Raw genomic sequence first — 72,089 nt, 5'->3', positions numbered from 1 at the left:
CAGGCGTACAACAATCTGCTACAAAACCCAACTCAACTGAACCTGACTCTAGTGGGAATGAACCTGATATGCCAATGTTAGTATCAAGGATGGATGCATCCCCATCTCCACTGTCTCTGAAAATCTCAGCCATGGACATCCTCAGATCACCAAACACCATAGCTTGTGACTGTATAGAATCAGGTAAAGACTGTAGCCACTCTAACTCCATGGTCGCCTTAGCCAAATGAAACTGTGACTCCTTGAAAGCCAACTGTGTACTCTCAAGAATCTCAGAAGTCACCTCAAGTTGCTCAGTAAGCTCACTCACCTCATCTTCCTTGGCCAACAATGCATCATATGTTGTATTGCCCCACTCCATAAGATAATCTCTATCAGCTACCAACTGCATATAATTCTGTCTCAAAATCTGAATAGCCTCCCATAAAGAGTGGATCTCTATCAAAGAAAGATAACTGCCTTCCTGCTCATCACTAGTAGGAGAACCCCATCCATAAACTACTAACAACTGACGAGCAGCATCAAAATGCTGGCAAGCGATAGCAATGTCTCGGTCACTAACTCTTAACTGATTAGGCACATGATGGCACTGGCTTGACTGTCTCCTACAAACCTCCTCTGATGCACTGTCTAAAGGAGTATCCTCAAAGTCACTAGTCTCTAGAGTATTACAATCCATACCTTGTGAATTAAATCTAAAGCTCATATCAACATACGGAGTATCAAAAACATTAGCACTGCTGTCCAACTCCTCTGTACCCAAGGAAACTAAGTCTTCAAAACTGCCCACTACATCCTCCTGGATGTCATCAATGCCAATATGATCCTGGGACTCATCTGTACACTCTACCAAATATGAAATATCATCAACACATTCCAGCAAGTATGGTCGACTAGATATATGAACAAAGCCCAACACCGGTGTATAAAAACTAATACAAACATTGGATAAGCTCCTGGCACAAGAAAAGACAACACCGTGCAATCTGCTAATCAAATCCATGGTAGCACCCAAACAATCACTGCTACCAAAAAGTGTTAATGATTTACAGTCAACTGAACCCCAAATGCCAATATAAGAATCTCGAGTCCATATCTGTAAACTAGAATTAGCTGGTAACTCAAGAAAAATCCTGACTTGAGTAATATGATCAATACCAACTAACTCCACATACCTGTCATGATGAGATAATGTAGTGACAATACTGTCTTCACACACCTTCAGCTGGCAGGATAAATCATGTGAAGTACTACTAGCCTCAACCTCATGTGACGAAGCATCTAACTGTGCCTGGTACTCTCTCTCAAAAAAGTCATGAATGCTTAATGTCTGCTCATCTACACCAGGTATCTCACCATCATGCACAACAAAATCCTCATAATCATCATCCTTGAGGTCAAATCTATCTATCACCCTTTGACTAAAATCATCAAATGTAGTTACCTGATCATGACCTTGAGTAGTCATTCCATGATACCACCAATCATAGGCTGCATCTTCCAAGTGTAGACTTGCAATTTGAACAACATCAGTCTCCTTCATGGGGTTAAGTGTGAAGAAGGTCTGTAATTTTTGTAGCCATGCTCTAGCTGAAATTTTATTTGTTCCATCAAAAGTAGGTGCTATAAACTGGCTTATTTTATTTTTGAGTTCTCTTCCACTTATGTCATGCTCCCTTCTGTACTCTTTCTTGGGCATCAAAGTGTTCATCATATCCACATATTCTCTAAAAGGAACTGAACTACGAAAGTCATCATCTAAGCCATTATAAGTAGCTCTTAATGTAATCAAGTTACCTGTAACCTCTTCTATAGGATTAATGGCTGGATTTGGTACTGGTGGCTCATCTGCAGGCAAGAAAATAGTTTTGGTTGATTTAGATGGTGTGGATTTCAGATTTCTTGGCTCCTCTGAAGTGCTCCCTTTCTCATTAATAGATGCAACTCCTTGTAGTTTTTCTGTCAATATTCGCAAAGCCTCTCTAGTTTCTGCCAAACTATCCACTTTTGCTTCTGAGTATTTTGGATGTCTTGGAAGAATTTCTTTGCCATCTCATCTGGATCAGCCATAATTTTCCCTTCCTTGGATTTTGAACTTTTACTTTCAACTGGAGGTTTGATCAAAATTTCTTTATTCTTTTCTCACTGCAAATATCTTTTTTCTCTTTCACTTAGTTGCATGCAACCATAAATTTTGACATGCAGCTGATTAGAAGCAACATGCAACCACCAAATTCACCAAGAACTAACATGCATATGATTAGAAGTAGAATGAAACCATAAATTTTGACATGAAAGATTTGGGTAGTTATCAAAACTAACATGCAAGATCTGGGTAGTTGTCAAAACTAACATGCAAGATCTGGGTAGTTGTCAAAACTGACATGCAAGATCTGGGTAGTTGTCAAAACTGACATGCAAACTTCTACAAGCACCAAATTCACCAAGAACTAACATGAAAATGATTAGAAGTAGAATGTAACCATAAATTTTGACATGCAGCTGATTAGAAGCAACATGCAATCATAAATTATGACATGCAAGATTTGGGTAGTTCTCAAAACTGAAATGCAAGATCTGGGTAGTTGTCAAAACTGACCTGCAAACTTCTACAAACCCTCAGGCTAGCAAGATCATGGCTCTGATACCACTGTAATGTCCCTTTACTGATTTTATATGATATGTCACGCCTCTAATCAGATTTTCAAGATCAAACAACTAATATCACAAAGATCCTCCAAATTTCTCAAGAAACTCCAAATTGGGTATGCCAGAAATTGTGCCAAAAGCTTCACAGCTTCACCAATTATTAATAAATCTGAAAGTGGACATTTTTACAGAAATTTCAGCAGCATAACAGCCTACAAAATGACATTTTCAAATCCGTATAAACTTTACACAACAATTCTCAAATGTAGGACAAAAACTATGCTCATCGGGCTCCCGAAATTAACACAAAATGCCCAAAAACACCACACAACACTAATAAACTATCTCAGAAGTTTAATCACGTCCCAATACATATATTCAACTCTATTTTAATAGCTTAAAGTCTGAAATACAGCAGCAACCAAAACTGATATGAAATGCTCAACTGAAAACACCAAACTCATGCAAAAAACACACCCAAAAACCCACAAATCTACATGGTTCAGCACAAAGGCAAACTCTGTATGAGCATGCACATAGAATGGCTTCAAACTCCCATCCTTAGCCTTCCTGGAAACTTGCAAACTCCCATTCTTGGGTCTCCCTAGAAACCTGCAAACTCCCGTTCTTGGGTCTCCTTCTCCACAGGTTTGGCAACCTCTGAAGAATAACAAAGAATGAGCAAAAATCAAGTTCTCCTCCTTCCCAAAATGCCTCCAAACCCCTTAAAAGAGGCCATAACTGTAACTCACGTCCAAGAGAGGTTAATGAAACATATTTTAATAATAATTTCATTTATTAGTCCAATGGTTTCCAAAGATTAACCCCCCCTTTTTTCGAAACTTCACTTTCTTGGGCCTGCCTGTCTTAGCAAAGATTATTATTATTTTTTGATTTGAAAAGGGGACATGACAATATCTCTTTCTTATTACAACTTTGCTCAAGAACAATAACAGTATTGCACTTTTTCCTTTCTTCTTCAAGCTAAGTTTCCATACTACCGCCATGTCTTTTCCATTCTCCCACAATGGTTGCAAATTTTTCCCATAAATCAAATTATTCTTTAGAACTTGTTGTTACACATTCCTTAACTTCATCTTCATGCCATTCCTCTTGACATTTTTCTTCATTATGCATATTTAAGGCTTCATCAATTGCCTCCAAAATCTTTTCTATAGGAGTACCTTCCAACATTGTACTCTTCTCTAATTTCAAAGGACACATGATTGTTCCAACCACAAATTGTTCACACTCAAATCCCATAGGACTTGTCTCATTACTGCTCTCATCAATAGTTACTTGCTGCACTTCTTCTTTCTGCATTTTATTTCCTCTCAACTTAGCTTCATTCTCTTCAAGTTTCCTTCTCAAACTTTTTATTTCCTCTTCTATCTTGCTTACCTCTTCTCTTTGTTTCCTCATTTCTTCTTCCTCTCTTTTCTTCTTTTCTATCACTTCCACCTTCAAGTTTGAAGACTCCATCTTTGAATTTTCTTCCTCAGTCTGATTTTCAGCATCATTCTGTAATTTATCTTCGAGTACAGGAACCAGTGCAAATAGTGGATACGTCTTCTTTCCTTTTACCTCTTTCAAGAATTCTTTCTTACCCATCACCATAACTTTGGCTTCTGCGGTTTTGGATTCTTCTTGACTTGGCTCAACTAAAGGTATCAATTCAATGACCTTTCCATTCTTTGTAATGGTATATGTATTCTTCACTCCATCATGATGTGCCTTGAGATCATATTGCCATGGTCTGCCGAAAAGTAAATGACATGCATCCATATTAACAATATCCAACAATAATCTATCGTTATAGGCTCCAATCTGAAATTCCACCCAAGCTTGCTCTTCCACTATAGTATGCTGCCCTTTATTTAACCAAGATATTTTGTAAGGATATGGGTGTTGTATTCTTGGTAGCTTTAACTTTTCCACCATTTCAAGAGACACAAATTTTTTTGTAGAACCAGAGTCTACTAGTACCTTACAAACTTTTCCTCCAGATTTACAGGTAGTTCTAAAAATGGACTTCCTTTGTAGTGGTTCTTCTTTGACAGGCATTTTTAACAGTGTTCTTCTCATCATAAGTGCTTCTCCCTTTTCTGGATAACCATAACTTTCTGAATCTTCTTGTAAATCCGCTTCTTGTGCCAGGTGTATTCTCTTTTTGCCATGAGTACTAGAGCTTGCTTTTGCTGGACATTTGTGTGCCATATGACCTTCCTGATTACAGTTGTAGCATCTTATTGGTCCATTTGTCCTTCCTGGTGATCTTCCTCTGAAATTTGGCCTTCTACCTATGAAACTTCCTCTGAAATTATCAAACTTATTATCTTCATTATGCATCTCCGTTTGTGGCTGAAAATTTGGACTCCTTCCGCTAAATGTACCTCTTCCTCTGAATGGTTGTCTTCCTCTGCCTCTGTTATTATTTTCTTGTCTCCTTTTGATTTTCTCTTCCACCTTTAAAGCCAACTGATAGCACTTAGCTACGGCGTTAGGAATCAGCAACTGCAACTCTTCTTGTATGTTCATCCTCAAACCATTTAGGTATCTTACTACCTTGATACTCTCAGGTTCTGCAAATTTTGACCTTAGACTTAACTTCTAAAATTTTTCTGTATAAGTACAGACATCCATATCCCTTTGTCTAAGATTCTGCCTCTTCTGATGCAACTGTACCTCATAGTCTTCAGGGAGATACGTCTCTCTTATCATTGACACCATCTTCTTCCAGGAACAAATCTTCCTTTTATCCTCTTTTACCCTTTCTTCTTGCACAAAATTCCACCATGTAAGGGCTGCTCCCTTCATTCTGGACTTAGCCAACTTAACTTGCTGCGACTCTAAAACTTTCTCACATTCAAAATGATTCTCTAAGGCTTCAATCCATTCCAACACTAATTCAGCGTCCATCTTTCCTGTAAACATAGGTAACTCCACGAGTTTTCCTCCCAAAGCCTTTAAAGCTTTAAAAAATGGCTTCTTGTTCTCAGATATTCTATCTTCTTCATTGTCGGGTACGTCTTCCTCTTCTTCCATTTCTTCTTTCATTTCTTTCTTCTCAACTATATTCTGCATATATTCCAATTTACTGGCTAGTTCTGCCACTATCCCCTTCAACTCTCTATTCTCTTTCTGGATAAGTTCTTCTTGCTCCTCGACTTTCTTCACTAACTCTGCATTGGTCACCATCTTGCTTGACCCTATTGAGGAATCTTGATCAAGGGCGTTCAACATATAACTTCACAACCTGCAACTCTCAAGCTCTGATACCAAAAATGATGCAAAGCCACACCTTGGAAAACTCAGGAGGAATCAGTCACTCAACTGAGTTGCTTCAAGGGGCATCTACAACCTTCAGGATCACACACAATATATTATAACCACCCATTGTGATTTGAACCAACTATTCTTATCATTATTATTATTATGAAAACACAACCAGAGATACCTTAGACTCAACTCATAAGACTCCTATAACCATCCACTAGATTCAAAACTTTGAAAATAAATCCCCCCAAAAATTTCTTCTTGCTGCCTCCAGATAGACCTGCACTCAGACATGAATAACTTTCAAACTAGAAAAGATTTACTCAATCCAACCGTTGAGATTTGGTGTAACTAGGTTTCAAACAACATATAAATTTTTTAGAGAAATCCAACGGTTCAAACTTGAGATATTGACCACGCATTAGAGTACATTTTTCTGCAAAACATTGCTTCTTGTTGTCTCTAGATAGACCCGTGAACAGACATGTATAACTTTTGAACCAGACAATAGTTTCTCAATCCAACCATTGATATTTTGAGTAACTAGGTTTCAAACAACATATAAAAATTTGAGAGAAATCTAACAGTTCAAACTTGAGATATTGACCCCGCATCAGAGTACATTTTTTTGCAAAACATTGCTTCTTGCTGTCTCTAGATAGGCCTGCATTCAGACATGAATAACTCTTGAACTAGATCAAAACTCTTCAATCTCTCTAGTGAAGATGGGCGTAATTAGGCCTATAATAACATATTCAAAGCTCATGAAAATCCAACGGTGCATTTGGGAGATATTATCCATGCACTGAGACTAATTTTCTGCAAACATACCGAATCTAACCCAAAACTAAAACTTTTTTAATCTTCTGCAAACTATCAACTTGTTTCCAGTGAGAAGATAAGAAAAATCCATTCAAAACTCAGACCATCGAAAACTTGCACAAAGACAAAATCAAAAAACATTCCATATCTCTCCAAATTCGATTCGTGTCTTACATAGCCGACTGGCTCACCCTTAAAACTGACTTTCTTTTTCCTATTAAAGGATGTGAAACGTTTTCTTCTTATTTTAGAAAAGAAGAATGTCTTTTATACAAAAAAAAGATAAGAATTTGAAACATTTTTCTACCAATATTAGACAGTCGTTTTCTAAGTCAGGAATATTCCAAAAACTGCCTACTACCTATTTTTGGATTCTAAAAATCATTAAACACTCCACCTACGAACTAAAAAAAACTATTCTAATTTAAGATCCACACACCTGGTCCTAGGTGGCTATATCTGGAGAGCTTATCGAACTGCTACTCTAGGTATGCCACCACATGTAGGACGTTATTACAAACTTCAAAAACTAAAAGCATTTAAAACATAACATTAAATTCCCTATTACATTTTCAACAATGTTGCCTCGTATAGCGTTTCTCTTCTCTGCCACTATAGCACTTGTCCCATTTTCTTAATTCTCTAAATTTGATCTTTTGCCCAACTTGATCATCATTCAGAGTTGTTTCAACACATTCTATGAACATGTTTTGACATGTTTTTCATCATTTGCAACCCTATTCTAGTCAAATGTAGATCATCTTCAAATTGATTCTTACCTAATATAAACCTTTTGAAAGTTATTCAAACTTTTTCAATGTCATTAAAATCACTTGAAATCAACCTTAATCAATCATCATCATCATCAATCATTTAGCCATTGTTAGGTCCTTCAATGCCCTATCAATATTCATCAATTCATGTCATGTGTCCTTGACATGTCATCACTTCTATCAATCAATTTCAATCAACCTATGGCATTTACAATGTCTGTTAAGTGTCACATTTTGTCAATCCTTGTCATGTTTCCTTGACAAGTCATCAATTTATGTCATTCATCTAGCATCATTTATTTCATCAATTTGATTATTGGGTTGGTCCAATCCAATATCATTGCATTTATCATCATTTTCATAATGATCCTCTAATAGGGTTATTTCTTGCATTTATTTTGTCATTTGGCCAATCAATTTGTTAATTTTTCCTATAGGAGTGAATAACCCATACTTTACTCCTATGCGTTAATCATTTAATTTATCCCCTATTTCTAAGTCCTTAGTTTTGATAAATAAATATCATTTATTTATCCCTTTTGTCACACTTTTACAATTAATTAATTTAACATTAATTAATTGGCTAATTATTGATTTATGGAATTTTCATTTTATTTTAATTCTAATTTTCCATTTTGTGGGAATAAAATAATTTTCAATTTCAAAATTTCCTCCTTTTTCTAAATGGGATTTAATTCCTTAATCTATGCTTCCACTTCCTCTTTTTTAGCCTCCACTTTCCCTTTTTCTTTCGTCATAAATTGTCATGGTTTATGACAAATTTGTTTTTCTCTTTTGTCATAATTTGTCATAGTTCAAGACATATTCCTTTTCCCTTATTTCATAATTGTCATAGTTCATGACAATTTTCCTCTTTTTCCTTTTGTCATCTTTGTCATAAATTATGAAAAAAATCCTATTTTTAACTCTTCAATTTCTAATTGTGCATCCTTTTATCATACTTTATGATAAATTTCCTCTTTCAATTTGTAAATTTTTATATTTTATGGCATTTACTTTTTTGTGCACTAAATTACTAATTTGTAATTTTCCTTGCCAATTCTATGAATTGTGATCATTTCTCTCATTTTTGGTTAACCATCTTCTTTCAAATCTTCTCATCACCATATTATAATTTGTCATCTTGCTTCCAATTTGTGTCAATATGAGAGCTACATCCACTCTTTTGGAGAAGCAAGAAAGGGCACAATTGTCAAATTGAGGGATTTTGTTAGTTTTCTTACTTTGTCTCAATTTCTTTTGTATTAGGATTAGGATTTTTTGTGTATGCTTTTAGAGTTTGATGGTTCCTCTTGTGGCATGTTTTCTACCTATTTTCTAGTCCTACATTTAGTGAACTTGGCGTAAATCATATACTAATGTTATATTTTCTTCTTATGCAATTATAGGCACATCTTGTCAAAATCAAGAGCTACATCAACTTCAAATCTTTGAGAAGAAAGGAGAGCATAGGAGCTACACTTGAAAGGGGTTTTGTATTTGAATTCTTTTATTTCAAGTGTCTTTTATGTTAGGATATAAATTTTTGCATTTATTTTATGAGATTTGAATTCTAAAGGTCATGACCGCAATACAAAAGCTCACTCTCAAGGTGTTGGCATCCCTTCAAAATCTAGATCCAAACTTATACCTCCTCCATCACCCCTTCCATCCATTTTAGGTCCAGATGTTCCTCCATCCAATAGTTCACAATCAACTTACCCTTTCCCACATGCAAGTTAATAAAGGCATACATCTTGGAGAGCCTCCCACCCATCCAAAAGTCCTCCACACAATTCCCCTCCATCCATGAATTCTAATCTCTTTCCAAGTAGTTTGGATGTCAAGCATAAGGTATATAAGTCAAATAATCTACATGCATTCAAGGATCAACATGTCCAATCTAATCGACATGTGAATACAAAGACGCATATGATCCAAAAAGAAAAAGAAATATAAAAAAGCCTATAAAGGCACTTAAATAAAAAAGAAAATTCAAAAGCAATATGAGTTCCTAAATATCTTTTACAAACAATGCAATCCAAAGACTCACAAAATAATAAACAGTAAAAATACATGTGGATTCCCAAGAAGCTTCTTGAAGCACAACATCCTAAATAAAGCTCAAAGATGGCATCCAAATTTCTATCCATCCATCAAAAACCCTTCCATCTTCCAAATCCATTTTGGGTCCTTGTGTCCCAAAATCCACACCACTTCCTCCTTCAAATCCAAAATATCATTTTCCTCTATCATTCCATCAACTTTCAAGGTATTTTCCTATGTTGTTCTTGCATCCACTTCCATCCACTAAACATCAAGCCCGCTTTCCCTCTCTCCATCCTCCTACATATTTTTCCTATCCTTTCATTGAGCATATCCAATCTCTAGCATGAATCCATTTCATCCCCATTTTTCATTATCTTGCTAACATCTTTAAGCCTACTATCATAGTCATGGCATATTATTGCATACCTTTCAAGAGAAATAATTTTGAGAATAAGGTGCTTAAGTCCTTCATGTCAAGTCATGTGTCTATTATCTTTTGAAAGGTCTCAAAAAAAGAAAAAAGAATAGTTGCCTTGATGAAAACCTGGAAAATAGATGTCTTGGCACCAAAAAATAAATAAAGAGAAATCATTTTGTCCTATAGTGAAACCTAGTAAATAGGCACTTTGGACAAGTACCATGATGAAAACTTGGCAAACATGCGTCAACTGTAGTCTATGTACATCTTACATTCCATACTTGGGGGTAGGTTTCACCCATATTATACCCTATCATAACCCTTCATTTTACGTTTATCTCCATCATATCCCTTATCCTGTCAACATTCCATATTTCATATTTCCCAACTTTGATATTCCCATGGGTACAAATCTGCCCTAGAAGTAACTCATATCATGTATGCATTACATTTTCTTAATCCTTTTCATCCATATTCCCCTATCCTATTGCAACCTCTTGTCCATGTCCCTTTATGCATTAGTGATCTTACTTATCCTATTCATATTCTTTTATTTTCTCATCACAATACCTATCGTATTCTTTGTCTACATCATGTTTATTTATGCAAAAGGCTTGCATTTTTGCTATGGCTTTCTATGCTACGATGCATTGCATTCCATTTGCCATATCAAAATAAAGCTCATATTAGCACACCTGTGAAAGAAATTTTTCATCTTTTACTAACTCTCCTAATTCTCATTTTCATCTTCCTAGTAATATTTCTTCGATTAATATTTTTCATCATTCTTCTCTTTTCAAAAAATTGTCCTCAAGTCAATTTCTTGCCCAACTTTTTGAGGGGGCATCCTATCTCCATTCTTTTGATTTCACCAAGGTATTTTAATTTATTTACTCTTTGACACAACACTCAGAATCACATTGTATCAAAGAGGGGCAACATGTAGATGCTCAAAAATGGCTTGTGCCTACTCTTTTATCACCTTTACATCCTAACTTGTCCTATTTTCTCAATTCACTAACTTCGATCTTTTGGCCAACTTGATCATCATTCAAACTTGTTTTGACACATTCTTTTAACATGTTTTGACATATTTTTCATCATGTGTAACTCTATTCTAGTCAAATGTGGGTCATCTTCAAATTGATCCTTATCTAATATAAACCTTTTGAAACTAATTCAAACCATTTATATGTCATCAAAACCACTTGAAATCAACCTTAATCAATCATCACTAGGAATCTTGTAGGTAGGGTTACGTCCTTCAATGCCTTATCAATATTCATCAATTCTTGTCATGTGTCCTTGACATGTCATCAATCCTATCAATCAAATTCATTCAACCTATGGCATTTGCACTATCTGTTAAATGTCACAATTTGTCAATCCTTGACATGTTTCCTTGACAAGTCATCAATTTATGTCATTCATCTAGCATCATTTATTTCATCAATTTGATCATTGGGTTGGTCCAATCAAATATCATTGCATTTATCATCATTTTCATCATGATCCTCTAATAGGTTATTTCTTGCATTTATTTTATCATTTGGCCAATCAATTTGTTAATTTTCCTCATAGGAGTGAATAACCCATAGTTTATTCCTATGTCTTAATCATGTTTAATTTATCCCCTATTCCTAAGTCCTCAGTTTTGATAAAAAAAATTTTATTTATTTATCCTATTTGCCACATGTTTACAATTAATTAATCTAACATTAATTAATTGGCTAATTATTAATTTATGGAATTTTCATTTTTCTTAAATTCTTACTTTCCATTTTGTGAGAATAAAAAAATTTTCAATTTCAAATATTTCCTCATTTTTCTAAATGAGATTTAATTCCTTAATTTGTGCTTCCACTTCCTCTTTTTAAGCCTCCACTTTCCCTTTTTCTTTTGTCAAAAATTGTCATAGTTTACGAGAAAATCATTTTTCTCTATTGTCATAATTTTTCATAGTTCAAGACATTTTCCTTTTCCCTTTTTTCATAATTGTCATAGTTCATGACAACTTTCCTCTCTTTCCTTTTGTCATATTTGTCATAGTTTATGACAAATTACCTTTTTTGAACTCTTCAATTTCTAATTGTGCATCATTTTGTCATACTTTAAGACAAATTTCCTCTTTCAATTTGTAAATTTTCATAATTTATGAAATTTACCTTTTTGTGCACTAAATTGCTAATTTGCAATTTCTCTTACAAATTCTATAAATTGTGATCGTTTCTCTCATTTTTGGTTAACCATCTTCTTTCAAATCTGCTCATCATCATATTATCATTTGTCATCTTGCTTTCATTATGTCGATATAGGAGCTACATCCACTCTCTTGGAGAAACAAGAAAGTGCACAATTATCAAATTGAGGGAGTTTGCTAGTTTTCTTACTTTGTCTCAATTTCTTTTGTGTCATGATTAGGATTTTTTGTGCATGCTTTTAGAGTTTGATGGTTCCTCTTGTGTGCATATTTTCCACCTATTTCTAGTCCTACAACTTAATTATCAAAATTATTTGTCTTTATGTTCATTGGCTAAAGAACTTAAGATCTTATACATGGATTTTTTGGAAGCACTACATCTATTGCACATTTTATGACGAGTTTTTGGAAAATGGTACACATTTATGAAACTTGTAAATTATTTTTGTTTGATTTAGATGGCATAAATGGTATATTTATTTAAGTTTCGATTTCTAATTTAGAGCAATGTTAATTGTAAAAATTATATAATTTTTTCATAGGTAATTGATCGAAGCCTAGATGATTTATTATTCATTCATTATTATTGTTAAGATTAATTATTATTATGTGTTCATTTCAAGTAGATTCAAACTGAAGACCTTCCTGGTGAGAGGCTCACAATTTATCATTGTGTTGTAGGTTGTTGTCTAATATATTTACTTTTTTTTATCAGTAATGGGTCAAAACCTAGGTTAATTATTATTATTTTATTGTAATTAATTATTATTATGTGTTAAGTTCAACTAGACTCAAACCCAAGACCTCCTGCATGAAAGGCTCACAAATTATCATTGTGTTGTGGGCTCTTTCCTGTAAAAACCATATAATTGTTATATTATAATTAGAATAATAATAATTATTTCACAATTTTATATTATAATTTTTTTTATTAAATAATTTTTTTATATAAATTTTTTTATAAATAACTAATCTAATTCAAATAATATTTTATTAGATAAAATAATTAATAAAAGTTAATTATTATTAAATTATTATCTTTTCAAAAAATTGTCCATTATTATTATTTATTAAATCATATTTAATATTATAACTATAAGAGGCAAATATTGGCCATTATAGTGACACTTGTTATCTTTTCTTCCCACTCATCTTCTCTTCTAACTATATTCATATATTTGTTTTCTTGGGACCTTGTTTCCATATCTTATGTGAGATATATATGCACAAATTGTACTAAATAATATCTCAAAAGATTTAGCAAAAAAATTCTATATCAACAAATTATTCATGTATGCTTATCTATTTCTACAATTTAGTTTTTGTTTCAATTTGGAGAGTTAATATTTTTATTATTTGACAAATTATATTTAATATTATTGTAATATTATAACTAAAAGAGGCAAATATTGGCCACTATAGTGACACTTGTTGTCTTTTCTTCCCACTCATCTTCTCGTCTGGCTCTATTCCTATCTTTATTTTCTTGGGACCTTATCTCCATATCTTATGCAAGATATATATGCACAAATTGTACTAAATAATATATCAAAACATTGGGTAAAACATTTCTAAATCAATAAATTAATCATGTATGCTTAACAATTTCTATAATTTAGTTTTTTTATTTTTATGAATAGCCCTTTTCCATTAATTTATAATTTAAATATTCATATTCACCAAAAAAAGGGGCTGGGGGATACAAGATCACCTTGCAAGTTCAAACAACAATAGGTCGGATTAACAACTATTCATCAAAAAAATTGTTTAAAGAAAAGCATAAAGCTTGAGGCAGCAAGAGTAGTGGCGACCGAAGGAGGGTCTTTATCATCAAAACCCCAAAAGTCCTTGGGGTTAGTGCTTAGCTTAAGGGGAGTCCAACTATCAACAACAATAGCATCATCATCATCATCTTTATCTTCCTCGGGCCTGGATGGGGAGATAGCTAAGTCCAGCCGAGGAAATGTCCACTTGGGATCATGTTGCGTAGATGACCAACCCGCAACAGGAACAACAGGGGGAGCTACCAGGGACCAACCCGAGCCCAACCTAGTGAGGATGTGGCTGTGATTGGGGAGTGTGCGAGCGATGTGTAGATCTACTTCGGCCTCGCCGATGACCACGAGTAGGAGTGCAGTCACCGAAAGTTGCATCCTAAGGCACATGGGCAATCGTACATTATGCATTTACCCAATGAGCAAGTAGCTCCTATAGGTGAGCCACCTCTAGTGCAACTTTGTTAGTCTGTACTTGAATTTGCATCATGACATTATTACAAGTATGTGCTTTAGAGTACATAGCAACATGAATATCAAGAAAGCTATGAGAGAATAAAACAACATTTCAGTCCTTCCAAATAGTAAACAAAATTTCCATTATGAAAGCATGCCAAACCAGGGCACATCTAAAAGGAAGTTTGGGCAGATCTCGTAGCACCACCATATGCCAAGTGAACTCCTCTAGATGGAAAGGCTTAAAAAATTCATGAATCTAGAGCCAATATCTTTGGGATCACTGCAAAACCAAGAAATGTGTAAGAATCTTTTGGGTTGACCACAAAAGGGGCATCTAGGATCCAGAACTCCCAAATGTTGGAGCAAAGGGCCCAAAGCCAAGCCCTAGAAGAGGAGACACTAGGCAAAGTGAGAAATCTTTGGCTCTGTGATGGCATTCCAAATAGTAGTAAATCCAAGACTCCAAGTCTTATGAGAAGAAGACAAATGCCAATGTTGATTGAGGGTATCAACCGTCAAAAGATGGGGCACCAACCACTGATACCCCAATTTGGGCTTGTAGCTAGCCATAGGAGTGGTAGATACCACTTCCAATCCTTCCATCAAGGGCGAGATGAGTAAATACCAAGCTTGTGTAACAGATTGGGAGGCACTGCAAAAACTAGAAAATTAATTGTCTACCGATCTGCATAGATGAGCTTGAATTGAACTTGCAGATCCTCCTAAGAGTGAAGGTTCATAGTAACTCTGGAAAATAAGTCCTTAGCTATTTATTGCAATGATGTATTAGATCTAACAACTAATCACATCCATGAAACATGTAAACAAATGATCAACACATAACACAAAGATTTTGGTTACCCAAAAACCCTCCAAGATGAAGGTAAAGCTAGGGTGGGGATGACACCCACAAGTCTTCACTACTGTAGCAATAAAGTTTTCCTATTAGGGCTACAATTTTGATTACTTTTGATGATCTACCCTGTGAGGGGTCTGCCCTATTAAGAGCTTACAAGACTTATTTTGTCTACCTTGACTAAAGGATTTAAACTTACAACTAAGTAAGCACACTTTTAAGAGATTTGCAAAGGTCTATTAGGACCACTTTTTCAAGAGATTTACCCTAAAACACTTGCTAAAACATATCAGTACCTAATCCTTCATTTTGCACTTAATACGTTGATTATAGATCTCTTCTTTACAATCTCTAATCTAATATATCTGTATTCTTCCCTTTACTTCTTTGCTCCATCACTCTATCTAGTTTTCCTTCACACTTCACTTATAGAATCCAAACTTTGCTTCTCTCGTACACACATGGAAATAGGGTTTTGATCCTCCTTTTATAACCATATATAGAAGTTTCCAAATCAAATCAATGATCCAGATCCTTCACTTTTGTTGTTTAATCCTTCCATTTTTTTGACTGCTTAATCACCTTTCTTAGGGATTAATGATCCATAAAAAAATGTATAATCATCTCCATGATTCACTCCTCAAACATTAAAACATGCATTTAAGTCAACTAAAAATGGCTTACCTCAATCATCCCAAATAAATATGTCAAAACTGGTTTGCTTGGCATATGAACATTATGATGCTTGGTTTTATCCAATGTTCATGTTTTCACTCAACCTCTATCTACTCGACTCGTACTATGTGACTCGGCTTCTATATGATCGACACACACTGTCTTATGTTTGACTTAGTATGTGTTAGAGTAATCGGTGACCATAGACTTTCTTGGCAATGGTAACTATTTGGCTTCAACTGAATTTCATACAAGTCTTCTATACATAGCTCGACCTTAGTAGAATGGTTCAGTCATAGTTACGATCGACCAACTCTGCCTAATGAATGACTAAGTATTTGACACTAATAGACAACATACCTTGGGGATAAAAAATCTCCCCCTTTGACATTAGTGGAAAAAACACTTTTCCATGATCAAAACATTACAATCCAAAATTGAAAATAGTAACCCCCTTAGATTATGAGTTGGTCTTCAAAAAGACTTTATTACATACATCATATATATATATATATATATATATATATATATATATATATATATATATATATATATATATATATATATATATATATATATATATATATACACACACACGCGCGCGCATGCGTGTGCGACTTCCTTTGACTCCCAAAAACCAAAATTGTAAAATTTACATACATATACATTTCATTACATGATCAAAGTATTCTTATGATTGCTTGTGCATACCTTTTGATCATACATATCATTTCCCCCTTGTTTTTGACACTTATAATTGTTGCGGTGATGGAATAGTAATGTCACGATTGTCGAAGAATGATTTATGAATTTGTAATATCATTACCAATGCATTATCCCAACTCGTCCTGACAGATTCAAAAACTTGAATCTTTATTTCTTGCATAGTAGCTAGATCTACCAAACTATCAACAGTTGAAAGATTTGGATTTCTTTGTGCTACCTCCTTCACTAATTAAAGCTCTTTTTGAATGACCTATAAGTGAGGTGTCAACATTGTTTGTATAGAAATGAGCTTAGCCCTTATTCTTCCATCATTAGCCATCAGCTCAACTAACCTAGGTTGGGAAAATAGGAATCTATCAAAATGAAATGAACTTGAACTTGTGTCCATGTCCAAAGAATGTCCTATAGACTTTAAATCTACTTGTTGTCTGTCTATTAGCTCTTGAATTTCTTTGGTGAAGAATGTAGCATCACATAACTTTTAACATTCTTGACAACTTCCTCTAAATCATTTACAATATTTGACCAATGGACTTGCCTTATTGCAATTTCTGTAGAAACTTTCTGCATCTCTTTCTATTCTAAATTTCTTGATTTCCATTGCATCAACTTCTCATTTGAATCAATATCTATATCATTGACCTTTTCCATAATTTGTACTAGCCGAGCAATAATTGGGGCCTTCTTATCAAGGTTTCTAATATAAAATGCATCTAAAAAAAATCCTTGATCTCACGTAACACTTTTTTTTTATGTTGGTCCCTTCTTAGCTCTTAATGTCTTGTCTTCCTTTCCAATAGTTCTTACAATATTTGCATATCTTCATAAGTTAAGTTATCAATGTCATACTTTGGAATCATTATAACTTTATCCAATGTCATTGGCTTTCTAGGTGATTGACTCTTCTTCTTCTTGCTATGTTTTTCCTTTGAGTCTAAAGTACTAGAGATTGGCAATGACAAGTGCACAGTCTGAGTTTGGAGCTCTAAACTCAGTCTCTAAATGATAGCTTGTGTACCCTCGATGCCTATGGATTCCTCACCTATTCTTTGTTCCTCTGTCTTAACAAGTTCACCTATAGAACTTAGCTACCCTGTCTCCTTATTTCCTTCAATTAGAGGTCTTGAGACAATTAACACTTCATTACCTATAGTAGATTGCTCTACTTGAGTATCTTGACTCATTGACTCCTTGTGTCAACTCACTCTATTGCTCGACAACTGTAACATGTGCCTCATCTAACTTTTACAAATTTGAATAAATGGTAATTGGAGGTACTTCAATGATATGAATTGTTACATGTTGAGTTGATTATTGATCATCAATCTTGGGATATTCCTTTATCTACTCTAATACTGGATTGGTGTCTATCAGAGTGTCTTTGATAGATTTAGGAGCTTACTCCTCTTTTCTTGACTCAGTAAACACTACCTTTTCTAGCTTGTTGACAACAATAGTCACATTGGGCAATGTAGTGGCAGGAGTTTCATCCTCAATGATGACTATCTTTGTCATTTGTACCTTTTCTTGAGCCATCTTCTCTACTGTTTCTACCAATTGTTCAACATCATTGTAGATGTCTTATGTGTTGTCCAATTCAACTCTTTCATCTTCCTTTTCCTCTTCTTCTACTATTGTTGGCATTGACTCAAAATCTTTCTTCCAAACAATTTTTCTCTCTTGTACAACATTCTCAATTCTATTTCTCAATATTTTACATGGCATTGTCTTTGGCACAAATTTCTTCGCATAGTCTTTCATAGTTATAGCCATATGATGCTTCCCTAAATCTGGCATAACTTGGGTTAATGTAGCCTCCCTCATTTTCTTTTCAATAGATAATGTCCATTTCCATTTTGCATCAATTTTATTATACAATTCTTTAGGCAATTCTTTACCTAATTCTATTGTTGTATATTTAAAATTCACCATCACATCAACTACTACCTGCTCTACTTTTTCTTTATCAAATTTACCTAAAGTATCATACTTTACATGTTTAAAACAAGTTAAGCTAGCTTAACTTCTTATGTTTTCACATACCTTGTCTATGTCTTGAGGGGCTCTTCTTGATACTATCTAAAATTTTCTCAACTCATCAAACTCAGTCCTTTAGCTTCAACTAGTTTGACAACTAATTTTCTCCCTGGTCTTTTCTTCTGTTGGCCTTTCTCAGCCTCCTTGGCTTCAAATATCATCTTCTTAGAAGTCTTTCCCTTAACTAGCTTTGTTATCTTTACTAATCCTTTATTTTGCTTGGCAACTGCAGGGCTTGTTTCATTAGATCCTTGTTTAGCAACTCTCCTTGGTATAGAGGTGGGTGGTGCAGCCACATTCTATAGGCTCTTTTTCACCTTAAAATCAACAATTATAGTTTTTTTTACCATTTGTTGCCCGAGGCTTGACAAAAACAAGTTCTTTTCCTTTTCCTTCATCTTCTTCTTCATCATCACCTTTACTACCATGATCTTATTCTTTTCCTTCTATGATTTGCAATGGTGATTCTCCAAGCTTACCTTCCAAGTTTTGAATCATTTTCTTCCTATTTTTGTCCATCTTAGGGACTTCTATTTGCATTATCATTTTGATCTTTGCAGTTTCATATGTACCAAATGGCTCGACACTCTTGTCGATTTCTTCTACCAATAGTGTTGTAATAGGAGTAGACACTTCGTCTATATTAACTTCATATTGCATAGGCCTTAGCCATGCCATCCTTGGTATCACTGCTTGTACATATGTATAGTCAATATCTACCATAAAACATATGTGATCATAATATTGATCAACCACCGACTTAGTTATCCTTGACCTATTTTTCATTTTCCTTTTGAAATCTTCAAAATATCCATAAAAAATTATTTCAAAATTTTCACCCCAAGTGTTTGATATATTCATTTATCTACTCAGTCACAGGTCTATCCTTATCACATACTACATCTCCAATCATGGGAAAAGAGTTTTGAACATAAAAGAATATACATAATATGAGAGAACCAAACTTACACAAGGTGTTCTTGGCTTTTTTGATGGCTCCATGATTTTCTGCAAACTGTATCAATTGAAGCTCAACCAAGTCATAGTTATGGTCCTTCTTGACTAGTTTATATCCCATGTCAATAGCTACATAACACACACTATTTAGTCAACTTGATTGATAGAACTTGTGTGCAATCACTGGAATTACAAACTCAATGATTGGATCTTTAATTGTATCAATAGGTATACCTTGACCATTCCACTTCGCCTTTGTGAGGTCTTCAATTATGTTTCTTTCTTGACAACAAATAATCTTTGCTCGGTCAAGAGTAGGGTAACCAATTACATGGTGTATGATGGATTTTGTGATTTTAACTAGGTGCTCGTTCTCCATCCATAACTTCATATCATGAAACTTACTCAAAATAATCTTAATCCATTCAATCTTGAACCCTTTGTGGAATATTGGGGCACAAGTTAACTGTCATGTCCCCTTTTCAAATAATTTAAAAAAAAGAAAATCTTTGCTAAGGCAGGCAGGCCCAAGAAAGTGAAGTTTCGGAAAAAGGGAGTTAATCTTTGGAAACCGTTGGACTAATAAATGATAATTATTATTAAAATATGTTTCATTAACCTCTCTTGGACGTGAGTTACAGTTATGCCCTTTTTAAAGAGGTTTGGAGGCATTTTGGGGGGATTCCAGACTTGATTTTCACTCATTCTTTGTTATTCTTCAGAGGCTGCCAAACCTGTGGAGAAGGAGACCCAAGAACGGGAGTTTGCAGGTTTCCAGGGAGACCCAAGAACGGGAGTTTGCAGGTTTCCAGGAAGGCTAAGGACGGGAGTTTGAAGCCATTCCATGTGCATGCTCATACAGAGTTTGCCTTTGTGCTGAACAGTGCAGATTTGTGAGTTTCCGGGTGTATTTTTGTAAGAGTTTGGTGTTTCCGGTTGAGTATTTCATATCAGTTTTGATTGCTGCTGTATTTTATACTTTAAGCTGTTAAAATAGATCTGAATATATATATTGGGACGTGATTAAACTTCTAAGATAGATTATTAGTGTTCTTGTGGTGTTTCCGGGCATATTTTGTGCTATTTCGGGAGCCCGATGAGCATAGTTTTGGTCCTACATTTTTGAGCTGTTGTGTAAAGGCTATACGGATCTGGAAATGTCAATTTGTAGGCTGTTATGCTGCTGAAAGTTCTGTAAAAATTTCCATTTTCAGATTTATTAGTAATTGGTGAAGCTGTGAAGCTTTTGGCACAATTTCTGGCATACCCGATTTGGGGTTTCTTGAGAAATTTGGAGGATCTTTGTGATATTAGTTGTTTGATCTTAAAGATCTGATTAAAGGTTGGAAATATCATGTAAAATCAGAAAAGGGACATTTCAGTGGTATCAGAGCCATGATCTTGCCAGCCTGAGGGTTTGTAGAAGTTGCAGGTCAGTTTTGACAACTACCCAGATCTTGCATTTCAGTTTTGAGAACTACCCAAATCTTGCATGTCATAATTTATGATTGCATGTTGCTTCTAATCAGTTGCATGTCAAAATTTATGGTTGCATGCTACTTCTAATCATTTTCATGTTAGTTCTTGGTGAATTTGGTGGTTGTAGAAGTTTGCATTTCAGTTTTGACAAGTACCCAGATCTTGCATATCAGTTTTGACAACTACCCAGATCTTGCATGTCATAATTTGGTGGTTGCATGCTTCTAATCAGTTGCATGTCCAAATCTATAGTTTCATGCTACTTATAATCATTTGCATGTTAGTTCTTGGTGAATTTGGTGGTTGTAGAAGTTTGCATTTCAGTTTTGACAACTACCCAGATCTTGCATGTCATAATTTGGTGGTTGCATGTTGCTTCTAATCAGTTGCATGTCCAAATCTATGGTTGCATGCTACTTCTAATCATTTGCATGTTAGTTCTTGGTGTTTGAAGAAGTTATATCCTATTGGGGTTACACTCTACTTTATCCAGAATGGACAGGTATAGTACAGAGTCTCAGAGGGAACAATCTTGGACAATTGATAGCCAGAGTCAAAATAATAGAAAGGATGGTTATTTAGACATTCGAGATAAACTTATGAAAATAAGCCATGACATGTCTAAACAGTTGGTTGAGCACCACCGTATAAATGACATGTTATCTGACCCAGCTAAGGTGGATAAGTTGACTGGATTTCTATTTGGCAGATTTTCTCACAGGACAGATGACACAATTTCCAAGAACTTGCATGAGGAGTTTGAGAAACTAGCTGATAGCCAGGTAGAGGTCTCAGATTCTACTCTGCCACAGGAGGTGGTGGGAAAGGATATTACACAGATTGATAGTAACGGTCAACTTGATACTCAAATTGAGACAATTGTTTACAGGTTGTCAAAGGGTGATGCCACAGGTATTCAGGATGGTATAGTTACAACAGGCAGTGACAACAGTGTAGTGGGTTCAGATGATGATTATGAGGATGTTGTTGTGCAGGATGGTGAGATACTTGGTAGAGATGAGCAGACATTGAGCATTCATGACTTTGCTGAGAAAGAGTACCAGGCACAGTTAGATGCTTCATCACATGAGGTTGAGGCTGGTAGTACTTCACATGATTTCTCCAGCCAGCTGAAGGTGAACCAAGATAGTATTGTGACTTCATTATCTCATCATGACAGGTATGTGGAGTTAGTTGGTATTGGTCATATTACTCAGGTGAGGAGTTTGCTTGAGTTACCAGTTGATTCTAGTTTACGGATATGGACTCGAGATTGTTATATTGGCATTTGGGATTCAGTTGACTGGATATCTTTAACACTTTTTGGTAGCAGTGTTTGTTTGGGTGCTATCATGGATTTGATTAGTAGATTACATGGTGTTGTCTTTTCTTGTGCCAGTATCTTGTCTGATGTTGGTATTAGTTTTTATACACCAATGTTGGGCCTTGTTCATATATCCAGTCGGCCATACTTGTTGGAATGTGTTGATGATATTTCATATTTGGCAGTGTGTATAGATGAGTCCCAGGATCATATTGGCATTGATGACATCCAGAAGGATGCAATGGGCAATTTTGAAGACTTAGTTTCCTTGGGTATAGAGGAGTTGGACAGAAATGCTAATGTTTTTGATACTCTGTATGTTGATATGAGTTTTAGATTTGATTCACAGGATATGGATGGTAATACTCTAGAGACTAGTAACTTTGAGGATACTCCTTTAGACAGTGCATCAGAGGAGGTTTGTAGGAGACAGTCAAGCCAGTGCCATCATGTGTCTAATCAGTTGAGAGTTAGTGACCAAGACATTGCTATCACTTGCCAGCATTTCGATGCTGCTCGTCAGTTGTTAGCAGTTTATGGATGGGGTTCTCCTACTAGTGATGAGCAGGGAGGCAGTTATCTTTCCTTGACAGAGTTCCACTCTTTATGGGAGGCTATCCAGATTCTGAGACAGGATTATATGCAGTTGGTAGCCGACAGAGATTATCTTATGAAGTGGGGCAGTACAGCATATGATGCATTGTTGGCCAAGGAAGATGAGGTGAGTGAGATTACTGAGCAGCTTGTGGTGACTTCTGAGATTCTTGAGAGTACACAGTTGGCTTTCAAGGAGTCACAGTTTCATTTGGCTAAGGTGACCATGGAGTTAGAGCGACTACAGTCTTCACCTGATTCTATACAGTCACAAGCAGTGGTGTTTGGTGATCCGAGGATGTCCATGGCCGAGATTGTCAGAGACAGTGGAGATGGGGATGCATCCATTCTTGATACTAACATTGGAATATCAGGTTCATTCCCACTAGAGTTAGGTTCAATTGAGTTGGGTGTTGTAGCAGATTGTTGTATGCCTGACATGGTGGTGACCTCTAGTACTAATGGCACGAAGACTAGAGATGTTGTATCAAAGACCATGTGTGACATTGGTGAGCTGATAGTTGGCATGGTTCCTACTAGTAATACTACTCCCTTCGCAATGTCTTCAGAGGTAGTAGTCAGTTCCAATTTGGTTAATGATCGATTGCAGTTAGTTACATCTGGATTGCAGTCTGAGCCACTGACTGAGATTGGTGCATTCTATCGGCATTACACTGTGAGGTATGCTCATCTATCTACCTTTGATGACCATGTTGATGAGATGATGATACAGAGATGTACTTTGGTTCCTAGTGCTTATCATCAGTTATGGGACAATTTGATGCCTCAAGATGAGAGTTGTGATGGGCATGACATGGCGATAGGTTCTACAGTTGACAGCTTGATAATACATGACTTAGAGCAGGAGTTTCAGAGTGATGCTTCAGCAGGTGTTGTTATTGATTCTACTCCTTTGGCTATGACATCTCTTGACTTAGCTGGTGATCAGTCACAGTGGGTTGTATCACTTCTTCATGGTGAGCTGTTGACTGAGGTTGGTTTTTTTTATCAACATTATATTGCAGGGTATGTACATCAGTTAGCATTTGATCCTTGTGCTGAGGAGTTGATGGTAGACAAATTTGGTTTGGATTCCATTTCTTACTCTTTATCTTGTAATGTCTTTTCACCATCAGCAGTGTATGGGAGTTATGGTTATGAGATAGTGGCCGATGATTTGCAGAGTTGTGTTGACTGCAGGAGTTGTACAGTGTGTGGATTCTCCATACTTGGTACAGTTTCATTCAAGAGGGTTCACCATTGTTTCAGAGTTGGATTGTACATTCCATATAGGCCAGTGGGATGCGTTGATGGTATTTACTGTGTTGGTAGTTTGATTTGTCCACTTTACTTGGGTTCTGATGTTCTAAGAGTTTGTGCCTCATGGGTTTTTGTTTGTGGTAGTGGTGATTTCGGAGTTTGGTTGAGCTATAATTGTCAATTTGATTATGGATTCCTCTTGGTCATATTGCAAAGGATATTGCAGGAGCCTATGTTAATTGGTAGTAGTATAGTTCATGACTACATTTGGGATCCAGGTGGATTGATTGGTTTATTGTTCAGCCATTGCTTGAGGACAAGCAATGATTGGGAGGGGAGGACTTGTCATGTCCCCTTTTCAAATAATTTTAAAAAAAGAAAATCTTTGCTAAGGCAGGCAGGCCCAAGAAAGTGAAGTTTCGGAAAAAGGGAGTTAATCTTTGGAAACCGTTGGACTAATAAATGATAATTATTATTAAAATATGTTTCATTAACCTCTCTTGGACGTGAGTTACAGTTATGCCCTTTTTAAAGAGGTTTGGAGGCATTTTGGGGGGATTCCAGACTTGATTTTCACTCATTCTTTGTTATTCTTCAGAGGCTGCCAAACCTGTGGAGAAGGAGACCCAAGAACGGGAGTTTGCAGGTTTCCAGGGAGACCCAAGAACGGGAGTTTGCAGGTTTCCAGGAAGGCTAAGGACGGGAGTTTGAAGCCATTCCATGTGCATGCTCATACAGAGTTTGCCTTTGTGCTGAACAGTGCAGATTTGTGAGTTTCCGGGTGTATTTTTGTAAGAGTTTGGTGTTTCCGGTTGAGTATTTCATATCAGTTTTGATTGCTGCTGTATTTTATACTTTAAGCTGTTAAAATAGATCTGAATATATATATTGGGACGTGATTAAACTTCTAAGATAGATTATTAGTGTTCTTGTGGTGTTTCCGGGCATATTTTGTGCTATTTCGGGAGCCCGATGAGCATAGTTTTGGTCCTACATTTTTGAGCTGTTGTGTAAAGGCTATACGGATCTGGAAATGTCAATTTGTAGGCTGTTATGCTGCTGAAAGTTCTGTAAAAATTTCCATTTTCAGATTTATTAGTAATTGGTGAAGCTGTGAAGCTTTTGGCACAATTTCTGGCATACCCGATTTGGGGTTTCTTGAGAAATTTGGAGGATCTTTGTGATATTAGTTGTTTGATCTTAAAGATCTGATTAAAGGTTGGAAATATCATGTAAAATCAGAAAAGGGACATTTCATTAACCCTTTCTCAGCCACGACTTTGTTTTCATCCTTTAGTACTCCATTCTCACACATCTTATCATATGTGTTTTTCAATTCAAAATCACCAATTTTACACATGTAGCATGGCCTTACATCATGCACCATGATCACACATGGTGGAATTGAAGACAACACTTTGGATGAGTTACCAATCATCGCAATCTCTAGGTATGGCTTAAATTTTGGAGGAGGGCATGCTTCATTGCAAACAATTTGTGCATTACTACCCTTTAATGCCTCCCTGTTCTCACTTGCAAACATAGACGATGCCATTTGCAAACTAGGGTTTTGAACTCCAAACAATTTCTCAAATTAATCAACTCGGATCAAAGTAACTTTGCACACTTACACCTTTTGGCATACAACATGCACTAGAATCTTTCTATAATTTGCACAAATCACTCCTTGAAGTTATCTTGCTCTTCACTCTTAGAATTTGATAGTCTGATGATTTAAAATGAACTCAAAATTTGACTAAATACCTTCAAATGATCAAAATTCTCTTTCATTTAATGCTTCATACTTTTAGTAGGTAAACACAAAAATGCATGATAGTTGTCTTGTCTTGCATAAGATAACTCAACCTTTATACTTCCATTTATTGGCCCAGTCAACACATTAGTTTAGTTGAAAGGGAGCTCGGTCCACACTATAACTCAGTCACAACTATCATTGATATTGATGCTTGACACCAACTTGGTATATGCATTCTTTGTTTAGTCTACACTCTAGATCTCTCGTAATGCATCTCTTCTCATGAAAATATGGACTTCACTACATCACATGTTAGGAACTAATATTCTCACATACCTTCTTTACTTAGTTTGAGATAGTGTGATCACCTAATCCATTGGATTGGGTGATCTTGACATCAGTAGCTCTGCTACTGCTACCTTCCTCCTTCCAAGTTTGATTCATCTGGTTTCTTGTCTATTCTACATCAACAATACCTTTACCTTTATTCCATTCATTGCTAGGTGTTGGTGCTCGGGTCTTATAGTTTCTGCTCAGATGACCAATCTTATGACAACTATAGCAAACTATACTGCCATTCATCCAACTCTTCAATTTACCTTTGAAATTTGTCCTAATGTAATTTCTTGCAATATGACCATATTCACCAAATAAATGAAAATTGTACCATGTATTGTAATCTCAATTGTATGAATTACCTTACTTAGGTGCATTTCCTTGCTTCTTGAGTGTCCAATTAGGTTTTGCCCTTGATTTGCATTCTTGAGCTTTATGTCCATATTTCTAACAATTGTAGCAGTATCCTTCAAATCTAGGTACAACTAGTGTATTGCTAGCTTTTGATCTACACTCATGTGCTTGATGTCCTTGCTTCTTACAATTATAACAGTATCCATTGAATTTGGGTTAGGTTTTTTCTTACCAATCTTACTTCTGCAAACATTTGTTGTGTGACCTAGCTTTCCACAGTGATAATGTTCATGTAGGTTTGTTTTTCTTTGGCTTTGCATTCCTTTGTTCTCCACTTTTTGATGATTATCCTTCCCCTTTAGATGATAGGTGCTCGATATAGCCTAGTCCAGATGTATCATGGGGTCTTCACTATGATCTCATCAGTTCTTCATAGTATCTCATAGCTTCTTTGGGTTTATTCATTCTTTTAATTATTTCCTTTTCAGATCTCAACTCATTCATCTCATGATCATTTTTTGATATCAAATTTGCAATCTCCACATATTTCCTACTAAGCTCTTAATTTACACTTAGTAGTTGGTTGAGCATACCAAATTTCCTGTATGTGAGTTTATGCACATTAGATGCTCTTTCATCAAGTCTTGTAGCCATTTGTCTCTTGTCTTCATCAACCATTATCTTATCTTCTTCTATTTTCTTTTTTTGTTTGGTCACTTCACACAGTCTTACTAATTGGATTTCACGTTCTTTATTCAGTCCTCTTATCTTTTCATTCAATGTGTTGTTCTCTCCAATAGATCTGCTATTGCTACATCACTTTCACTAGAATTTCCATCTTCAAGTAGATCTTCAATGTCTTCCTTTGATAGTGTTTATCATTTTTTTGGATTGCCATCTACTTCCTTCTCTTTAAGGATTTCTCATGTTCTTCTCTTGTTGCTTCAAGCTATTGTAGTGCAAGTTGTATATCAAGCTTCTACTTTTCAATGATCTTTCCAACTTATAGGCCTCCATCTCCTCAACAAGTTAGACTTATGCTAAGAGAACAATGCTCTGATACTAATTGTTGGAAGTCTATTAGGAAAATTAGATATTGAGAGGGGGGTGAATTAGGATCTATAAAATCTTTACCCATTGAAACAAATATCAAATTTGATAGCTTCACCTCTAATCCTTTTAACAACAATATCATAATTCACATAAACATTTACTACAATCATGTATTAGATCTAACAGCTAATCACATCCATGAAACATGTAAACAAATGATCAATACATAACACAAAGATTTTGGTTACCCCAAAACCCTCCAAGGTGAAGGTAAAATTTGGGTGGGGACAACACCCACAAATCTTCAATACTGTAGCAATAAAGTTTGCTTGTTAGGGCTACAATTTTGATCACTTATGATGATCTACCTTGTGAGGGGTATGCCCTGCTAAGAGCTTACAAGACTTATTGAGTCTACCTTGATTAAAGGATTTAAACTTACAATTAAGCACTATATTAGGATATTTACAAAGGTTTGTTTAGGACCACTATGTTAAGAGATCTACCCCGAAACACTTGCTAGAATGTATCAGTACCCGATCCTTCAGTTTGCACTTAATATGCTGATAAAAAATCTCCTCTTTACAATCTCTGATCTAATCTCTAATATGATATATTTGCATTATGCCCTTCACTACTTTTCTCAGTTGCTCTTTCTGCTTTTTCTTCACACTTTGCTTATAGTATCCAAACTTTGGTTCTCTCGCACACACATGGAAATAGGGTTTGGATCCTCCTTTTATAACCATATGTAGAAGTTTTCAGATCAAAATCAATGATCCAAATCCTTCACTTTTGCTGCTTAATCCTCCATTTTTCTAATTGGCTAATCACCTTGTATAAGGATTAATGATCCATAACAAAATGCGTAATCATCTCCATGATTGACTCCTGGATCATTTAAACATGCATTTAAGTTAGCTAAAAATGATTTACCTCAATGTTTGTGCCATTCCAAACAAATATGTCAAAACTAGTTTGCTTGGTATATGAACATTCTAATGCTTGATTGTGTCCAATGTTCATGCCGTCACTCGGCCTCTATCTGCTCGACTCACACTATGTGACTCGACTTCTATATGCTTGACATACACTATCTTTTGTTTTAGTCGACATGTGTTATAGTACTCGATGAACATAGACTTGCTCGACAAGAGTAATTGCTCCATTTCAACTGAATTTCATATAAGTCTTCTATATATAGCTCGACCTTAGTAGAATGGCTCGATCGAAGTGATGACCAACCAACTCTGCCTAATGAATGACTAAGTATTTGACACTAATAAACAACATACCTTAGGGATCTACACATTAATCACAACAAAACTAACAATTATATGCAACAGTTCAATATGATTTGAATACCAAATTTGTCCCTATGTAAGACATTTCTAGGCACTGGAATTTCTAATGCGTATAAATACAATCTATTCATTATTTTATAATTATATCAAAACTAAATTGAGATTCAGAATTAAGTGTCATACTCAATCTATATTAGGATTGTGTTGTTATCACAAAGTATTTCAAAGTCTATACTTATTAAATTATTTATTTGTAATTTTTGAATCAATAGCTATAAATTCATATGTATGATAAACAAGTCCAGATTTAGCACATGACAATGAAAATAGATTATGTAATTTCCTTTTAACATTCTATTTTAAATTTAAAAATAATATCTATCTGCTCATAGTTGCACATATAAAAGCATGCGATTGTTAGTTTAATGTCTTTCGATGCCTTTCAATATCACATTTTATTAGCAGTACAATAAGATACTAACTAAAATTTATCCAAAATGAATTATACTATATTGTCATTCTACAAAACTACATGCTTGTAATCATCACTTTTATACATCAAATCTTAATTTATGATTTCAAATCAAAAAGTCATTTACCTGTCTAACTACAATAAATGAATGGATAGACAATGGCCTAGAGTTTCTATAAGGATATGCATCTAATTTTTTTTTAGTTCTGACACCTCCTAAAGTTTCTATAAGAATACCCTTCTAATTTTTCATCTCTTAAGTTCCCATATCTCTCAAAATGTTTACGGAAATCTGTGGACCCTGTTTTAAGCCCAGAGTCACGTGGACCGTACCTTTGGATCTCCTGAACGAAGTAAACCTTTCGGAGGGGCCCAATCTAGTCAGGTCAAACATCGGTAACAGCCACGTCATCACCGGACGCAGATAAGCACTAATGTCAAATCTCCAAGCCTGTCCGGATGGCGACCGGCTACCGGCGGAGAAACCCGTAAAAAGCCTCCTTTGCCAGCCTGGTTCGGTAGTACGGGGCCCACCACCACCCACCACGTGCACCAGCAGCTCAGCAACCCCCGGGCCCACCATCCACATCATCAAAAGCGTCATTTCCCCGCCTCCTGTTTTGCGTCAAATCTAGCAACACCTCCATTCATTTGCCGAAATAGTAATAACCTTCACATTTTACGATTTACGCAGCGGGATTGCTTCTTTTTTAATCTTTGTTTTCTTCAGTAAACTCGTGTAGTTACCAGTGCGTTGCGGGGTAACGGAATCAAGTGAGGGTAAATCGGCAGATATAAAGTCACCTTAGATCATTTGTGTCTGTAAAGTTTCTTTCTTGTTTTGAACCTCTGCATTTCCCGGTGCCGTATTCTGACAGGAGCGCCCGTGGGGCCGACCTTTCCGGCGGAGAAAATTGTTCATTTCAGGCTTACAAATCAGAGCAAAGTCGCTCCTCTTGTCCAAAACCGCGCAAAAGGAAAAGAAAGATCTAGAGTACGTCATTTGATTTTCATTAGCTTTGATTTTCAGTTTTGATCTATGATACGTCTCTAAATTTGGCGGACTCTATGTATTTTTTGCAGAACAAGGGACGAAAATGCAAGCCATAGCAGGAAGTAAGGCGTTATTCTCTCCTCTGCAGGCGCGCAGGCGTGTTCAAGGATGCGGAGCCACGTTTAGCAGGTCGCTAAATTTGGAATCGTCGCAGAAGCCGGCTAAATTTGGAGATTATGCTGTATCTTCTTGTTCCTCGTCTGTGTGGACACAGCAGATGTCTGTGAACAGAATGGGCGCGGCCATTTTTGCTGCAAAGCGCGGTTCTCGTTCGGTCCGGGCCAGAGCTTATGGTATGTGAAAAGATCGTGTTTTTTTTTTGGTATTTTTGGGCCCCGATCTTCTAGATATATTGGACGGAAAGTGTGTGGTTAGTTTTGGTGAAGGTTTGTGTGGTGATCGCTCAGATCTCGTGTAAAATTGCGATCATGCTAGCTGTACTTTGCATCTTGCCAAATTTGGAGGTCATTGCTTTAAGATGGTGTGGTTTCTAGTCTGTTGGCCATTTTTAGTTGTACGTAAAATTTGGAGGTTTTTTTGATAAGATGTGTTAAGAGGTTTTTGTTTATTTTCTAGTATGTGCGTCTTTTGGTAGGACGTAGATAAAGAACGCGTTTCTTGTGTGTTTCGGGGTCTTGTTGCAAGTTATCTTTTTGGTAACATCTGAAAACAGAGTGGTGATTTTGGGCTTGGGATCGTGCATTTGCTTTACAATTACTTCGAATTTCGACACTCATTTAACCGTAAGTCAACGCGTTGTCTTGAAGCCACAATGCTCGTGAGTATAACCTCTGGTGTGCATAATGTAAGCTTTACAACTTGATCGGTGAACTACAATCACATGAAGGCGATCTCCTACTTTTGCTTAAAAGCATGACTCTTTATCTTGGTTGAGTTAACCGCTTTGATGGGAACGATGAATCGCTGCATTGTATATTTCGGTAAATTGCATGTTATTAGTGTTGGTCAAACCTGGTCGCTTGAAGGAGGCTACGATTTCTTTTCTTACGTGGCAAGTAGTTCCATGGATTATGGAAAATGAAGAAAATGCAAATTTAGATCCTTTGGCTGAAATTACGAGCGACTTTTATGGGAAATAGGACTGCGGCTAGTGTGATAGAGTCGAGGCTGAATTTTACAGAACTAGAGATATATTTTAGGAAGTTTTTATACCAAATGACCAATTACTTAAGAGGAAACGATTACGCATCTCCAAATGCTTGGAGTATGGCTGCTATAGTCGATGAAAGGACAATTGGTTGTCCAAGTAGTTCGCTCTTTTTAGTAATTGTCCTTTATTTATCAAAAAATAAGCTTCCGTGACTTTGGCATGCACAATACTGAAATTCTGTAGCGTGGTCCATTGAAAGTATTTTCCACGGGATATTTGGTTTTGCAAACAGATTCAAATTTTCTAAACACTATCTGTTGAGAAACTTTTTGATTGCCCCTTCCATGTGGTCAAATATGTTAGCTTCTAGATCACACCTGGTGGAAGCTAAAACAGTTACGAGTTGTTTGAAGCTCGCCAATTTAATTTAATATGCGTTCCAGAAAAATATTATGAAGAGCTGTAGTCTTTTCTGATGTTTACAATCCATATTGTATAAGTAATCTAAGACGTTTCTTTGGAAAGCTGTATATGCAGTTGTTATCCAGAAATTGCTTGTCTTGCAGAGTTATGCACTGCAGAAGGTCAGGGTCGTTTGTCTATCAAGGGTTGTAACCTTCACTGCTGTTTAGGACCCATCTTGTATAAGCAACCTGAGATGCTTTTTTGGAAGGCTCTTATGGGGTTACTGTTCATAAATTTCTTGTCTTCTGCACTCATGCACTGTAGAAGTCTAGGGTTTTTAATTTTGCATTCAATGAGCAACCATCAAAGCACACAATGTCAATGTCATTGTAGTAAATGGAGATGTTCACTATTTTCTGTATTTGCTGAATTGGCAAAATGGCATTGCCTAAGGAATGCATATCCTTGTGTCTATTGTAAAGATTGCCATATTAATATCAGGAAGACTCAATCAAAACATTATGGGTTCCACAAACTAATATTATTGATTTCATATGGCAAATGGTGAAGATTAATATAATTTATTATATTACCAAAAATGGGAAGGTGTTGCATATATCAAAAATCAAGTTTATATTGATGTGATGGTTTGGGTTCAGAAACAACTATCCATTTTGCTAAGTGGCCTTCCCTTAGGGTCTAGAACTTTCCAGAGATTCCAATATGATTGGAGTGAACCTGCATTGCTCTACAGAGATGACTACATCAATTTGTGGTCTAAGTTTCTAACAGAAAGATTGTTTACTCAGTAAGATGAGATGGATCACAGCTAAAAGAGTAAATTCAGTAATCTGCAGGAGTTTGTAACATTTTACAAGAGGTTGGTCTTGTTCTCTCTAATTAATTGGGATGTCTACATGATTTGTGTTCTACACCATCTACTTGTGTAGAGAGAACAATAAGCAACTAAAGAAAAATCAACATAGTCAATGTCATAATGCAATTTCGCAGAAAAAAGTGCAAATGGGAAGTTATGTCACTCCTTGCTTAAGGTAGTTTTAGGATACAAAAAATCCAAAAGGAACAAAACGGGAAACAGAATAAGCCAGAAAAGAAAAGCTGAAAATCATTAGAAATCAAAATCATAAGGTTTTTACAGAATATGTTGTTAAAGGAAAGATGCGGCTCTCCTAAAAAGAATAAGAAAGTTTGAGGATATAATTTAAGAAAAAAAATGAAACAAAGACAATTGCAAATACAGAATCTGCTTTCTTACAATATCAACTACAAGCATATATAGCTAACTGCACATGGAGTAAAATACGACTCATGCTTTTCTTCACAAGAATCTCTTTTGTGCATTTCAGTTGTGAGACTCTTCATGACTTAATTTTTTGACCAAGCGCCATGAGTTAGATCAGGATCCTTGTTCCAGATGTACCTACAGTGTTCAACTGTCGCAAAGACGAGGATGATATTGAGAAGCTAAAGTGCAATCTAACTCATGGCATTTGGTCTGAAATTTCACTGTCTTGAGAATCTCCTAATAGCACTGTTGAATTTGAGAAAAAAATATATTCAAGGATATGATCATGTGGTAGCCATTACGCATTTTTGGTGAATGGTAATTATATTTAGCATGTGCTTCCCTCCAGGTCCATAAAGAAATGCAAAAACTTTTGTAGTTGTTGGAACTTGGTATCACTTGGTGTATATGTGATGCTGGCTCCGATAGATGCTAGCTCTGTACAGGGATCAGGATCAGTTTGACTTATTATAGGCTTTTGTCTTTGGCCCGTGTTAAATGGAATTCAAGTCAATTTCATAGTATAAAATAACTGAATTCTAGGATAGTTACATTTGATTAACAAAGGTCTTTTATAAACTCACAAACATTACTTGGTACAAGGCATTTGGGCTTTGGTAGGTTAAATATGCCTTGCTAGCATTGTTCTTCTCATGCTCAGTGGATCAAATGTGTATGCTAAGATCAGAGGCATGGACACGGATTTTTATTTCTCTAATTCCCACCATATAAAATTCTGTTGCACTGGTGGGCTATGATAGAAGCAGTTAGTTGTATTTTCTCCCAGAAAAAAAGCTCTGCATTGTCCTGCCGTTTTTGCCACAAGGAAAAGGAAGGTGGTTATATTAAATTTGATGCTTGTATCCCTTAAAAATAAAGAATACTTCTCACCAGCGAGTTGCTACCCATAATGAGTTGTATTTAATGATACGATGATGCTCTGGCTACTTGAATTCACCCTTTGAGAGAGTGAAGTACACTTGTACGCTGAAAACACATATCATTATTGATGCAAATTGCATTGTAACCAATGCACTTAATACCAGAGTTAACTGGTTAGGCATCCCTGGGATTTTTTTCAGGCATCCTTTCCCTGGGATAGGGGACATCCCAAATATTGACAATGATTCTGATGATAAATTCTGTAAGCAATTTGAATTTGAATATCAATTTATACAAATTTTGCTTAACAATTTTGCTAATTCTAGCATGTTAAGGTCCTATAATGTATATGTACATGCTTTATTCTTGTTTCGTATGAATATTTTAAATTTATCTATATATTTTAACTAGATAATTGAATTCCAGATAATTGGATATCAGATAATTGGATGAATACAACATAGAAGTGCCTTGTATATAAAGGCAACTGATATGACTAGGAGTCAACAAAGAGATAAGCATACCAACTAAGCACATGCCCACCAAGAGTGGATTATCCTCCATTGTGCATAAATGTACATGCAACAATGAGAGGATAAGAATGCAAAGGTGTATCTTGTAAAGAGATGTAGTAGACAACATGTGTACTCAATTGGAGTACAAACTACTATGTTGTCAACATGACAACTCATGTGAATATGCAAACTCCTTGGTGTCTACATGACAACTAATATGCTAATGCATTAACCTAAGTAAACTTAAGTAAAGTGTAAATAATAAATACTTATTTACACTAACCCCCCCCTTAAGTGCAACTTAGGGAAATGTACTTAAGCTCACAAAAGCTAGATAATAATGCAAGATGGGTCCTGGCTACTAGGCCATGTTAGGTATCCATGTACAATATATAGGTGCAAATGATATGCAATGTAATCTCTCGTAAAGCGGAGAAAGAGGGAAAACCACATGGGAAAAACCCTCCCCTAAAAAGAGAGAAGAAAAATAAAGTAAGATGCAAGTATGGATGGAGTAATCAAGACCCCCCCCATTATGACATACATCATGCATATACAATAGAGAATCCCTCCATAAGAAGGAAATAAACAGAAATGAAATCCCCCCGTAGTGAATGATGTCCTACAAGAATGATGAGTGCTTGAAGACAAAAGAGAATCCAATGCCTACAAACACCATTTCTCCCCTTAGGAAGAAGATACACCAAATGCAAATGCAAGACAGATTCCCATTGTGGATAGGAACATGGAAGAGGAATCCATATGAAGTATGTTGTTTCTAAAGTCTGAAGATGTCTCACCATGTCCTTGAATACTGAAGATGTCATGAACCAATCAAGATCAAGTCCAATAGAAGAAGGTGACAAACAAGGAACCAATGGTAAATGCTCCGTATAGGAATGTGGATCAAACTCCAAAGGCCAAGATGCCTCCTCAACAAAAGTAGGAAGAGAAATAAAGAAGCCCCCCCCCTCAATGTAGAATTTGCACCCATGAAATATGCTCCTAGATCAATGTAGAAGCTGCACCCATGAAATATGCTCCTAGATCAATGTAGAAGCTGCACCATGAAAATTGAATGATATTTCTCCCTTGAGGAAGAAATGGTGGCATGGGTGTACAAAGGAATCCTCCCCAATCAATAGGAAGAACTCTCAGAATGTAATCTGTCTTAGGAAATTGCATAGGAATCTGCAACACGAGTATGATCAACCATGCAATCTGACATCTCAAGTGAAGTTTGAGATTCATGTAAAGCAATGTCCAAAGACTCAAATGTCTTCTTTGAAGTGAAAGGGACATCCTGCAAATGTTGTAAGAAAGTATCCACAATCATGTCAAACTCGAAAGAAAGATCAAGTGGAGAATCATGAGGGTTAGAGTGTTCCCTCACAACAACTGAAGAAGGATCATCCTTAATAAAGAGAAGATTTATATCATCAATAATGTCTCCCATATCCTCAATGTAGGACTCCATGAACAAACTTGCAATATCTGTCAAGAAGTCATTCGAAGGAACTGAGTTTGGAAGACGATGAATATCTTGTAGCATTGAATCAAGTGAATCCACAATTGTGTGAATACAAGCATCATCAAGAGCAACAATAGATGTGATATCAATAGGAGAATTAGTAGCTACAATTGGAGGTAAAAGATCTTTTGGGAATGGAGGAGCATGTGGATCTCCATACATCTCCCAAAGATAGATCCAAACGTCATCATGTGAATCCATAACTTCCATATCCATATGCAGAAAGAATGCACGAAAAATGATTGTAATAGTGTCACCATTGTATAAAAGTCCTTTCACATATGGTAATGCATTATACTCACTAAGATGAGTGAGAACTAATTCACTCCATTGCTTATAGTTTTGTGTTAAGGCAATTAAATCTTCCTCATCCATCCTGTACTAATCAATGCAACCCCCCCTAAATAGATTTTTGGCACTTTATACTAAGTGCATGTACAATTGCCACTTGTCAAAATGAACCAAAGTGAACTTCTGATTTGATGGTCACAACAACAAATATGAAGCTATATATGACTCAACAAGATAAGACACAAGACCTCTCAAGGGTCTACTTAATTACAAGTGCCAAAAGAGGCCAAAAAATGACCAAATGCTTAAAGTACCATGTCTACTCAAAATTACTGCAAACTGATACCAGATTTGGAAAGTAGACAGAAAATTATGCACTTTCAAAAAAAATAGCAGCTGAATATGTGTCCATATGAGCCCAAACGAAGCATCTGAAGTTGTAAAAATCAATATTGGCAATTTTCAGAAAAATTTAGGAACAAAGATCACAAACAACCTGCACCAATGTGTAGATCATGAACTTCTACCCCGAAACAAAAAAAATTGCTCAAAAAAGGAGTTTGTATGAGGGAGATATCATTGTTTGGAAATCACCTTTGTAATTATTTTTCCTGAATAACTGTCGTCGCACCTCCAAAAATCAAATGACTCTAGATTTCACCTCAGATGTTCGATTTTGATGAAACAAAAGTTGATTTGGGAGTTTTTTGACCTTTTGAATGTGATACCAATATCTGATTTGCACTAGCAAGCTCCAATCTTGACCTGCAAAATAAAATCTCTCCAATGGCTATGCAATGAAACTCCTATGACTCTGATACCATGTAAGAATTTAGTATAGCTCTAATACTATGTAAGAATTTGCCTAAGGCAATAATTCAATGCCAATATCAAGAAGCTCAGTAGATAGCACAAGAGAGACAAATGATGATCAAATGAGAATGGATATTAGATGATTGGATATCAGATAATTGGATTCAGATAATTGGATATTAGATAATTGGATGAATACAACATAGAAGTGCCTTGTATATAAAGGCAACTGATATGACTAGGAGTTAGCAAAGAGATAAGCATACCAACTAATCACATGTCCACCAAGAGTGGATTATCCTCCATTGTGCATAAATGTACGTGCAACAATGGGAGGATAAGAATGCAAAGGTGTATCTCGTAAAGAGATGTAGTTAACAACATGTGCTCAATTGGAGTACAAACTATTACGTTGTCAACATGACAACTCATGTGAATATGCAAACTCCTAGGTGTCTACATGACAACTAATATGCTAATGCATTAACCTAAGTAAACTTAAGTAAAGTGTAAATGGTAAATACTTATTTACACGAACACCATCTACACGTGTAGAGGAAGAATAATAAGCAACTAAAGAAAAATTTACATAGTCAATTTCACAATGCAATTTCATAGAAGAAAGTGCAAATGAGAATTTATATAGTGTAGGAGTGCCTAGGGTTTGAGCAGTAACCCTTGAAATTTTGGCTTGTAATGACCTTAGCTAGGTCATGGGTGAAATAAGGATCATAGGATGGTCCACTAGGTGTGTTTTGGGAAGATTGGTAGTCAGTGTATGAATCCATGCCAAAGTGGGCAAAAAGTTGTCAATAGGTGGCAAAAGTTGCTAAATAGGTCAAATGTGGCATAGTGAGTAAAATTACTCCGCAATACAAAAAAAATGAAGAGTAGAGGTGTTAGACATGTCTAGGACATGATTTGACATCATTATGCATGCATGGGAGGCATAGGGTTCAAGGTAAGTGAGAAATTGTCAATGTTGCAAAATATTATCATGACAACATTTGGCAAAGTTGCATGACAACAATATAGACCAAAAGTTGCATTTCATGGTAAATTAGTTAGGTGTTGAAACTAACTATGGTAACATGTCAGGGGGACATATTTAAGCGCTCCCAAGTGAGGGTACACAGGTTGGATGAGATTTTGAAGTTTGTGAATAGCAAAACCTTTGACAGATTTTTGAGATTTCTTGCACAGTTCATTTGTGACTCAAGCAACTTGGTGTTTATGGATTAAAACTTCAAATCTTTCACTGTAAATAGTTAGTATACTTCAATTTCTTGCTTTGAGTGCTTTGGTATGAGTTCTTGTTCAATTTTGTTTGTTCAAATAAAATTCAAACTCTTCCAAACAGTCTGTTGGACTGAACAGAGTTTGAAGGCTAAAAATGGCTCCATCTTGAATACTCACCGTGAGATCTTTACGACCATTTGCAGCATGCAAGTAGGCTCTATGTACATAATTTTCCCTTTGGTAGAGGTTCAAAAGATGAGTTTTGCTCTTTTTAACATCTTGTCCTTGGAGAATCCTGTTGCAACCCAACTAGGGGCAAGAATGGATAGTTGATTCAAATTTGCAGGGGTGGATTGATCAACTTAGTATAATGACTTGGATTGCTCAAGGGAGTCTTGGCAAAGTTTTGAGCAAGAATTCAGAGATGGTTGAATCCATTTGGGGTGCTTACCAATTGAAAGAAGTGAAACAATGCATTTTCTTTTTATTTTGGCCATATTAGGGTTTGTACCAATAACCTTTCCCAAGTCTTAACTAACAACTAACATATCAAAAAAATACAATTATTACTTCATATTCATAGGAAGATAGTTATATCAGTTATGTTCATGTGAATGAGATTAACGGTTACAATTAGTTAAACGGAAATCTCATAACTAACAATTGAAGACACCATCAGTGAATTTACCAAAGAATTTAAAATCTACATACCGTAGAGTTCAAAACCGAAAACCGTCTAGGGATGCTTTTGCAAAACCCAGGTTAGTCCATAAAATGCCTCTTAAGGAACAAATAGCTATACTACTTTATTGTAATGACAAATACTAAAATATAATCTAGGGCATCAAATACCACTGTATTATTTAGGGCATCAAATACCATTGTATCATTAAGGGCGTCAAATACTATTGTATACCACTGTATTATTTAGGGCATCACATACCATTGTATTAGTTAGGAAAATATGCTCATATTCATTATTCAAATAAATAGAAGATTGAAATATCAATCCATTAGATAAACCTATCATTTGTATATAAATATATTCCATGTCCAATTGGAAAATCAACTGATCTAACTGGTTGCCAATTACATTGACGATAGAGTTACTTTCATTTAAGGAAATAATTGAAGCAATGATATAATTCAATCCATCTTATATTCTAGTTGAATAAATATAAAAGTAAATTACCTGTTACCAATAATTGTTTGAATGCTTAGCTTGTCTTTGTTTGATGCACGTCTTGGCATCTTATGGAGAGCAGAAACATTGTTAGGGGCTTAACCTTCCAACTACGGACTTTAAACTTATCCCCACACTTTCTCTAACTAGAAAGGCCCTCCCTACTCGGAATAGACATGAAACACCTTGTCCGCTACTGAGCATCTTGGTACTTAATCCCACCACTCGACTTGACAACAGAGTATATGAATTGGACATACATGAGCTATTAAATGATTCTTTTGAAAGTAATAAATTTGTTGAATCAATTTTGATTCTGTTTTTCTTGTTCTTGCAGAACTTTCTATCACCTCTTCACCCTATTTCTTTGCCATCCGGCCGGGTGAGTCCTAGGTGTCAATTCTTTAAAGTAATCCAACTCTTTTGTTGAACCTCAGTTGGTGTAAAGAAAAATATAATTTCAGTATTGTCATAATACAGTTTTATGACCCGGAAACCTCTCTTTAAGGAATTACAATTTGTTTGATTCTGGAATTTGACTGTAACAAGAGACGCTTGAACATAGGATATATAATTGATTTTGATTTAACATGGGAAGGATGGACTCATTGAATATTCTATTCGATATAGCAATTTCAATAATGATACATGGAATTCAATGACATAGTTCTTACTGTTGTATTATCGAATGCAAATATATAACATTTATGAATTGAAATGGCTGACCACATAACTTGATCAGGAAGATGCGGAGTTTGGCTTGACTCTATATAGCTGGCTATTCTTGACGTGTGTATTCCAATGTGCAGAGCTTAGACAAATAATGATTACGATTGTCCTCCAACATTTGTAGCAATAAAGATGAAAGATTAAGAAGAGAGCAACGGTATATATGCAGAACTCCTGACTTGTATATAAAGAAGACATTCAAAGGAAATATAAAGGCTTCCAAGAAGCCGTGACTCTTTGGCCAGTTATAAAAAGAATATAAACCAATCTTCTTGAATCATTGATAAAAGATGCCAACTGTACATTCTCGCCACTTATAAAGATAAATAATTATGAGGAAGAATTCAAAGGTGACTTAATCAAAAGGAATAAATTATAATTTATATTTATATATACATATTCACATATATGTATATTATTTAGAGAGGTGGCATCATATTATTATTTGTCCACAGTTGTACCTACTAAGGTATGCATATCTAATTACACGTATCACTTTGGAAGATTATTTTATCTCCACATCTTCTTAAGGTATACGCATATTTAGGTATACGTATTTTAATATATATGAGCTTGTATAAATTAATACTATGGTGGCACCCTACTTTTTATAACTATGTGCACGTATGTACACACACGCACACACATTTGAAGTGATGAGAATGTCAATATAAATCATTAAAGGTACGTATTTTGATTATGATAAAATGTTTAATGTTTTATTGATTGACCAACTAGCTCATGCGTGTCTAATGTGTGCATCCAAGTTATGCAGTCACTAGGTCCTCAACCATGGTGGCTCAAGACTTATACCCATTTGCCCAGTAATGGTGATGCTCCTGTGCCCAATTCTTTTTTGATAATGGTTCTACCCCTTTGACGTGCTCCCTACAAAAAAATTCCCTGCAGTTAAATCATATTACCATAACAAGTTATTAATCATAAATGATCATAACGGCTAACCGCCTTTTCAATTCCCATGAATTCATGATAAATAACCAACTATCTGTAATAGCTTTAAAATATCATCATAACGGTTCACTAGCATGTCATCTTCATAAGAAATTATAATGATTAACCATCTTACTATTTCACATGATTATAACAAATTTCAACTGTCAATTGACTTCATGTGAAACCTCAATGGCTATATGAACATTTTAAAATTGGGTCAAAATTTGGGATGTAACAAGTTTATTGCTGTACGGACAGTTTTGACACTTGAAGCCCCAAAAATCCTTTAGTTGAGCTAAAAGGATATTTGGAATGAAAGTTTGTTTGCCAGTGCGGTTGGGACTTTTTGAAGTTATAGGCCAAAAACCACAATAGGAGGCCTAATTGAGGGCTGGTAGGGCTACAAGGTCTAAAAACTAGGAAGTTTGGAAGTTGGTAGAAGAATGACTACAAGATCCAACAAAATGAGATCATTCTTGATTGAATCAGTTAGGATGAAGGCCCAAGACCTCTGCAAGACTATAGTGGATGGGTTAAGTGCTTGTTAGATCAGTTTTGTCTAGGTGATTCTAAGGAGTAGATATTGAAATTGGTAGAGAGGCTCTAGAAAGCAAGGGAAGAAGATTGAATTTCCCTACAGGTTCAAGGGTTGAAAATAGTAAAACCCTAGTAGGTCCTAGAGGTGACCTTGGTATAGAGTTCAGAACTTAAGAGAAACTCATTGGTGGGAGCCTCCCTATCATTATATCACTCCTTAAATACTTAAGGTCGTTTTAGGACACAAAATCCAAAAAGGAATAAAATTGGAAACAGAATAAGCCAGAAAAGAAAAGCTGAATATCATTAAACATCAAAATCATAAGGTTTTTATACAATATGTTGTTAAAGGAAAGGTGTGTCTCTCCTAAAATGCTTTAGGAAGTTTGAGAATGTAAAAAAATTAAAATATGCAACAAAGACAAAATTGCAGATACAGAATTTGCTTTCTTACAATTTGAACTGCAAGCATATATAGCTAACTGCACCTGAAGCAAAATATGATTCAGATGCCTTTCTTCACAAGAATCTCTTTTGTGCATATCAGTTGTGAGACTTTTCATAGACTCTAAATTTTTTGATCAAGTGCCATGAGTTAGATCAGGATCCTTGTTCCGGATGTGCCTACAGTGTTCAACTGTTGCAAAGATAAAGAGGATACTGAGAAGATAAAGTGCAATATATTATACAAGAATCCTGACCCAACTCATGGCATTTGGTCTGAAATTTCACTGTCTTGAGAATCTCCTAATAGCACTGTTGAATTTGAGGAAAAATTATATTCAAGAATATGATCATGTGGTAGCCATTACGGTATGTGCATCCCTCCAGTCCCATATTGAAATGCAAAAACTGTTTTTAGTTTTTGATATCACTTGGTGTATATGTTGTGCTGTCTCTGAAAGATGCTACCTCTGTACAGGGATCGGGATCATTTTGATCTTTTTATAGGCTTTTGTCTTTGGTCTGTGTTAAATGTTATTCAAGTCGATTTTGCAGTTACATAAAACAACTGAATTCTATGACAGTTACATTTGATTAACAAAGGAGGCCTTTTATAAACTCACAAACATTACCTGGCACAAGGCATCTGGGCTTTGTCAGGTAAACCATAAAAATGCCTTGCTAGCATTGTTCTTTTCATGCTTCAGTTGAACATATGTGTATGCCAAGATCAGAGGCATGGACACAGATTTTTTATTAATTTCTCTAAAATCTGATTCCCAACAATTTTTTTTTTGTTGCACTGGTGGGCTTTGTTTGATACAAGCAGTTAGTCTTATTTTTTCCTAGAAAGAAAAGCTCAGCATTTCCTTGCTGTTTTTCCCACAAAGAAAAGGAAGGTGGCTATATTAAATGCAATGATTGTATCCCCTAAAAAAAGAGAACACTTCTCACGTGCAAGTTTCAACCCATAATGAGCTGTATGTAATGATATGATGATGGTGCTCTGGTTACTTGAATTTACCCTTTGAGAGAGTTTAGTAGACTCGTACACTAATTTGAGAACACATATCATTACTGATGCAAATTGTATTGTAATCAATGTACTTAAAACCAGAGTTGACCAGAGTTGCCTAGGGATGCATCCCTGGGCTTTTTTTCAGGTGTCCCCGGCCCAGGACAGGGGATGCCCCTAATATTCACGATGAATTCGATAAGCAATTTGAATTTGAATCTCAATTTAACATGATTTTTTCTTGAGAATTCTGCTAGTTCTAGTATGTTCAGGTTCTATTATTCTATATCGTATATGTACATGATTTATCCATTGTTTCATATGAACACTTTAAATCTCCCAATTTTTATATAGCTGTGCCCTTTGCCATTCCCTAGCTGTTCCCGAAATTGGCTTGAAAATTGGCATCCCAAAAATGCACCCCCATGTCAGAAACTTGCTAAGCTTGCTTGATACTCATATGCAACCAATAATACACCAAATAAATTGTCAAAATGTGGTTATGCACAATAAGAGATGCAATGGACCTTGTAGAGTACATGTCCTCACTCTTGAATATTTGTGCTTGAAGCTCTTTGGATGATGATGTTTTCTTGTTCGGTTTATATTAGCAAAACTCAGCTTGGCTCGTCCAATAATCTTTAGTCTGAGCCGAGACCACAGCCAGCCAAGTTTACATAGCCTGGGGAACTGCACTCATCAGAGACTTGTCAAGACTTGACGATACTTGGTGAGTCATTCAAGAGACCCATTTACTGAAGAAACCATCTTGAGTGAAGTTGCAAAACAATATGGCAATTGAATTTGTGGTAATTTTTAGTGCCCTGAGAAAGGAAGTATAGTAGTATAGGGATAATTCTGTAGGAATGACATATAACACGTAGACAAAGCCTGCCATCTAGAATTTTTGAATCTCCAACTGAAGATGCCAAGAAATCATAGAGTGTGTAGTCTGCACAAAAGAATTTCTTTTATCCTTCTTTTCCATTTCAAGAATAAGTTTAAGTTGACCTTAGTTGCCGATTCGTGACACGAATCCGATTCGGGCACGTGAATCGGATCCGTGGATTCGGGATTTTTTTCTTTTTCCCAATTATGATTCGTGGAGGATTCGTGCATATATATATATATATATATATATATATATATATATATATATATAATTATATATATGCATTATATATACTAAAAAAATTTAAAAAAGAGAAATATACATAATTCTAAAACTAAATCATTTCATAGTATGAATCTAGTATACTTGATCAATGACATTGATAATTAATCTATTTTCACGATTATAAAGGAAATCAACACATTCACATTGAATTACTGAAAGTGAAAGCTTGTAACATTCAAAATATAGATCATTAAACTTAAAGTTTATAACATGATTTACTCATAAAAGAGTCAAGAGTCAACACTAAAGTTTTTTATTTAATCATCAAATGGATTTTCAAGAAAATCCGCATCAGAGGGGTACTGGTGAGCTGCAAGTGCTGCATCTGTATTAGTAGAGGAACCCAAACCACTAGTAGTAGAGGGGATTGTTAACTCATAATCCTCCTCCTCATCATCCACATCAATCAAAGTGGATCTAGCAAGATCTCGGATGGTCATATCTAAATCAGGAGTCTCGGGTGCTACATCCCAAAGCTTTTCGGGCCCCTTCTTGTACTTAGGATCCTTCCGTGACAACAAGCGCAAATTGTTGTGAATGAACACAAGGTCTTCTGATTTTTTTGGAGCCAACCGGTTGCGTTTGATTGAGTGGATAAAGGAGTAAGTACTCCAATTCCACTCAGCGGCAGAAGAGCTGGCAACCTAAAGAGAAATTAAAAATTATCAATACAACAATCAAGATAAATAAATTAAATAATAAATTCAAGGAATTGAGAATGTTAACCTTAGGCTTAATTTTACAAACTTACTTGGGATAGGACCTTTATGGCAAGAGGTTGGAGATACGTGAAGGCTTGCCCATGAAGGTACCACCATTTGATGGCACCCATCCTGCTTTGGTCTGCTATGGCAATAGGGTCGAAATCCTCACCTGAGTTGAAAGCAGCAAATTCACTCCTCACAATTGCCCCAATCTCTGGATCTTGGAATATCTTAGCTAGTGCCCTCTTATACCCATCTGCAACCTCTGCATCTCTGAATGGTGGCACTCTACCTGGAAGGCGAAGTACATCTGCACTATAGTACCTGGGGATAACAAAAGACAATTGAACACTATCAAATATCAATAGCACAAACATTGGATAAAATAAGCACAAACATTTGATAAGAACTACAGTACCTCGGGGATAGAGCATATGCAAGGAGGTGCAAAGGTGTGGTCATCTTGTTCCATCGATGATGAACAATTTTTTCCACCTTCTTGTAAAGGGTGTCCTCAGGATCATTCTCCCTCCTCTGTATGACCTAAGATATGAAATATGAATAATAATTATAATTAGTGAATATGTCAATTTAAACTTTAGAATCTAGATATCTCTCAAATAAAAAATTGTTGTAAAAGAGCGTAAAACTTACCATTTTAATTTTTTCCAGCATACTATCCATGGAATCATAAATATCCCCAAGGCATGGCTCATCACTATCTGCGAAGCGAAGCATTGCCATTATTGGATCGGTGATTTCCAACACATAACTCACAAGACCCCACCAATCCTCATCTAGTATCATTCTTCTCACATTTAAAGCCCTTGCTGTATTGGAATTCTTCCAAATGCCCCATTGGGGGCTAATGACCATATGCTTCAATGCTTCTTTTACCTTCACAAGTCGTCTCAAGACGATTGTGTGAGAGGCAAAGTGGGTTTCAGCAACCTAAGAACATGTTAAACTCAAGTTAGTAAAACATTTAAAAATTAAAACATGTTAATGTAAACAACAACAAAAATTAATAATTGTGGAATCCAATAATATTCAATTATATATTAAATATAAAAATTTACCTTCAATAACTCCAAGTCCGAGAAACTCCTAAAAATTGCTTGTGACATGTGGTGATTTGTCACAAACATTTGAATCTCTTCAGCTTCCTCATATATCCTTTTCACCCAATCTATTTCGGTGCCAATTGCTTTCATCACTAAATTGAGAGAGTGGACGGTGCATGGTGTCCAAAAGATATGATCATATCTAGACTCTACAATTATCCCTGCAGCCCTGCAAACTTTTGCATTGTCCGTGACCACTTGAACAACATTATCAGGACCCACTGACTCTATGGCATCAATGAGAATGCGTGAAATAAATTCTGCATCTTTCACTTGCCCTTCACAATCAACTGCCTTCAAGAACATTGCCCCCTTAGGGCATACAGCAATAACATTGATCAATGGACGGTTTCTACAATCTTTCCAACCATCCGAAATAATAGACACACCCGATTGAACCCAAAAATCTCTTATTGGTTGAAGTTGAGCCTCTACATTTTTCCTCTCATCATGTAATATGGTAGTGCGCAACTTCTCATAACCAGGCGGTTTGTAACCATGGGGTGCATCATTTATTGCTTCCACCATCTCCCTAAAATAAGGTGATCTAGCAAAATTAAATGAAACACCATTTGCAATTAAACAACGTCCAATTTTGTGATCAGCAATGTCTCTCTTTTCAATTTGGAATGCCCTATCTAGTGGGCCTCTCTTGCGGGTGAGTGGAGATGGGTCTTCATCTTCATCATTTGTAGTTGGCATAGGCAAAAAAGGATGTGTTCTTGTGTTTGTTTGATCAAATGATGGTGTTGGTATATTTGTTTTTTGGGAAGCACCACGTTTTGCTTTTGCAACTGCTCTATCAGCATCATCTTGCTCTTTTGCTAATGCTGCTATTTGTGCAGCTGGTAATCCCTTCTTATCACTACCTTGACACATGTGAATTCCTTCACCCGCAGGGCCCAAAAAATGTAGTTTCACTCGGGAATAGGAGCTTCTATGTTGTATGTTGTAAAAATTACATTTCCATATGTATGCCCCACCCCCAGGACATTGTGCAACTCTTGTTGTGTGTCTCCATAAAGGAGACCCCTTATCAATTTTGAAGCTTGGTGATGCAGCCCCACCCCCACCCACTGAGCCTTGACTACTCATTGTTCTATTCTTGCAATCTAGAAAAAGTGAAAGAAAACCATACTTCACACTTGCACAAAAACTTGAAAATTTGGAAAACTAAAAATAAATCAATAATCTATGAAAGAATTCAAGAATATGGTTGAAATGCATACCTTAAACACTTCTTGCAAGGTATTTGAAGCTCCACAACCGATCTCCTTCGAATCCAAGCACTTCACTTCAAACTAGCAAGTATGAGAGAGCAAAATGAGAGAGCAAAATAGAGAGCAAATGAACTTGCATTGTGATTTAGAGGGTCGTTTTTAGGGTTTAGGGCCTTTAGGGCAAAAAAAAAACATTAAAAAATGATAATGGGCCCACGTTTTTGCATTCTCCTCCTTCATTGCTGTGGATTCACGTGGATCCGCGCGTGGATCCTCGAGGATCCGGGCAGGATTCGTAATCCTGCCTGTGGATCCGTAAGGATCCGCGGCCCGCGGATCCTTACGGATCCACAGGCAGGATTACGAATCCTGCCCGGATCCTCACGGATCCATACGTGGATCCGGATCCGAATCGGACCCGAGCCCGGATCCGGCCTTTTCTAGGCGAATCCGGTAACTAAGAGTTTAACAGAATACATGTAACATAACTTATAACTTGTTAAGAATTGATATTCTGGGATGAAATAAAAATCATAGATACAGAGCACTTGTCTAGTAATCTGGCTTATGTGGTTTAAATTGGAGCTTCTAAAATTTTCAGTAATTCTAGTTACGTTTTCAAATACTTGCTCCTTGAAGGTGTAGTAGTCCTGTCAAAACTTCTCCGGGCATTGATTAGTTTGCTAAGTTGGAGTCGTAGATGCTTTTCTCTGGCCAGATCTACAGAAAATCTTTCAACATGTCAAGTACGTGATTCTCATGTGTGATACTGAAATCTGATATATCGTGCTGCGTTATTACCAAGTGATCCTAGGCTTTTCTGTAAAAATTCCTGTGAAGCACCTTTGTAAAGATTCCAGTGCCCATGAGATGCCACATGTTCAAAAGACATGTCACAAATTTACTCAAAACATGGTGCTGTGAGTTATGGTGGGGGATTATCCTTCAATTTAACTTCTCCCACTTCTTCAGTCTAATTCATTGTGTTTGATATCTCTCTGGACTTTTTATTTTACATTCATTACAGCTGCATTGATATATCTCTAACCAGAAAAAGAAGCATATAAGAAAATTATGGATAAATGAAAGACAGTTCTAAAATGAGACAAAATCTTTAATCTAAACAACTACCATTGGGATTGTAACAATTGGATTTTAGAAAATTGCTAATAAATGTTACCTGCAATTATTCTTCCAGAGCTTGTGGGTGTGACCTATTGATGCAGAGATAAACTTAACGGAAGCAAAAACAAAAGGGAACCAGCACCAGCAATAGATAGATAATAAAATTCTTCTAATTGATTTATCAAATGAACAGTATATACACTTGCTCTCTTACAGATTTCTTCTCCCCGTAACTTCGTATCCAAAAACTTGATCTAAACCTAAACCTAAAAACTCTATTTATACTTGCTAGGACAGTCTATGAAACATTCTAGATTATTACAAAATAGGAAAACCGACCCAAAGAGACTTTCTGCCAAAATGGCTTATAGAATACTCTAGATCAATATAGAATAGGTAAGAATGGCCCCACAATGATCTGAATGAATCCGAAGAAAAGATCTTATCCTAATGACGAAATCAGGATAAATTCTTCGTGCTGAAATCATGTCCAAAATATTTTATGTGGGTGCTCCTGCACCACCTATGTTCTTCCACAAAATCAACTGAAGTACTCTTAGACAGGAAATTTGGTAGCATGTTGTTTGTATATATTCTTGCTTTGTCTGGATCAAGGTCTATGTACAGATTCTTTGCTTGATTAGTTTCACACTTCCAATGATTACATGTGATCATGCAGATATGAGTAGTAAGATGTAATATGTCTGGTAAGAAGATTTATAGATGACACTTAAGATTGATCAGGCCAGTGAAATAGTAATAAGATTAATGATTATGGTTATGGAATCAAGCTTAATAAGCATTGCAAAGATCTTAATGTGGATATCTATCTTGACTTTAAATTTGACCGACTTTCTTTTAATTGTTTGAAAGGTAAAAGGTAAAGAGAAAGATAGAAAGGTAAAGAGAGTTTTTGAGGAGCCTCTAAGGGTAGCATTATCATAGCTGCAAGGTTTCATTCCTATGTGCATTGGTATAGGGGAAGAGCACAAGTTACCACCCATGTTTAAATAGCCACATGCTCCATGCACACCTAATATCCCAATTACTGTAATAACCCCAACCAGTTATAACTTCAAGAAACACCAAATTCTTCTCTAATTCACTTTGCAAGCAAGCTCAGATACCAATGTAATATTTCTTGCAATTCTGATTTTAATTTCCTGATTTTCTAATTTGAGAATTTTTTTCAAACACTTTGCACACAAGGGATATATTGCAGATCTAAATTCTGATTTCTTTCCAAAATGCCAAACTAAAAGAGATGCTTGCAAACTCCAAATGACTAACAATGGTGATGCAAATAGTTTTTGTATTTTATTGGAACATATAAACATGGGTTACAAATGAGAAAATATGCATCTTCAACAATAAGTCATTAGGGCAACAAATGATATAAAACTCTGATATAAATTAGATTACAACAGATTTTACAAACCCTACAAAGGCCCTAAATATCTACTCTCGAACAATGCAAAATGTAGTAGATAAAAACCTGGAATTGCTCCAAAAATATGAATTTTCCTATAGCAAGTCACTGTAGCAAATTATTGTAGCAAATCACTGTAGCAATGACACTATAGTAGCGTCACTATAGCAAAGTTACTATAGCAAGTTATTGTAACAGCGTCACTGTAGCAATATCCAACTTATCCTTACTCCACAAATCTGGCCTTAAGCCACAAATTTGGCACAATGAAAAGATTGATTTTCCTTCTCCAACAGTCGCAACCCTTCGGAAGATATTTCACCACCTCAGTTATGCAAATCAATGGGAGTGTTTGTTCCCAATGATCAATGTAGCAACTGCAGAAACCCTTGGCTCCACAAGTTATCCAGAAGAGTAGATTGCAATACATTTGATGCTCAACAATGAGGCTGCCCTCCCTATTTATTCTTTTCCTCCAATAGATGGGCCACCTTCTAAAATAATATTTAATTCCTCCTCCTAGAAGATTTTTTAAATTTATTTAATTAACTTTAGTCACTTTTAATTAAATTAATTAATTATAAAGTCACCTTTTAATTTTAATTTATTTAATGACTTAATAAGAAACTAATTTAATCAATTTCTCGTTATTTCTCCACTTAGCCTTCGGAGAATGTAAAGGCTAAGAACTCCAGTGAGAGGCTAAAAAGATGGGGACATTACAGTTACTAACTTTAAAGAAACCAAAAATATGATAACTAAAAGTCCATTAATAATTATATCATGTACAAATAGCTGCCCACTTGTATCCCCACTAATGCATATTTTGAATGACTACTAGGACATTGGTGCATAAGTATTGACAACTTTGGAACGACTGCTGGTGTTTACTGCTATGTCTGATAAATTACACACATGAAACAAGAATGAAGATGGCAGTGGTACCAGATATTGGAGTAAAATTTGTTTATTTACTTAAGAAATTATTACAGAGAAGAAGGTCAGAGATGGTTGGCCAATGGTTTTGGTTCATCTGATTATACCATACCACCTTTTTGATGATACACAACAAATTAAAAGGATTTCGGTTACCATGAGAAACACAACCATAAACCAACCACAACTTACAACTACCCAAGAGTGACAATCAACTTAATAATGATAATTGATACATTGCTGGATAACTCATACTATCAAATATAACAATAGGCATTGTACACTGACTACAATTGGGTTTTGGCAATTTTTGAGGTGGTTCTAGTGCATTGTTATTGGGGCATCTTTAAGTAGGTATTGGGTGATGCATTGAAATGACCACTTTTTTGACCCTTGTGCAAATAACAGCTTCCACAGCATGCGTGGTTACTACTCAGAAGCCAGAACAACAGCTATAAGCAGTTAGGTCTGTATACAGAGAGAACCAAAACAAAATTGTCAAAACCCGCTTTGTCGTTTACGATTTGTGTTTGTGTGAAGTTATCTATAATGGCTCCTGCTATGCTTTCCCTATAATTCCTTTTTCTGTAGATGCAATTGCCTGACTATAATTGAGGTCAAGAATAGGTTCTGAAGTTCTGTAAATATTTTACGAAGTTCTTTTTACTATGTGATTCAAATAATGATTTTTAGTTCTCTCTGAACTCTTTAATATCTCTCTTTCCACAGGTTTCAGCATATGTAAGAAGGTGTGACTAGAATTTCCTCTAGAATTTGTAACAATTTTTTGAATATCTCTCTGCACAAGTTTCGACATTTGTGAACAGGCAGGATAATCATAAATTTATCATGAACAAAGGTTTATTAAGGTGCGTTGGACAAATGAGTAAGCATGTTGAACATTCTAGTGTACTGAACCCAATTAATTTCTAGCTTTGTATACAAATTGTGGCATTTAATACTAGAGGACATGAAAAGACTAAGTAGATCTTCTGAATTTTGCGAAGTGTGCAGTGTAAGAAGCTTACATAGCACATTGTGTAGCCAATTGTGAAAAATTAGATGTTTTAGGCTTCACTTATGTGTTGGCCTAGACCTTATTCCTTGTGAAAATCTCTTATTGGCTCAAATTAGTAATTGCTTTGTGTGACAAAGTAATTGTTGGATCTAGAGCTTGAACATTTTGTGGCATACAGTCTGATAATATGAACTTATGAAGTTCTTCAAGGTGTAAATTCTGCAATAAGAGTTAGTTTGTATAGACTAAGGTCAAAGTTGTCTGAATGCCCTTCCATTTCTAACCTATGTACCGATTTGGATGCGGATACGGGATACGGGGAAAAAAATTGCAGATGCGGATGCGGGAGGAAGCGTGTATATATATATATACACAAAAACAAATCATTTGAATCTCAAAATCATATCTGCAACTTGAATTGGCCAGAATGTTTCTTAGCTTGAATTAGTTGCCCTTTCCTCAAGAACTACACTATATAAAGCATCCTTGTCTTCATGTCTACTATTTAAGAAGATGGCCTTAAATTCAAATACGTGATGCTTTTGCCACAGTATATGATATGACATCCTGATAAATTGTATGATCAACCTTGTATTTGCTATATTTTTCTTGTTGGAGTCTTGTAGTAGATTGCACATGGATTCCAAGCCATCTGAAGACCTTGTATTTCAATTCACTGTCAGACAAGTGGATAATATCCTTCGCTTCAGTCCCTGTGGTTTTTATATTTTATCCTGCATAAGAAAATATACTACTTCTTTGATGGTTACTATTCTATCATTTACATGGGTATATTAGCCACCTTTTTACTTCTTATTTAAGCTCTATGATTTTTCTATCTTATAAACTTTCTGCAGTCGAAGGCTTAGAAATTGAGTTGAACATAGTTTTATTATTTGTTTCAGTTATGTTCATAAGAAAGGATGGCAAAATTGGTTCAGGACATATCCCAAAAGATGTGGTCCCACACATTTTATCACCAGCTTATTTTCATAATTACTGTGCACAAGCATCAGAAGGATCTTCTGATTCTGGTACATTGTCAAGATATGATGATTATTGGTTAAATAGTGAGATGTCGTCACAAATCAAAGCAAAGCCAAGTGAAGCAGACCAATTAGTGTTAGGATTAGGTCCCATTCAGAAATCTTTTCGAAGGCTGTCTAGATTTGTGCCTTCATGAGTACTCACAAGCAACTCAATTAGTTTGGATTCCTCTGGATGCGTCCGGATTCCCTGCAGGTGCTGGCTGGAAGCCAGCCACAGGCCTCCGGATGCATTTGACTTCAGATGCATCCATAGGCCTGTGGCTGGCTTCCGGCCAGCACCCGCAGGGAATCTGGACACATCTAGAATCTGCATATATCTGATTCTGAATCCAGCTGAAATGGGGACAAATCGGTAACTTAGTTTCTAACTTCCCTATAAATCCTCATCTCGATGGTCTTTAATATTCTGGCAGTTATGATTTTAATTGTATCCTTAGCCTACATGATATGCTTAAATAATAAAATGTAAGCAGTCCTTTATTCTCATTATTACTTTCTGATTCCATATGTCCTCCCAAAATTTGGCCTTACTGCTCTCATTTTATTTATTGGAAAGGAATGACATATGATTTGTGAATAGTATAGTTCTAGTGGGCAGGTGTATTAACTCAAAATGTTGATGCACTTTTTTCTACGTACCAAAAGTGACATTTTATGTGAAAATCCAGTGCCAGTGGTGGCTCTTGTTGACAAATAAAGTTGATATCTAAGTTGTATTTAAATTTTAAAAATTAAAAAGTAAAAAATTCATTGTAATTCCGCTTCTAGTATTGTTCTAGATTTCTCAGGCTAATAGTATTACAGCTCTGAAAAGCAGGATTCAACACCTGCTAACGTTTTTAAATGACTTTCTTGGCTTTTAAAGTTATTCCTTATTTTGTGTACTCTAAATGAGAAAAATGAGAAAAAAAGTTAATTCTGGAAAGAGATTGATGATATGTTTGTCTCACCTAGGGAATTAAGGTTCAGCAATAGATGCTCTCTGTGGTTGAATGTGACGTTGTATCAGATTGTTTATGTTGCTCGTTGTTGACTTTGATTGATGATGTCTATTTATTTATTATTTTTCTTTGTAGGCATATAGGAATCACTTTGATGATCCCAAATATTAATATTGACATAATTCATTATGGAGCAATGCAGATGGAGATTTGGAGTCAACAGCTTCAGGAAAGGTTACGAGTCCATCTTCAGGAACTGTTCTGCCGTTTGTTGGCATTGCATGTTTGGGAGCCATTTTATTTGGTTACCATCTTGGGTATGTTATGACTATGACTAAAATTAAGAACGCACAAGATTATAAACTCAGCTATATCTAAACTGGAATTATGGGAATCTTTTTCATATACCTTAATGCTTTGGCATTGTGTAGAAGTAGCTGGATGTTTTATTTAGGAGCTGGTTCTATGATTCTGTTAAAACACAATGATTAATTGTGTTAAAACACTATTTACAAAATATGCATTATCCTGAAATTCAGGAAAATATAAATGCCAGTTTTTGTGATGGTAGTTTCTTCTGAATTACAGTGTAGTTAATGGAGCACTTGAATATCTTGCAAAGGATCTTGGATTTGCCGAAAATACTGTTTTACAAGGTTTGTGTGTATACATGTTTCTTTGTCCCAGTTCTTCAACATAGAATACAGTATTGTGAAGCATGATCTATATAATTGTTTCTGAATATATTTTATAAAGAAAAACAATTATATTTCCATTTAGTCATGCATGCTTTTGAATATCACGAGTGGAGAATCATATTAATCTGAGTCCTAACTATTTCTAATTTATACAGACTGGTGTTAGTTTCTACTTAAACAAGTGTAATTTTTCTAGGTTGGGTGGTCAGCACAACACTTGCAGGTGCTACTGTTGGGTCTTTTACAGGAGGTGCATTGGCTGATAAATTTGGCCGAAAGAAAACATTCCAACTTGATGCAATACCTCTCATAGTTGGTGCTTTCTTAAGGTTGACCATAGTTAATTTTGCTGCTACTGATTGTTTACTTTTAGTTTGTTAATGATCTTTAAATGTCGAAAGGTGAGAAAAGGGATGTCCTTGCTGACATGAAATAAAATATATGTTATTCAGTGCCACAGCACAAAATGTACAAGCAATGATTATTGGTCGTTTGCTTGTTGGAGTTGGTATTGGCATCTCTTCCTCTTTGGTTCCACTATATGTTTCAGAGGTATGGTTTATCAAAAATTGAGATTTAATAATTTATATAAATTGCTGGATGTTCCGAAATCTTTCCCAGCCAATGACTGTATGGTTGACATCGTCTATTATTTGATAACTTATTTGCAGATATCACCTACTGAGATCCGTGGTGCACTTGGATCTGTTAATCAACTTTTCATCTGTGTCGGTATATTGCTTGCTTTAGTGGCTGGATTACCCTTGGCTGGAAACCCAATATGGTACTCGTCTTATTTTTTGCATAAAATAATATAATTTACTTTTTCCCTATCTATATTTATTGAGGGATTTGATATTTATATAATTTCTTTTGGTTTGTGTTGAAACTCAGGTGGCGGACTATGTTCACTGTTGCTACTGTGCCAGCAATCCTTATGGCATTGGGAATGATATTTGCCCCTGAAAGTCCTCGCTGGCTCTTCAAGGTCTGATGTTTCTTGGAGGATCTTTTAATGCTTCATTTCTATTTTTGATGAACTCCTGAAAATGAGTCTACAACCATTCTTTTTACAACTTCACAGCAAGGCAAAATAGCTCAGGCTGAATCTGCAATCAAGACACTTTGGGGCAAAGGAAAGGTAGAAGAAGTCATGGCTGACTTGAGAGCAGGTAGCACAGGTTCTGTGGAGGAGGATGCTGGGTGGTTTGACCTCTTTAGTAAACGCTATTGGAAAGGTATAGTTCTATATACTAGCCTGCATATATTTTGGGAGAATTTTGTAATACATGTAGGATTTGGAGTAGACTTTGGGAAAAAAGATATTGCTTTGACTGTGTTATTTTGTTTCGCGCTATGTTCTGCAAGGCAATAATATTTAATTCCTTGATAACAAAATTACCAGAGTAGTTTTTCTGCAATCCCAAATTTTGAAGATGAACAACTGCCTGGTTAATCTGATTATTTTCACTTTTGGACTACAGTGGTCAGTGTTGGAGCAGCACTCTTCTTGTTTCAGCAACTGGCTGGTATAAATGCAGTTGTCTACTATTCCACAGCAGTGTTTCGGAGTGCTGGCATTGCCTCTGATGTTGCTGCAAGTGCTCTTGTGGGTGCTTCAAATGTCCTCGGTTAGTTTGGTCCTTCAAAGTGCAGCTTTGCTTAATTAAATCTTAATGCTGTCTATGAAATGTAATGGATCTAAATTCTGATTTTGAATTGAACTATACTTTGAGTGTTCCAGGTACAGCTGTTGCCTCTTCCCTAATGGACAAACAAGGAAGGAAGAGCCTGCTTATTACAAGTTTTACGGGAATGGTAAGTCTTATGGCACATCATGTTTCTATTATGTTGAAAATTTATTTGACATATGCAATGCCATGTCTCTTTCCTTTTACTTCAAGAATTCCGTAAATTTTATGCAGAGAGTAGTAAGCAAAACTGTAAATATCACATTTTTAGTATCTTCTCTACATTATTGAAACATTTTTAAAAAAGAAATAGGGAACTATCTTAAACTGTTATAACAAACAAGCCAGAAATAGGGAACTATTGTGATTTTTATGTGAGTTGTTGATCCATGAGAAAGTTGTATGTATTAAGGTCCCTCAGGGCAGCTTCTGTGCAGAGGACTCCACCTCCCCACCCTATTTATCTTACGAAGAGGGTGTCTTCATCTATTCATCACGAACTGGCCTTGTGAAGAAGAATGGAGATAGTTATAGCACATAACATCACCAAGATCCATAACCTCTGATAGGTTGCATTTAGCTGAATAGTTTCCCTCAAAGAATGGAGAATTTTCACCCACAAGTGTGAAGCCCCCAACAACACATCTTGAGAGATTCGATGATCATCTCCAACCAGATGCCAAAGAATAAAAGAATGGCCAAGAGTACAAGCAACATGAAGAAATGAAGTCTTGATAGGAGCCTTTCCCCATCGAAAAGAAGATACATGCCAACAAGCTTGATTCCACACCTCCCACCAAAAGTGCCAAATATGCCTAGTGAATGAGCACTGAAAAAAGAGATGAGAGACGGTTTCTTTACTATGACACAAGACACACATCAAGGGGCCCTGAAAGCCTCAATTATATAAATTATCCAAAGTAAAACACTGACTGTGGATCATCGACCACATGAAAAAAATGCATTTGGGCCATGAAAACTTGTATCGAACTTGATTTCATCAAGGAACTTGAATGTCTCCAAAAATTTGCTGTACCACTCAACATACCCTGTAGAAACATAAACTTCCTAGAAAAATCACTGCTAGCCCAAGCCAAAACATCATTACAAGCCAAGTAGTGCATTCCTGAGACTCTAGAATCTGAGCCAGCTCTTGCTATTTTCCTCAGATCCTATGGGAGGCCATTCAGAAGGATGTTTTCAGCGAAAGCGAATTGCCAACACACAATTATAGGCAATCTTATAGTGATCAACAATGTCCCAGCTTGCAACAGTAAAGGAATCGCAAGGGGCCTGAAGGTGGGGATGAGTAGAAAGGATGGAAGGATGTCCATCCCAAGAGTCCAACCAAAAAAAGAGCTTGAGATCTCGTATAACAGATTCGAATAGGACCATTATTTACTGAGCCCCATGTTTCATAGTGTTCCAGGTCATAGAACCTTTTCCCACTAAAGAAAAGCGGGGAACATCAAACACATTAACACCTGGAAGATACTAAGGGTGAGAATACGAACCCAAAGCTGATTCTGGCTAGTAAACCTGTGCAATATAAGTTAGCAGCGAGAACTTGCCCATTTAAAATAATAGAATGTAAGCCAAGGCTCCGCTTATTCTTAAATATGCACATAGTTTCTGACTTAACAAGGCTCCATTAGCAGTTGCTAAATTCCCACACCAAAGGAATTGTCGAGAAAGGTTGTCAAATTACCGAAGAAAACACATGGTAGCAGCCTGAACAAAACACCTGTATATAGGAAGAGCTTAAATAGAGTCAAATGAACAGCAGTAGATAACCAACAGTGAGTTCAATGATTACCTGTCTGACACAGCTTGTCAAGCAAAATCTGCCAAGAGGATCTAGGATGTCTATCAACAGTAAGAGGAATGCCCAAATAAACAAAGGAAAGAGACCCAATCTGGAACCGCAGCATGTCAGCAATACACTTCTGAATGGCCTGAGGGGTATTGAAGAAGAAAATGGAGGATTTATGCTCATTGACTTTCTGAACTGAAGCTGCAGGTTCAGCTTCTCGAAGACGAACCAATCCCATAATTGTCGTGTCATCCACAAACTGGATATGTGAGAGCTGTGGCAAGCCATTGCCCCATTTCCATCCATGAATCAAGCCCTGAGCAGCGCAAAATTTTAGGAAACAGCCCAGACTCTCAGCCAAAATAATAAATAGGTGTCGGGAAAGAGTATCCCCTTGATGAAGGCCTCTGGAAGCACCAAAAGGTTCTGAAGGTTCTCAGATCTCCATTCACAATAACCGAAAAAGAAGCAGAAGTAACACAACTCATAGTTCAACTCATAGTAACACAATATGAACTTTGTGACTTCATCTGATTATACAGGTTTTAATACAAGTTGTGGTAGTTCTGATACAAAATGGAAGTATGATATTCCCTATCTCACTTACTTCCCAACCCTATGAAAACACTATAAGAAGTTAAGAAGCCATTCTCCTTAGGATTGAGAAGTCATACATGCAAAATTACTAACTGGAATATCATATATAATTCAAAGCATGGAGTCTAAAACTAGCATCTTCTTTTTTCCCTTTCATTCAGACCAAAAATATAGTAAAATAAGAAAAAAGGACAAAACAACTATTGTACACAAAATCAGATTTTCAGTTGTGAATATTACTTCTCAATTTTCTACCTTGAGTGTTGTGTCGCTTGTGGTCACCATCATAGCAGGTGTCTCTAAGGTGTAAAAGAGTACATATATCTCTTTGATTTTTGAACATGTTGAACCATAGTAACGAGAATCACGGCAATTCATGCAATTCTGCGGTTTGATTCAAGCTATGGACGATTTTTTGTGAATTGGTGAATCGAATCGATGATTTCTTGGCTTTAATTGCCATGAATCACATGAATCGCCATGAATCCGCTGGAACAATCGGGAAGCCCAATTGGGTAGCTTAAAAGCATAAAAAAAATACAACTTTTTCAATGATTTGTTTTCACATTTCTCTTTCTTGTAACTCTGAAAGGCCTTCTATTTGTTGAGTATGACAAAAAGAGAGGAAAAGTGAGAGATAGACTTGAGCTAGAGCAGATAGACTTGTCGTTTAATTATGTTTATAGATAGACATATGTTTCATGGATCTTCATCTTACATACATTTGTGATTTGATGTCATTGGTTTTATGGATCATCATCTTACATACATTTATGATTTGACAACATTTATAATTCTATATATCTATGTCGTGATTCATTATGATCCTATGATTTCTATTTACTTAAGCTAAAATTAATATTTTACATATGTGATGGATTTATCATTTATGTTCCTTATTTTTGTATGTTAGATTTTATTTGATGATGTTATAGTGTGTTTAAGTTATATTCAATAAATGGTGTATGAAATAAGTTTTAAATTGTTAAAATCTCTAAATTTCAAGGGTTTTTAAAATTTGCTGATTTCATAGCCGATTCAATTCTGATTCTGATTCATGGCTGATTTGCGATTCAATTCGGCCTTGCCAATTCCGATCCGATTTTGATTCATGTTACTTTGTGTTGAACACTTGCATGAACCCAACTGTTCATATCATATCACTAATTTATAGTATTACAGTTCAGCACATCCTTTACTCTCGGGGTCTAGTATAGTAAAACTATCAAATAGAAACAAGCATGGTGGAGACACCAAATAAGATACATAAAGTAGGCAATTTTCAGGACTACTTTATGAAATAGTGGGAGGATTGGTGTTTGTGTAAGTAGCTAATGAAACAGTAGGTGGAGGAACAGACAGCTCTGGTTGAGGATGCTGCTCTTTGGCTGTAAACTAAGGCTAGAAATTCACACAGAATCAGAAAAATTGAGGCCTGTAAATCTAGCAACATCTATGTGCAATTGTAGATATTGTTAAATCTCATCTACACATTTTGTTCTTTACTACTCTTTGTTTGTATGATATTTATAGCCCAATTTTTATTTTATTTTTTATTTTTATTTATTTCTAACTTGTGTATGACAAAACCTTATCCAGAGTTTCAAGCTTGAATCATCAGATTGTACAAGAGTAAATACTGGTCCAAAATTTCAATCTGCAGTATATGGAATTCTAGATTCCACAGTTGTGCTTGTTTAATGCTGTTCTTCCCCGTGCCTGCATTTGTATAGGGCTATAGCCTATGGTTTTTTCCGCAAGGGACAGGCCAATCTGGCTGCTTCTAAGTCTGGGTCTGTAATGAAATTGAAGTAAAATTAATAGAACATTTTTTATTTGTTTGGTAGTGGTTCATTGGAAAAAGCAGACAGAACAGTGTCCTTTAGCATTCTCCTTCAAACAGAGGCGTATCTGAAAGAATTAGTCATTTTTTTAGTTTATAAATATTAAATGTGCGCCATGTGTTACTGAAGTATGGCATATAATCATAAGTCATGAAATGAATACTCTTTGTTATGATATATTGCTATCCAGACATTCATATTAGTCTGAATTTTTTTCCAGGCTGCCTCAATGCTGTTGCTTTCTTTATCACTTTCTTGGAAAGTACTGGCACCATTCTCTGGAACTCTCGCTGTTCTTGGGACAGTCTTGTAAGTACATAGGTTTTCTGTAAATAGCAATGCAAAGAATGTTTTATTTCTTGAAACCATATTTTCAAAATTGATCACACTTATCATCACAAGATTTGTTCTGAATGTGCCATTTTTTACAGGTATGTCTTATCATTTTCATTGGGAGCCGGCCCTGTTCCAGCTCTACTTCTCCCAGAAATATTTGCATCGCGTATTCGTGCAAAGGCTGTTGCCTTGTCTCTTGGAATGCATTGGGTAGGATTTTGCACTTCTCTCATGGCATAAAATGAAGTTTAAGTTATTATTTGTAATATCATTTGAAAGATTGACCCACATTTTTAACTGCTTATGTGCTATGGCAGGTTTCAAACTTCATCATAGGTCTGTATTTCCTGAGCGTGGTTAACAAATTTGGAATAAGTAAAGTTTACTTAGGATTTGCTTCCGTCTGCTTCCTTGCTGTTATCTATGTCATGAATAATGTGGTGGAAACTAAGGGCCGCTCCCTGGAGGAAATTGAGCGTGCTCTCTCTACTGCGGCTTAGACAATTTATGGTAGGAAGAGTGGTACTCTTGTTAAGTTTGGTGGAAGTTGGAAATCGTTGCAGTGTTCAACCTTGCCCTCAGATTGATCAATTTCAACAGGTGGAGTTAGTCATTTTGTAGAGGGATCTTTAGGAGGTTTTATTTAAAAAATCTCTGACGTAGTTAGGATTGCACTGAGTTTCAAGAATAAGGTATTTTCTACCAAGTGTATCCCTGCTTTTGGTAGAAACAAGACTGTGATACAGTTCATATGCGGGAACCCTTGTTGGATCTAAAATCCGTTCTTGTACAAGAGTATTCAGATTAAATGGGGCAATGGTGACTCTCAGATGGTAATTTGTATGAACTTTAAGCGACATAAAATCATGTTTTTGTAAAGATTGTCTACTTCAAATATTTGCAAAATTGAACATTGAATGCAAAATATGGTTGAATAGATTTTTTCCAGAGATGTGTTGTAGCATGGTACTCTTTGTTGGCTGTTGAAAACGGTAAAAATAACTGGATGCATGATCTTACAACTTACACAAACAAATAATATTGCACAGTTATTCATCACCATGTTGCATTCAAATTATTAGGAAAACAAGCGATGGCATAAGAAGGGTTTAAGTAATCAGATGCCACAGCCCAAGTATTGTTCCAGGTTTACAATGCTAGGAAGCAGACTTTGGGGTGATCCAGTATGGAGCAGTATCACTTCAATTTTCAAACATAAGCAGCCTATCTGTGTCATAATACGTTACATCGGTGGAGTATCCTAATGCGAGTCATTAATACAACAATACTAATATAGCGAAGCGTGAGGTGTATCATTAATTTACCGAGTCAGTGAAGATTATAGTTGTTAGTATTAGTATTGGGTCTAAATTCAATTTGTACCATATACAATTATGATTATTTAGTTGAAATTGATTCAATTTTTGGAACAAATCTGATGGACGGATGAGTTTGATAATGTAAATTGTGTTTCTTTTTTTTCAAAATATTTTGTTAATAGTAAATATTTGTTTATGATCGTGTATAGTTGTGGTTGATCATCTTAATGTAATTTTATTTTTCTGATTCTTTTGTTTTAAATTTTTTGATTGGCCCAAGATAGTTCAACAAGACTCTCGGAGGGGAGTGGTTGCCCAATTTATTGGAAGGTTTGTGAGGTAAGTGGTAGTTGCCAACGGGCAACACATATTGTGGGGTATTAACAGTTCAATTTTTACAAGCATTACCAAATTATTATATTATTATATATGTATAAAATATATAAATATAAATGAAGCGTTCAAAGACAATGTGACAATGTTATATAAAAGGTAAGTTGATGGTTAAAATAGAAGTCATAGGACACACATAGAAACAAACTGACTGACTGGTCAATAATGGATTTAAAAAATGAATGCATATAGATAGTTTTTTCGTAGAAGTGCACGGTGAAGCTGTAGCATACAAGTTGATGCTCTGAAGTTAATATATGCACATAAGCCATAAAAATTGGAATGGAGGTTGTGATAGTGAGTTGACATGTATTATTTTCGTATCAAGCGGTTAAAGGCAATCAATTATTTTTTAGAGACGAAAGCTTTGATAGTCCTCATTAGATCTCCTTTTCTACGTTAAAAGAGGTTGTAATTAATTGTATAAGTGAAAATTTCAAAATTAATGGAATCAGTCTTTTGTATATCTCACAAAGAGCCTATCATGGATCAAATCTTGTTGAGTGCAAGGTCTCGACATCTAAAAGGGATGAGGTTGGGATCGTGCACCGAATGAATTTGGATACCCCTCAGTCCTTGGTTTTTAACCAAAGAGACTAGGCAAAAAAGTTGAATATCCAAAAAAAAAAAATTTAAAAATATATTCGCTAAATTTTTAGTTTGGATTTTTTTTTAATCTTCTTAATTAATTTTGGAATTTTTTTAATTATATTTTTTAGTTATACTATTTTTCTTTTCTATACTTTATTAGTTTTGTCGTATCTATTCAATTTATGTTTTCAATTAATAAGATTTCAAAAGTTTAATAAAATTTCAAATATTTTGCATCTTTTCTTTACTTCAAAATATTTTATAAGCCATAATTTTTACTAATTCTATTGACCTAATTTTGGTAGGGATAAAAATCATTTTTTCTTATTAATAACACTTTTATGTCATGTATTAATAACATGCTTTATCTTTTTACAATTACCATGTTTTAAAATGTCATTTCATTAATCACAAATTTATGTCATTCATTAAATAACTTTTTTTTGATGAATAGATCGTTTCCATTAAATTAAAACTTTAAAGATACATATTCACAAAAAAGGGGCAGGGGGATATAGGATCACCTTGTGAGTTCAAATGGCCTTAGATTGGAGATCAACTATTCATCTCAAAAATATATAAATGGAAATTAAAAACTTCAAGCTACAAGAGCATTGCTAGTCGAAGGAGGGTCTTTGTCATTAGAATCCCATAAGTCCTTGGGGTTAGTGGTTGGCTTAGGGGGAGCCCAATCGTCAACAGCAACATCATCTTTATCTTTATCTTCCATGGCCCTTGAAGGAGAAATGACTAAATCTAGTTAGGGGAACACCTACTTAGGGTCACAGTGTGCAGCTGGCCAACCGACAACAGCAGTAGGGGGAGCCATCGGGGACCAGCTTGAGCCTACCCTCTGAGGAGGCGAGGCCAAGCGGCGATGCCCACCAAAGCCATCACTGGGAGAGCAGTGACGAGGTTGCGACTTGGGGGTCTATGAGAAGCAAGCATACTTTCTCTGGCCTCTCCGATGACCACGAGGAGTGCGGTCATCAAATAAAGCATTCAGAGGTACTCGGGCAACCATACAAGGGGCATTTCCCCAGTGAGCAAGTAGCTCCTCTAGGTGAGCCACTTCCAACGCGACTTTATCAGTTTGTATTTGAATCTGCATCATGACACTAATTACATATATGTGCTTTAGAGTACATAACAACATAAATATTAAGAAAGCTATGAGAGAAAATAACATCATTGCAATCCTTCCAAAGTGTGTATAATATCTCCTTTCTGAAAGCATGCCAAAGCTGGGCATATATAAAGGGGAGTCTGGGAGCATCACCTAGAACCACCATATGCCAAATGAAAGCCTCAGGATGAAAAGGCCTGAAGAAATAAAAAACCCAGAGCCAATAATTTTGACCTTTTTTGCAAAACCAAAAATATGTAGAAAGCACTCAGTTTGGTGACAAAAAGGGCATTTGGGATCAGGAATCCCTAGATGACGGAGTCGAGGACCTAAAGGCAAGCCTTGGAAAAGGAGACACCAGGCGAAGTAAGCAATCTTTGGCTTAGTGATAGCATGCCAGATAGTGTCAAATCTAAGACTCCAAGTCTTATGCGAAGAATGCAAATGCCAACGCTGATTGAGGGTATCATCCATCAGAAGATGGGGCACTAGCCACCTATACCCTAGCCTGGGCTTGTAACTGGTCATTGGAGTGGCAGGGTACTATTACCATTTTTTGTCCCCCGCCAAAGATTTGAATTCGAATGTCCACCTGCCAACGACCACTTCCCAGCTTTATATTATTTTAATGCCCTAGAAATATTGAAAAATAAATGATAAAAAACCTTATGATATTTTTTGTTTTGTTTTCCACCAGCCTGCATCCTATCCTGTCATTGGATCTTCTCAAGATCTACAACACTTGCTATATCGCCAAGAAAAGTTGCTCGATAGATATGCATAGCGACATAACGCTTTGTCGCCACGTGTCTCAGCTAGCCCAGTTTGGCAGAGGTGGTTCGATTCTTCGACGCTGAGTTTGGATAAGGTCACTGGCGCTCGCTACCTCGCTATCAGAAAAACTATACATCTTACCGTTAGCGAGATAGCGAGGCGTCATGAAATTCATGGCAGGTGGGTCCGTTTTCTGATGTGACATCGCCGAATTTTTTGATGACCCATCAAAACTCGCTAAGTCGCTGCCAGTAAGTTTACGATTTTCTCCGGTAGCGAGTTAGCGACCAACCTAAAAAATGAAAACACGACAGGGTTGGGAAAGGGATGCCAGGGTGGACATGGTGACTGTGCTGAGGCGTGTGTCAAATGGTTGACAAGCGTTTTGTGGGCCCTGTTCCCTTTGCGAGCTGCAAGGCGTAGGGCTGCTTGACAAATTTTATGGTACTTTCAGGGTCGTCAGATGGTGGCAGATCAATGGTCCTTGCTATTTCGCTGTAGAAAGATGCTCAAGAGATATACATAGCGAGATAGCGATTTGAGGACACGTGTCCTCGTGGGTCTAGGAAGGTAACGCTAAGTGTTAAACAGTGGAGGCTGGCAGCTGACGGTTACATCACGGTCAGGATTGCAGGTTGGCGTGGTTAGTCATAAAAGAGATGATCAACCTGGGAAGACTTTGCAGGGTGGCAAAAAGATAAAAGACTGTTGGTCCACGTGGCTCATCCCAGTGCCAGGATAGGTTAACTTGCTGACTTTGCTGATCCATACACCAAAAAATGACAAGAAATCGCAATTTGATCTTTGTAATCAATCCCAACCAACCCAGAATGAACGCGAGACAAAGGGGAGCACTCCACCGCCTCTAGTAATCCATCTACCTGGTCAGAGCACAATTATGGCGCCATTTCTGTCTTCTCGAGACATTATTTGACATAGAAGATCAGATATCATTTCCCTAGATCCGTATCCATGATCAAATTTTCCCCATGATTGTTCTCTGTAGGACTTCAATGCAGTAGTTGAGGAGTAACTTTAGTTGGAGGACATCCCAGCTATGCCTGAACTATAAAGGCAATTTTTGTGAATTTTGAAAAGGTCGAAACATTCTCTGTTGTTCTTTGCTGTCGCTCTACAACTCTAGTGTGAAATTCCCCTTGCCTATGAATTGCATGAATTCTGCCTTATCTCCTTCAGTCATTGGTATGAAAGTGTAAGAATTCTTGCCTCTCACTGATGTTTTGTGGAAATTAGTAATCTACATGACTATATCTCCATGGATCCATGAATGATAATATAAGTGAATATCCCTTTCCTAGTGTTATTCATCTTGGTCTTCTGATCTGGGTGTGATTATTTGATTAAAGCAAGTCTGAATGTGTATATCCTTAGTTTCATTCTAGTTCAATAGTGCATATATGGGCAGAGTTTGGTTTGAACACGCTATTTTGGTGCATCACCTCTTTAGATTAGATTAGGCAGATTTGCTTTCATGCTCTCCTTCTCCCTTTTCCCTTTCAAGAGTAGCTAGGTGCATCCTGATAGTAAGAGGAAGCCAACCTTCTCCGGAGACTCAACCTCATAGTTCAAGTCCCATAGCTTGGAGGTTGTTTCCATGTTTCACTAGGTTGTCCTCATGCATAGGCTTTGGACAAGGGTGCAAACCTAAGTGACAACAGGTACCACTTCCAATCTTTCCACCAAGGGTGGGATGAGTGAATTCCAAGCTTGTGTAACAACTTTTTACAATGGGTTAATTATATATATTTTTTCTATTAACTTTATTTTGACTTGTGCATTTTTATAAATATCAACTTAATTTCAAATTAGTGGTTATTCTTTCTCCCATCTTCAAATTTTTTTGGTTGATTTTATATTTTAATAGATTTTTATCACAATCCAACTACAAAGAATAATTTCAATAATAGTGCATGCACAACTTGTTTAAATGACATATTTCTAAGAAGCCCTCTCTATAGGACCGAAGTCTAAGCGCTTACAATTTTTTTGGCTCAAATTACAATGCCCTACACATTTTTGAAGATCTAAATGTGTTGCACCATTGACATGAACTTTGATGCTTTGCGTCACTTATTTTCTAGTTCATGGACATGTTAAGATCATATTCATTCATTCTTTTATTGGTGTTGCAATAAGAAATGAACTTTATTTCTTTTCTTAGTAAACATATAAGACTTAACTATATTTTCTTAGCAATTGAGCTTTGAAAATCTGAAGCATAAGTTTTGTTCCACATCAAATTAATACATAAAATGTTATAATTTTTTAAAAGCTAATACTAATAAACTATAAAATAATAATTACCCTTACCTATAAAGCAATATTCAAATACCCCAAGACGTGATAAGTATGCATTTTCCTCTCAGATGAAGTGTCCAAAATAATACTTGATTTTGGTTACAAATGGAAATTACCATAGGACTTTCAAATTAAGGTTGGGGAATTTTAGCTAATTTTGAATTTTCTCATGGAAATTTTGGCAAGTGAAAAATCTTTAAATCAAGTCAAAATGACCTCCACAAAGAACCATCTTTATTATTAAGAGAACTAATACTTCTAGTAGACTCTTCCAATTGATTGACATGCTTCAAGCATAATGTTGAAATTTGAGAAAAAATCACTATTTTGTGATTGAAAACAAAATGAAAAATTCCTCTGAGCACTACACAGTGAAACATTCCTTGGTTGCTCCTGACGATTCTGAGGCTGAGGCTAGATCCGTGCCGGTGACTGAGAAGGATGCTTTGGTGGATCTTTCCTTGGATGCTTCTAAGGACTTTGTGGCTGAGGATTGCGTTCTGTTCGAGCCGGTGGTGGAGGTGGATGCTTTGGTCTCTTCCCCTGGTTCGGATGTCCCTCCTAGGGGTCAGGCGTCTTCTGATTCTCTCACGGAGGTTGGTGTGGCTTCTACGTCCCCTGGGTTCCTCGGGTCTTTGTCTTCTAAGGTGTGGGTTGCTGAGGCTGCGAAGATTGAGGACGGTTGGATCGCGGTTAAGCGGAAGAAGAATTTTTTTTCTTTTGCCCCCCCTTTAGATAGGGTCCTTCGGTCGGGTAAGGGAAAATTCATATCAAAAGGAAAATCCTTTGTTTCCTTATGTTGACCGATTTTTTGTATTGGTGAACTGGTTGCTTTTCTGGTTCGTTGGTTTCTGGTCTGGGAGGTTTTTTAGGTTGCTATTCTAGTCTGTTGACCTTCCAGGTTCCAGTACTGTTTTGGTTGTTTTTTTTGGTCTCATCTGTTGGTCTCAGGTCCCTGTTTAACCTGGTTTAGTTGTTTTGCTGGTTTCAGGTTTCTTTTTAACCTGGTCGTGCTTAATGGTTTATCTTTCTCTTAGATGTAACGGGTTTTGAGGCCCCTTCAAAACTTGCTTTTACCTTAATCTAAAACAAAATGAAAAATAAAAGTACAACTTAATTTATTGCACTGTCAGAAGTACATAAATTTACTTATTACATTGCTTTGTCTGTCCACGTTAGCACTTCAATGTGCACATGATAAGAAGAGAAAGGGACGATTAATAAACATAGCCAACTACAGGTAGGGGTAACAACCGAGTAGCTACCCATGATAACTTCACACAAATACAGTTCCTAATTCATACATTTCAGTGAACCTTTGTAGGTGAGTGAAGAGCTTAAAACTAACCTTTTGGCTTTCTTGCATTTATAAAACTCTCCATTGGATTCATAGAGCGCAAGGTGGTCTAAAAGAGCCATTTAAAAATGTTTTCCAAAAACTCACCACTAAGATCCCCCAATAGTTGCTCACCCAAAAAAAAGTGTTTTTTGCACAAATCGACCAATCAACAACCAAGAAAATTAAAAAAATGATCAACTATTAGTATATGTGTGATCAATTATTAGTAAGATGTTGAAGCCAAGATTAAATTATAACTATTATTAAGTGTTATAATTAATTATTAAGCTCAAGTAGCCTTTTTAAATTCATTTTATTATTATTTATAGTTTATAGCTTTAAATGGTGAAAAGTTTGATAAACAAAAAAGTATAAACCAAATGGATCAATTTTTAAATTTTTTAAAATTCTTGTTTATAGTTTTTCTATTAGTCTTGGTAGTTTTCTATGGGTGATTATGTAAAAGAAAAAAAATTCTTGAGTAATTATATAAAATCAAAATAATGATGGGTAGAGTTGAAACATATATGGAACCTTGTGCAAAAATGTTTTAAAAAATGTGAAATAAAAATGTTAATTTTTTTAAAATAGAATTTTTATAGAATTTTTAACTATAAAACTTATCTTAACATAAAAGAAAACTAATATATATAATTCAAATAAATTAGTTTAAACTAATATTATAAATTTATTTAAACTAAATGAAAAACATAGTACATGCTTTTCACTAAAATAATGTATACTATTAGCAATTCAAAATAGCCCACAATTTAATTGGACATCACAAGTCTAAAATAATGTTTGGTCATTAGATAAGCTTCATACAATATTTCGCTTACAACCTATTGTAAAATGCATTAGGGGAAACAACCTCTTAGTTGTCTAGGCTAACTTCATACACCTACAGTTCTTAATCCATATGTCAAAATTTGCCATTTTTTTCAATGAACCTCCATAGATGAGTGAAGAGATTAAAGCTAACCTTTTGTATTTCTCACATTTACGAAGCTCTTTGTAGAACTCGTAGAGTGCAAAGTGCATTCACTTAATACCCACCACTAAGACCCCCCAATAGTCATTATAGTACTTTTTGCACAAATGGACCAATTAGTAATGTTAACGTGGTGGCATTGCGTACATGTGCGACAATTGGTTTGTTTCCCCTGTCTAAGTGTGTTTTCTTTAAATGATAGGCAAGGACGAGGGAAGATGACGTAGTTGCCCATGTTCCAATGACTGCCACATCTACCATTATAGATCCCCCTAAATACTTCTCATAAAAAAATCTAAAAAATGATAGCACATGTACTAATAGTCGATCACACATGTACTAATAGTTGATCATTTTATAGCTTTTTTGGGTCCTGATTGGTCCATTTGTGCAAAAAGTACTATTTTTTCACGCACGACTATTAGGGGGTGAACATAATGGGCCCTATCTATGCATCAAAACAACAATTTTAAAATAAATTTTAATTTAAGATACAGTTTTAAAATATTTTTTAATTGAATTTTTAAAAACAATAAAAAATTGATTTGATGTCGGCATAGACATTGACAACATAATGGGTTCTGGGGGAAATTCTAAAATGGTACTTTTGGACCACCTCGAGTACTATAGAATTGTGTAAATGCGGAAAAGCCAAAAAGTTAGCTTTAAGTTTCACTCACCTATAAAATTTCATGGAAAAAATAGACAAATCTTAACATACAGATTAAGAATTCTAGATATCTGAAATTAGATTAAGCTCTACTAGAACTTTTGTCTTATGCAACACCCAAAATATACCGAGAACCTGCATGGGAGAGCTCCATATGCGAAGTCCAACAAAGTGTTAGGGAAATAGGAAAAAGAAAAATATATTTAGTCAAGAAATTCCAAAGGGCGTTACCTGGAAGTACCTCAATCCAATAGCTTTTACGGAGTCCAATTGGGAACATACAATGTAACAGGAAATTGGAATCATTTGAAGAAAAATCTATTCATTTTCCGTGATATAAAATTTCGATCCTCATAAAAATAAGCGTATGGTGATTTCTCATTTTAAGAAAAAACTATTCACTCTCGTTATTATTATTTATGACGGACATATTCTGCCCCAAATTTGTTATTTTATCATTTGGAGTAGTTGTACATATGATAAATATTTTACTGTGTGATTTCGAATAGTCATTGGCTTCTAACTACAATTGTCATTAATGTTAAAATATACACTCTATGGGGCAGAAATACCACTTGTAGCTAGTTAAAGTTTGTGTCAGCAGTCCATGCAATTTCCTGAAGCAACATGACCAAACCTCGGGTTAAAACACGAGAACATGGTGAGTCGTGTTGTTGTTGTTTAGCTCTGGACCGACCAAAACATGAGAACAAACGTATGTATAAATAACAGATAAATTATAAACTACAAGGGCATGGTGCAAATGTATAGTGATAGGTGTGGGGATTACAAAGTCGTTTTAATATTATGGAACTGGTCATAAAGACGTGGAGGAGAAACAAATATTAGGAGATGAACATAAAATGATATATATCTATATATTTCAAAAGCTACCAAGTTTGTATCAAATAATACAGACACTGGCCTTAGTTGTTATGGATGGAATACTTGATAGAAGAAAAAAACACATTGATGAAGAGACACATAGATCGAAAGTTGAAATAAATCTTAGGTGGATTGTAATGTCAATGCTAATTATAGTAGAGCCTTTGGAAAATATAATTTGAAACTTGTCCATGTGTTTATATTCTCAATTTTTTCACCGCGTCAAACATAAACTTTATTAAATTTAATTCACCAAATCCTCATTGACTTTAATCATGCAACATCATGTAATAACATGTAATATCAGATCTAACATCTAACAACATGAGTAAATCACATAAACAAGTAATCAACACATGACACAATA

The 72,089-nt window shown here is 35.8% G+C and overlaps 2 protein-coding genes across 2 annotated transcripts; one reads left to right on the top strand and one right to left on the bottom strand.

Annotated features, from left to right (window-relative positions):
* Nucleotides 1-30,553: 30,553 nt before the first annotated feature.
* On the top strand, nucleotides 30,554-62,263 carry PGLCT (plastidic GLC translocator). The gene is made up of 14 exons (XM_089813173.1): nucleotides 30,554-30,598; nucleotides 30,688-30,951; nucleotides 54,539-54,653; nucleotides 54,925-54,992; nucleotides 55,231-55,363; nucleotides 55,487-55,586; nucleotides 55,706-55,818; nucleotides 55,929-56,022; nucleotides 56,119-56,272; nucleotides 56,519-56,665; nucleotides 56,779-56,852; nucleotides 61,200-61,288; nucleotides 61,411-61,525; nucleotides 61,633-62,263. Exons 2-14 carry the CDS (start codon nucleotides 30,702-30,704, stop codon nucleotides 61,813-61,815), a joined length of 1,635 nt encoding a protein of 544 aa, XP_089669299.1. The 5' UTR covers nucleotides 30,554-30,598; nucleotides 30,688-30,701; the 3' UTR covers nucleotides 61,816-62,263.
* LOC149571765 (uncharacterized) lies at nucleotides 44,957-46,370 on the bottom strand. Its single transcript, XM_089813172.1, has 4 exons — nucleotides 46,149-46,370; nucleotides 45,913-46,037; nucleotides 45,542-45,818; nucleotides 44,957-45,434 (listed from the first exon to the last, which is right to left on the bottom strand). Exons 1-4 carry the CDS (start codon nucleotides 46,368-46,370, stop codon nucleotides 45,048-45,050), a joined length of 1,011 nt encoding a protein of 336 aa, XP_089669298.1. The 3' UTR covers nucleotides 44,957-45,047.
* Nucleotides 62,264-72,089: the final 9,826 nt, after the last annotated feature.

Source organism: Cupressus sempervirens, chromosome 2 (genome assembly GCF_028749045.1).
Source record: "Cupressus sempervirens isolate cs-2001-9-10 chromosome 2, ASM2874904v1, whole genome shotgun sequence".
Taxonomy (NCBI): Eukaryota; Viridiplantae; Streptophyta; class Pinopsida; order Cupressales; family Cupressaceae; genus Cupressus; species Cupressus sempervirens.
This window is presented reverse-complemented; position numbering and strand designations above follow the sequence as displayed.

Coding starts and splice junctions, on each gene's coding strand:
- LOC149571765 (XM_089813172.1), bottom strand. CDS start 46,370: ATGGTCATTAGCCCCCAATGGGGCATTTGGAAGAATTCCAATACAGCA. Junction 46,038..46,148: donor TGCTGGAAAAAATTAAAATG/GTAAGTTTTACG, acceptor TTCATATCTTAG/GTCATACAGAGGAGGGAGAA. Junction 45,819..45,912: donor GCATATGCTCTATCCCCGAG/GTACTGTAGTTC, acceptor TGTTATCCCCAG/GTACTATAGTGCAGATGTAC.
- PGLCT (XM_089813173.1), top strand. CDS start 30,702: ATGCAAGCCATAGCAGGAAGTAAGGCGTTATTCTCTCCTCTGCAGGCG. Junction 55,587..55,705: donor TTCCACTATATGTTTCAGAG/GTATGGTTTATC, acceptor ACTTATTTGCAG/ATATCACCTACTGAGATCCG. Junction 55,819..55,928: donor TTGGCTGGAAACCCAATATG/GTACTCGTCTTA, acceptor GTTGAAACTCAG/GTGGCGGACTATGTTCACTG.